Source organism: Staurois parvus, unplaced genomic scaffold, assembly GCF_062004578.1.
Source record: "Staurois parvus isolate SC_StPar_1 unplaced genomic scaffold, SC_StPar_1.0 ptg000519l, whole genome shotgun sequence".
NCBI lineage: Eukaryota > Metazoa > Chordata > Amphibia > Anura > Ranidae > Staurois > Staurois parvus.
This window is the reverse complement of record NW_028318315.1, coordinates 488,702-552,116: the sequence shown is the minus strand read 5'-3', so window position 1 is coordinate 552,116 and position 63,415 is coordinate 488,702. Positions and strand designations below refer to the sequence as shown.

General features: G+C 46.2%; 3 protein-coding genes and 1 long non-coding RNA gene across 4 annotated transcripts; all 4 read right to left on the bottom strand.

The window, feature by feature from the left end:
* Window positions 1–11,333: 11,333 nt before the first annotated feature.
* On the bottom strand, window positions 11,334–56,614 carry LOC149451799 (uncharacterized). The gene is made up of 5 exons (XM_089690167.1): window positions 56,519–56,614; window positions 56,292–56,433; window positions 53,746–54,721; window positions 38,970–39,893; window positions 11,334–14,479 (listed from the first exon to the last, which is right to left on the bottom strand). The coding sequence occupies exons 2-5, from the start codon at window positions 56,353–56,355 to the stop codon at window positions 13,537–13,539; spliced, it is 2,907 nt and encodes a 968-aa protein (XP_089546293.1). The 5' UTR covers window positions 56,356–56,433; window positions 56,519–56,614; the 3' UTR covers window positions 11,334–13,536.
* Window positions 19,892–22,042, bottom strand: LOC149451801 (uncharacterized). Its single transcript, XR_016314986.1, has 4 exons — window positions 21,959–22,042; window positions 20,731–20,844; window positions 20,379–20,492; window positions 19,892–19,982 (listed from the first exon to the last, which is right to left on the bottom strand). It is a non-coding gene; the product is annotated as an uncharacterized LOC149451801 (long non-coding RNA).
* LOC149451800 (uncharacterized) lies at window positions 42,321–46,267 on the bottom strand. The gene is made up of 4 exons (XM_089690127.1): window positions 45,974–46,267; window positions 43,729–43,842; window positions 42,894–43,089; window positions 42,321–42,325 (listed from the first exon to the last, which is right to left on the bottom strand). The coding sequence occupies exons 1-4, from the start codon at window positions 46,235–46,237 to the stop codon at window positions 42,321–42,323; spliced, it is 579 nt and encodes a 192-aa protein (XP_089546253.1). The 5' UTR covers window positions 46,238–46,267.
* On the bottom strand, window positions 56,411–63,160 carry LOC149451798 (gastrula zinc finger protein XlCGF53.1-like). Its single transcript, XM_089690134.1, has 4 exons — window positions 63,094–63,160; window positions 57,758–57,871; window positions 56,882–57,077; window positions 56,411–56,433 (listed from the first exon to the last, which is right to left on the bottom strand). Exons 1-4 carry the CDS (start codon window positions 63,115–63,117, stop codon window positions 56,411–56,413), a joined length of 357 nt encoding a protein of 118 aa, XP_089546260.1. The 5' UTR covers window positions 63,118–63,160.
* Between the last annotated feature and the right edge of the window lie 255 nt (window positions 63,161–63,415).

The window sequence follows — 63,415 nt, the reverse complement described above, 5'->3', positions numbered from 1 at the left end:
CTGCACTGGCGGGAACTAGGCCATTGGAATCCATGGTAAACACTGTCCATGCATATTTTATGGGGGGAAAATGCCCTGGACTTCATCTGGTCCACTTCTGGATCGATAGGAGTTACTGAAAGCCAAAGAAACTTGACACACCAGACACTGGAAGGCCGCATCCACCCCTGGAAGTGCATTGCATAAACATACATTAGCCACCTTTTGTCAGAAACAGCTAAGAGAACCCGGCCTTCTTATCAGGTCTCTCCCACTCTTCATCAATGAGCTCTTCACCGTTTGTCATTATGGGAAAAGAAGGCCCTTCCTTCTTTACAGTTGGAAGTACAGGGGAAACTCGAAAAATTAGAATATCGTGCAAAAGTTCATTTATTTCAGTGCAGCAACTTAAAAGATGAAACTAATATATGAGATAGACTCATTACATGCAAAGCAAGATAGTTCAAGCCGTGATTTGTCATCATTGTGATGATTATGGCTTACAGCTCATGAAAACCCCAAATCCACAATCTCAGAAAATGAGAATATTCCATGCAACCAATAAAACAAGGATTGTACATAGAACAATATCGGACCTCTGAAAAGTAGAAACATGCATATGTACTCAGTACTTGGTTTGGGCCCCTTTTGCAGCAATTACTGCCTCAGTGCGGCGTGGCATGGAAGCTATCAGCCTGTGGCACTGCTGAGGTGTTATGGAAGACCAGGATGCTTCAATAGCGGCCTTCAGCTCTTCTGCATTGTTCGGTCTCATGTCTCTCATCTTTCTCTTGGCAATGCCCCATAGATTCTCTATGGGGTTGAGGTCAGGTGAGTTTGCTGGCCAATCAAGCACAGTAATCCCACGGTCATTGAACCAGGTTTTGGTGCTTTTGGCAGTGTGGGCAGGTGCCAAGTCCTGCTGGAAAATGAAGTCAGCATCCCCATAAAGCTCGTCTGTGGAAGGAAGCAAGAAGTGCTCCAAAATCTCCTGGTAGTCGGCTGCGTTGACCCTGGACTTAATGAAGCACAGTGGACCAACACCAGCAGATGACATGGCTCCCCAAATCAACACAGACTGTGGAAACTTCACACTGGACTTCAAGCATCTTGCAGTGTGTGCCTCTCCATTCTTCCTCCATACTCGGGGTCCTCGTGCCTCTCCATTCTTCCTCCATACTCGGGTCCTTGGGCCTCTCCATTCTTCCTCCATCCTTGGGGTCCTTGTGCCTCTTCATTCTTCCTCCATACTCGGGGTCCTTGTGCCTCTTCATTCTTCCTCCATACTCGGGGTCCTTGGGCCTCTCCATTCTTCCTCCATACTCTGGGTCCTTGGGCCTCTCCATTCTTCCTCCATACTCTGGGTCCTTGGGCCTCTCTATTCTTCCTCCATGCTCGGGGTCCTTGGGCCTCTCCATTCTTCCTCCATGCTCTGGGTCCTTGGGCCTCTCCATTCTTCCTCCATGGTCTGGGTCCTTGGGCCACTCCATTCTTCCTCCATACTTGGGGTCCTTGGTTTCCAAAGGAGATGCAAAAGTTGCTCTCATCAGAAAAGAGGAGTTTGGACCACTGAGCAACAGACCAGGTCTGTTTTTCTTTAGCCCAGGTAAGACGCTTCTGACGTTTGTTGTTCAGGAGCGGCTTGACAAGAGGAATACGACATTTGAAGCCCATGTCCAGGATCTGTCTGTGCGTGGTGGCTCTTGATGCACTGACTCCAGCCTCAGTCCACTCCTTGTGAAAGTCCCCAACACTTTTGAATGTCCTTTTCCTGACAAGTCTCTCCAGGCTGCGGTCATCCCTGCTGCTTGTGCACCTTTTTCTTCCACACTTTCCCCTTCCACATAACGTTCTATTAATGTGCTTTGATACAGCACTTTGGGAACATCCAACTTCTTTTGCAATTACCTTTTGAGGCTTTCCCTCCTTATGGAGGGTGTCAATGATGGTGTCAGGCAGCAGTCTTTCCCATGATTGTGATTCCTACTGAACCAGATTGAGAGACCATTTAAAGGCTCAGGAACCCTTTGCAGGTGTTATGGCTTAATTAGCTGATTAGATTGGGACACTTTCAGCCGAGAATATTCCACCTTTTCACAATATTCTCATTTTCTGAGATTGTGGATTTGGGGTTTTCATGAGCTGTAAGCCATAATCATCACAATGATGACAAATCACGGCTTGAACTATCTTGCTTTGCATGTAATGAGTCTATCTCATATATTAGTTTCACCTTTTAAGTTGCATTAATGAAATAAATGAACTTTTGCATGATATTCTAATTTTTCGAGTTTCACCTGTATCTGCTTGCTGTTTTGCAGTGCTTCGGCCTCTGGCCCCCAATACTAAAGAAGCCAATGAGATAGAAATCATAAGTATGCGCACCCAATCTTTCTTCATCCAACGTTCAACTCTTATGCTCCTTTTTTGTCTTGCCTGTGGCACGGATATTTGCCGCATACAGGGGCGGACTGACAACTCATGGGGCCCCCGGGCAATAGGGGATCATGGGGCCCCTGTGTCCTTGCCCAAACGCAAAAAAGCCTATGAAAAAGGTACCAGGGGCATCTCATGGGGCCCCCTACTGACCCCGGGCCCTCGGACAGTGCCCGAGTTTCCAAATGGTCAGTCCGCCCCTGGCCGCATACCTTCTACTACAGCCTTCTAAACATAGCCTTCAAAATTTGCACATCAGCTTCCTTATCCATTTTCACTTGAGGCAATCCCGTGCAATTTCCCTGACCCTTCATGCTTGCTCAACAGGCACCGTGAGCTGGGTGAGGCATTTCCTATCATGCAGACAAACGCACGTGAACCATTGCCACATGATCTGCTTAGGGAACATGAAAGCCATCCCGTGTGGGAAACTGAGGAATGCAGATCGTCCTGGTCAGAAGATGACCGATGGCTGGTCTTGTGTTTTCTAGAGTGTTTGCATTCTAAAATAATGCAAAACACCACAATTTTACATCCTTGAGAACTCTTAAAAACATGTCCTATGTTGCCCATTCCCACCTTTTTCTAGTCTTCTGTGCCACTTGCAGGTGTGGCATTCTCAAATCTGCCAAACATGGAGACAATCACATTAATCTCTCATAAAAAAACAGGTATACTGTCTCTTTAAGACATGTCTGCTTTCATCTTTTTTCATCTAGCCCAGGGGTGTCAAACTGGTGGCCCTCCAGCTGTTGCAAAACTACAAGTCCCATCATGCCTCTGCCTTTGGGAGCCATGCTTGAAACTGTCAATATTGCAATGCCTCATGGGACTTGTAGTTTGGTAACAGCTGGAGAGCCGCCAGCTTGACACCTGTGATCTAGCCAGTTCCTCTGTCAAGACTGTTTACGGCATTGCTCTGGGGGTCACTATCCTGCGTCGTCACATCTCCCTGCCCCCTGTGACATCATCCCCGGCCGTTCTCACACTGACAACAACATACCTCTATCATGGACATAGCTGACCACAGAGCAAGGTAATGGGCCAATCACAGTGGCCCTTTATCATGTGATCATGTGTCCAATCACATCTGATCACAGTGTAAATGGACTTGCCGGTTATTGGCAGTCTTTTTCTTGCGGGCTGCTACAGCGTCAGGAAAGGAGAGCCGGTGACTGGCAGTTCTCACAGGCACACTTACATTGATCATCAGTGCCCTGATTATCAGTGCAGTCCAATCAATGCTGTCTGTCAGTGCCCATCGGTGCAGCCTATCAGTTCCCATCAGTGCATCCTCATCAGTGCCTACCAGTGCTTCTCATCAGTGCCTACCAGTGATTCTTATCGGTGCTCATCAGTGCCACCTATCAGTGCAGCCTCCTCAGTGCCACATCATCAGTGCAGCCTATCAGCACTGCCTCATGAGTGGCCATCCGTGCAGCCCATCAGTGCCGCCTCATCAGTGCCTACCAGTGCTTCTCATCAGTGCCACCTATCAGTGTAGCCTCCTCAGTGCCACACCATCAGTGCAGCCTATCAGGACTGCCTCATGAGTGGCCATCCCTGCAGCCTATCAGTGCTGCCTCATCAGTGCCTACCAGTGCTTCTCATCAGTGCCACCTATCAGTGTAGCCTCCTCAGTGCCACACCATCAGTGCCCATCAGTGCAGCCTATCAGTTCTGCCTCGTCAATGGCCATCCATGCAGCCTATCAGTGCCCATCAGTGAAGCCTCATAAGTGCATCATCAGTGCCTATCAGTGCTCGTCAGTTCCACCTAACAGTGTAGCCTCTTCAGTGCCCATCAATGCAGCCTATCAGTGCAGCCTCATCAGTGGCCATCCATGCAGCCTCATCAGTGCCCATCAGTGCAGCCTATTAGTGCCCATTAGCGAAGAAGAAAAATTACTTATTTGCAAAATAATTTTATAACAGAAATTAGTCTTTTAGTCTTAAAAATAAAAACCCAGTGATGATTAAATACCACCAAAAAAAGGTCTGTCTCAAAAAAACTGACCATATGGGTAGTGTTGCATGACCGCGCAATTATCATTGAAATCAACAAGTGGCCTAGAGCATGACCACAAAGAAGAAGACTTCAGTTGGGGGAGGGGCTGTCCTAGGAAGAGGTGATCCTGTGAGTTCCAGAGGAGGAGTTAACCCGTTGTGTGCTGACATGAGGTGGGCCAGAAAATATGTGCGAGGGTTTTAACTATCATTGCACCAATACCGTTAGTGATTGTACTCATGCAAATGCTCCCATACTACTGCCCATAGTAGAACGTGATATTGCTGCCTCATGGTCTATGTCCGCCATCTTTGTACTCCTCTATAGTAAACCTAGGGGCCTTCTCCATCCTAGTACACCTTCAATTTACTTTTTACAGTAACTCCGCCATCTTGCTACACCCTCGCAGTTATTCAGCTTGCCGGGCACCCACCATCTTGCTCTTCCAATCCTCTTGAGTTATGTGTCGCTCTGGCACCTCCTCCTGCAGGTGGACACTAGGAATATGGTGATGGTGAAGATGCTGTATCTTGGGGCCTCGGCTTTAGTGGACAGGATGAACCGGGAGGTCACCATCGGGGTGAGTCCGGCCATGCCGGGTGCATGGTGGGGGCTACACAATACTGGGGAAAGCCTGACAGCCAGGCCGCTGGTGGTGAAACCCGTATTTATGCATTGAGGAGGCGGCTGGTGGGGGACAGAACACCTTCAGAACAAGGAGAACATACAGTGCCATGAAAAAGTATTCATACCCCTTGACATTTTCCACATTTTGTCATCTTACAACCAAAAACATAAATGCATTTATAGACCAACACAAAGTGGCACTAATTGTGAAGTGGAAGGAAAATGAGAAATGGTTTTCAACATTTTTTTACCTTTTGTTGTTGTAACATTACAAAATGTAGAAAATTTCAAGGGGTATGAATACTTTTTCAAGGCACTGTATACCAATAATTATATTAAATAATTAACAAAAGGTATACTATATTAATATTTTACATATATACATACACATCATACACACACACATATATATATATATATATATATATATACATACATACATAAATAAATACACACACTGCTCAAGAAAATGAAAGGAACACTTTGAAAACCCATCAGATCTCAATGGGGAGAAATCTGCTGGATCTCTATACTGACATGGACGGGTAATGTGTTAGGAATGTAAGGATCTCCCATCGTTTGATGAAAATGATCGACCTACAGAGGACTGAATTCAGACACCCTGAAAACCAAAGTGACAAAATGATGCAGCAGGCGAGTCCATTTTACTGAAATGTCATTGCAGCAACTCAGAATGGTCCTCAGTAGTTTGTATGACCCCCACGTGCTTGTATGCATGCCTGACAATGTCAGGAGAGGCTCCTAATGAGACCACGGATGGTGTCCTGGGGGATTTCCTCCCAGATCTGGACCAGGACATCACTGAGCTCCTGGACAGTCTGAGGTGCAACCTGGCGGCGTCAGATGGACTGAAACATGATATCCCAGAGGTGTTCTATTGGAATTACGTCAGGCAAGCGTGGGGGCCATTCAATGGTATCAATTCCTTCATCCTCCAGGAACTGCCTGCATACTCTCCCCACATGAGGCCGGGCATTGTCGTGCACCAGGAGGAACCCAGGACCCACTGCACCAGGAGGAACCCAGGACCCACTGCAGCAGTGTAGGGTCTGACAATGGGTCCAAGGATTTCATCCCGATACCTAATAGTAGTCAAGGTGCCATTGTCTAGCCTGTACAGGTCTGTGCGTCCCTCCATAGATATGCCTCCCCAGACCATCTCTGACCCACCACCAAAACGGTCATGCTGAACCATGTTACAGGCAGCAGAACATTCTCCGTGGCTTCTCCAGACCCTTTCATGTCTGTCACATGTGCTCAGGGGGAACCTGCTCTCATCTGTGAACAGCACAGGGTGCCAGTGGTGGACCTGCCAATTCTGATGTTCAATGGCAAATTCCAATCTAGCTTTATGGTGGCGGGCAGTGAGCACAGGGACCACTAGGAGGACGTCGGGCCCTCAGGCCACCCTCATGAAGTCTGTTTCTGATTGTTTGGTCAGAGACATTCATACCAGTGGCCTGCTGGAGGTCATTTTGTAGGGCTCTGGCAGTGCTCATCCTGTTCCTCCTTGCACAAAGGAGCAGATACCGGTCCTGCTGATGGGTTAAGGACCTTCTACGGCCCTGTCCAGCTCTCCTAGAGTAACTGCCTGTCTCCTGGAATCTCCTCCATGCTCTTGAGACTATGCTGGGAGACACCGCAAACCTTCTGGCAATGGCCTGTATTGATGTGCCATCCTGGAGGAGTTGGACTGCCTGTGCAACCTCTGTAGGGTCCAGGTATGGCCTCATGCTGCCAGTAGTGACACTGACCCTAGCCAAATGCAAAACTAGTGAAAAACAGTCAGAAAAGATGAGTAGGGAAAAAATGTCAGTGGCTTCCACCTGTAAAACCATTCCTGTTTTGGGGGTGGTCTCATTGTTGCCCATCTAGTGCACCTGTTGTTAATTTCATTAACACCAAAGCAGCTGAAATTGATTAACAACCCCCTCTGCTACTTACCTGACCAGATCAATATCCCAGAAGGTTCATTGACTTGATGCTAGACTCTGATTAACCACTTCCCGTCCTGCCCACGTATATAACCGGCCGGACGGGAGCACTGCAGGAATGGGTTACTGTTCATAAACAGTGCCCGCACTTTCAGCCTGTGCGCGCTCCCTGGGAGCGCGCAGCACCACGATCCGGTGCCTGCGGTGTGTCCTCTGGACACATAGGAACACTGATCACTGTACAGGACCTCTGTGTGAGGTCACTATCATGTGATCACTGATTGACCAATGAGTGATCACATGAATAGTAGTAAGCAAGATGTCACTTCTGACATCATTGCTGATTACTTGTGAAATCTGTGAATGATCACAGAGATCACATGGAACAAGGCTATTCACAACAGCCTTGTACCATGTGACAATCTTTGGCCAATCACAGTTCTCACAGTAATTCTCAATGGCTGCAATAATGCAGCCAGAGAGAAGGAGAAATGATTGCTTTTACAGCCTTTATGGGTGTAAAAGCAATCAGTGTGAAAAAAAAAAAACTTCATCACCCCCCACAAGTAGTACAGTGTACTGCTAGGGTGACAGCATGTTTATAAAAAAAAACAAATATAAAAAAAATAAAATAAAAATGTAAAAAACATTTTTTTACATTATAATTTTTGGTTATAAACTAATTTGGGTTATTTTTTCAACATTTTTGGACTTTCATTTACACAGCAAAAAAATATAAAAAATCCCAGTGGCGAGTCTTCCCTTAATTTTTTTTCCAGCAGTGTGTGTGTGTGTGTGTGTGTATATATATATATATATATATATATATATATATATATATATATATATATTATACACACACACACACATACATACACACACGTCAAACCCAACATGTAATAGAATAAATCTGTGAAACAAATAAACTCAATAGTAAATAAAAGCAAAAAACCTGGCTGAGCCACTAAATCCAAATGATATGTGAAATATATATAAAAAATAAACCAAAATCAAGTAACAATAGTCACAGATTTATTCTATTACACGTTAGGTTTGATGCTCAGGAGGGTGTTTATTATTAGTGTATTTTTTTTGGGTCACTAGAGGGCAGCGCAGCACTATTCTTGGGGGGATTTTCCCCAAAATGACTCCATTGGGGAAAAAAAAAAAAAACAGAATACAGCATTATGGCCACTAGATGGAACCAAAGGTCATAGGAAATCACTGCATGAAATGTCATGGCGGGGTGTTTTATCCAGGCTACGTGATAGTTTACATTTTTGTTTTTTTTTTATTGCAAAGAGAGATCACACAAACACTTGTAGTTATAACATTTAATGAAGTAATGACAGCTAAAATGTAAAAAATATCAAGCGTAATAATACTGGAAAATGTAACAAGAAGACTTAGCTATAGATGCTTTTTCTCCGCAGAGTCTCCCGTCTTTGCGGCGTGGCACAATGATCAAACTCGGGGCGTGCTCACCCTTGTATGAGACCAATGTGACCAGTTTTAGCTGTAGTTTATACAGGATTACAACCAAAGAACAAGAGAACCATCTCAAGAGTGGTGAAATGATGGAAATATTTCTGGCCCTTGAGAACATCAGCAAACGCCTTGCTGCCCTCTAAGGAAAACCCAAAGAACTCACTTAAATAAAAAGGAAACAGAGGGCGCACCGGCCTAGTGCATTACCTGGAGAGGTAAAAGGAGATACATACTCACAAACGACTGTTGACAAAGCCATATCCGTATACAAAGCAATCATGTCACCAGGTCAGCTGCCAAAGCACGAGAAGACCTTCAAATGGCTGACGTGTTTCGAGGTGCGATCCCCTCTTCATCAAAGCCGACTAAAATGGAAGAAGAGGGGATCGCCCCTCGAAACACATCACAGTTTGAGGGTCTTCTCGTGCTTTGGGAGCTGACCTGGTGACATGATTGGTTTGTATACGGATATGCCTTTGTCAACACAATCGTTTGTGAGTGTATATCTTCTTTTAACTCTCAGGTAATTCACTATGCTTGTGCGCCAAAGCAATCACATCACCAGGTCAGCTCCCAAAGCACGAGAAGACCTTCAAATGGCTGACGTGTTTCGAAGGGCAATCCCCTCTTCATCAGAGCCAATTAAAATTGAAGAAGAGGGGATCGCCCCTCGAAATGAGTCAGCCATTTGAGGGTCTCCTCGTGCTTTGGGAGCTGACCTGGTGACGTGATTGCTTTGGATACGGATATGGCTTTGTCAACACAATCGTTTGAGAATATATTTTTTTTTTAGCTCTCAGGTAATTCACTAGGCCAGTGCGCCAAAGCACTTATGTCACCAGGTCAGCTTCCAAAGCATGAGAAGACCCGCAAATGACTGACACGTTTCAAAGCGCGATCCCCTCTTCATCAGAGCTGATTAAAATGGAAGAAGAGGGGATCGCCCCTCGAAACACGTCAACCATTTGAGGGTCTTCTCGTACTTTAATAGCTGACCTGGTGACGTGATTGCTTTGGATACACCTTTGTCAACACAGTCGTTTGTGAGTATATATCTTCTTTGAACCCTCAGGTAATTCACTAGGCCGGTGCGCCAAAGCAATCACGCTACCAGGTCAGCTTCCAAAGCATGAGAAGACCTTCAAATGGCCGACGTGTTTTGAGGAGCAAGCCCCTCTTCATCAGAGCCGATTAAAATGAAAAAAGAAGGGATCACCCCTCGAAACATGTCAGCAATGTGAGGGTCTTCTTGTGCTTTGGGAAATGACCTGGTGACATGATTGCTTTGGATATCGATATACCTTAGTTAAAAGTATATACTCACAAACGATTGTGTTGACAAAGGCATATCCGTATCCAAAGCAATCACGTCACCAGGTCAGCTCCCAAAGCACGAGATGACCCTCAAATGACTGACACGTTTTGAGGTGTGAGCCCCTCTTCATCAGAGTCAATTAAAATGGAAGAAGAGGGGATCGCCCCTCGAAACGCATCAGTATATTTGAAGGTCTTCTTGTGCTTTGGGAGCTGACCTGGTGACATGATTGCTTTGGCTACTGATATGCCTTTGCCAACACAGTCGTTTGTGAGTATATATCTTCTTTTAACTCTCAGGTAATTCACCAGGTCAGCTTCCAAAGCACAAGAAGACCTTCAAATGACTGACACGTTTTGAGGCGTGAGCCCCTCTTCATCAGTCAATTAAAATGGAAGAAGGGGGGGATCACCCCTCGAAACGCATCAGTATACTTGAAGGTCTTCTTGTGCTTTGGAAACTGACCTGGTGACATGATTGCTTTGGCTACTGATGCCTTTGCCAACACAGTCGTTTGTGAGTATATATCTTCTTTTAACTCTCAGGTAATTCACTAGGCCGGAGCGCCAAAGCAATAACGTCACCAGGTCAGCTTCCAAAGCATGAGAAGACACTCAAATGGCTGATGTGCAGGGGCGGACTGACCATTTGAGCACTCGGGCACTGCCCGAGGGCCCGGGGTCAGTAGGGGGCCCCATAAGATGCTCCTGGTACCTTTTCATTGGCCTTTTCATAGGTTTTTTTGGGTGTGGGCGAGGACACAGGGGCCCCATGAGTTGTCAGTCCGCCCCTACTGACATGTTTCAAGGGGAGAGCCCCTCTTCATCAGAGCCGATTAAAATGGAAGAAGAGGAGTTCGCCCCTCGAAACACGTGAGCCATTTGAGGGTCTTCTTGTGCTTTGGGAGCTGACCTGGTGATGTGATTGCTTTGGATATGGATATGCCTTTGCCAACACAGTCATTTGTTGAGTTAGTAGGAGATATATGCTCACAAACGACTGTGTTGGCAAAGGCATATCTACTTTTAACTCAACAAACGATTGTGTTGGCAAAGGCATATCAGTAGCCAAAGCAATCACATGTCCAGGTCAGTTTCCAAAGCACAAGAAGACCCTCAAAATACTGACGCATTTTGAGGGGCGATCCCCTCTTCACCAGAGCCGATTAAAATGGAAGAAGAGGGGATCTCTCCTCGAAACGCATCAACCATTTGAGGGTCTTCTCGTACTTAGAGAGCTGACCTGGTGACGTGATTGCTTTGGATACTGATATGCCTTTGCCAACACAGTCGTTTGTGAGTATATATCTTCTTTTAACTCTCAGGTAATCCACTAGGCCGGTGCGCCAAAGCAATCACGTCACCAGGTCAGCTTCCAAAGCACGAGAAAACCTTCAAATGGTTGATGCATTTCAAAACGTGATCCGCTCTTCATCAGAGCCGACTGAAATGGAAGAAGAGGGGATCGCCCCTCGAAACACGTCAGCCATTTGAGGGTCTTCTCGTGCTTTAGGAGCTGACCTGGTGACGTGATTGCTTTGGATACTGATATGCCTTTGCCAACACAGTCGTTTGTGAGTATATATCTTCTTTAAACTCTCATCTAATGCACTAGGCCAGAGCGCCCTCTGTTTCCCTGTATATACAGGATTAGTTGGCAGTATTTGACCAATCATAAACATTACCTTTTATTTATTTCAGGTACTTATATAGCGCCGTCAATTACGCAGCGCTTTACATATATATTATACATTCACATTAGTCCCTAACCCTCAAGGGGTGTGCAATCTAAGAAGATAACGTATTCCCTGCAAGGAAATTAGTGGGCGTGGCCATATGGTCAGTTCACAATGACATTCCTATAGCATTAGGTCAGTTAAGGTAATCATCCTTATAGGGCCCCTTAATCAGGATTTGGAGGCATTCTTATACATTAGTGGGCCATGCAGCAATCGTACACACAGAGACGGACGCGGTTCTCCATCTTGTTAAGAATTTTCCATGTTGTACCATCTCTCACTCCCAAAGCAGGCTTCCTCCTTCAATCACCCCCCCCTCCCTCTCTGTTGAGTGACATGTGATCCGTTTGATGCAGTGTTCAAAAAGGCATCGAAACCCAGTGGGAGGGCATCCTGGCTATAAAACCTACCCAGCTAGGTGCCCCCGTCTGGTGGCTGTGCAATCTGGGATATCGTAAAAGTGTAAACCAAGTCCTTCACGGGAGTTCAAAGACATTCCAGAGAAGGCATAAAACAAGACACCACATGCAACATCCATTTTCCCCTATGATTTCATATCTTGGAATATGAGAGACTTACATAAAAACGGGCATATCGTCAGATTGGATAAGTTAATACAAACTGTTTGGTATATTACACTCCCTATCTGGAATATATAGGAGGGCAGGAAAGTATATCTCCTGAACCATTCAAGTGTATATGACATGTTTCATCTCTAACCATTCCGCAGATGCTGCTGAGTATTAATATACTAGTGTCCAGGCTGCCAAATGTCCCGAGAATAAGCTATGAATCATAATAGCAGCTATAAGAGTTTCTGGTCATAACTTAGGGCTCCACCTACACCTCTCTCCCCAAAAGGAGACCATTGGTTTACTGCTCCAGGGAGGCACCCGGTGGAGATACTAGAAAAGCTGAGCTGAGTTAAGGGAGAGGAAAGAAGTCTCCTGTCTTAACATCGCAGCTGACAGTGGGAGATAAATCCTTTTGACTTATGAAATTTGAAGCTGCTTACACCAGGGCTGACTGGCATGTACTTTAATCCTCTAAATTCCTTTCTGTTATCTCTTTGCTGTGCTATTTTTCTCTGTATATTTATATATATATATATATTGGTTACATCTTTTTTTGTAAATATTTTTATTGCACCCTGTTGACCTTTTAGTAATAAATCTTACTTTCTGAAAGTGTTGAACTGTTTCTAACGCCTTTAATGCAAACTACGAATTCCTGCCGCTAAAGAGCGCTACTGTGTGTTTAACCCTCTGTATAACCTGTCTGCGGTGACAGTGGTATACAGACAATTATCTCAACCATCATAGTGTTATTGCTGATATTGCCGAGTTTCCTCTTTCTCTCTACAAAAAGGAGGCGGTGGCAGTGTGAAGGGTTAATTGCGTAATTAACCTGACCCAGTAACAATCACGCTCAGGCTGCCGGTACATCGATTGTGGTCCATTAGCTGGAAAATCGTTGTGCAGGGTGCAACTAGGCATGGCATTGTTACGCACGTGACATCGCAGTTTTAGACTGGCTAGTCCTTCGGTCACGAGTTTGGTGTGGAGGGCTGGGATCTGACGTTGCGATCGTCACAGGCCACAGTCAAGGAAATATTAATTTCTCCATCATCTGGTCACATTTGTTTAATTAATGTTTTAAAAAAAAACCCAGACCTCTAAGGCTACACCACAAAATGTACTCAGGCAATAAAAGGTATCTCCTGCTACCAATGGCCAACCCAGTCCCACACTTCATCCACGTCTTTGGTGACCTCTGATCTCCTTCTGAACTGTTTCTTCCATGATGGAGATCAGTAATGGAGTATATCTGAGGTGTATATCAGGGTGTGCTTCTTCCCCACATGAGAGCTGGGATGTCCAGCAACATTCATCTAGAAGACATTTCCCGCACTCAAGGCACTAATACACCTCCAGGGTTGTGTGGGATCCCTGAGGTACAGGGAGACAGGACTTCAGTGAGGAACAGTTCCCTCACTCAGGACAGGAAGGTAGCTTCTTCCCCATGTGAGAAGTCTGATGTCTGTAAAGATTGGACTTCTGTGAAAAACATTTCCCGCACTCAGGACAGGAATACGGCTTCTCCCCCGTGTGCAATCTCTTATGTTTGACAAGTGTGGATCTTTGTGTAAAACATTTCCCGCACTCAGAACAGGAATATGGCTTCTCACCTGTGTGCGATCTCTGATGACTAATAAGATGGCACATTTCTGGAAAACATTTTCCGCACTCAGGACAGAAATAGGGCTTTTCCCCTGTATGAGATTTCTGATGTCTGTAAAGATGGGACTTCCGTGAAAAACATTTCCCGCACTCAGGACAGGAATACGGCTTCTCCCCCATGTGCAATCTCTTATGTGTGGCAAGTGTGGATCTTTGTGTAAAACATTTCCCGCAATCAGAACAGGAATACGGCTTCTCACCTGTGTGCAATCTCTGATGATTAAGAAGATTGGACATATCTGAAAAACATTTTCCGCACTCAGGACAGAAATAGGGCTTTTCCCCTGTGTGAGATTTCTGATGTCTGTAAAGATAGGATATCCATGAAAAACATTTCCCACACTCCAGACAAGAATATGGCTTTACCTTTGTGTGAGACCTTTGATGTGCGACAAGTTCTGATTTTCGTCGAAAACATTTCTCGCACTCAGAACAGGAATACGGCTTCTCACCTGTGTGCAATCTCTGATGATTAAGAAGATTGGATGTATTTGAAAAACATTTCCCACACTCAGAACATGAATAAGGCTTTTCCCCTGTGTGAATTATCTGATGTCTGTAAAGATGGGACTTCTGTGGAAAACATTTCCCGCACTCAGGACAGGAATACGGCTTCTCCCCCGTGTGAGTTCTTTTATGCAAATTAAGACTGGATTTAGAATAGAAACTCTTCCCGCACTCCGTACAGGAGACGCTCTTCCCTGTTGGCAGGCCGGCTCGGTCCCGCACAGTCTGAGGTTCCTCAGGATACGAGGAATCCGATGGTCCATCTACACTGGGTGGTGCCGGATGGACATTGGAGGGAGCCGGGTTTTCTCCTGGACTATACTGTGTGATGTCCTCATCTTCTACTTTCCAGTCTGAAGACAAAGTGAGACAATCCTCGGAGGTTTTCCTCATCTCCCGTCCATGGACTAAAATACAAAGACAAAGAGGATTACTAGACAGGAGCTGATTGGTTCCCCCAAACCAGGACTCCGCCCACATCAGGCAGCTTGGTCTCTGAGGAGCTTACAATTCCACCCTCAAGGGAACTAGGAAATGGCTCCTCTGATCTCCTACCAGGTCATTTCTTTATTCATGGACCTTAGTCAGAGAGTGAGGAAACAACCAGAACTGTCTTTTATAGGAGGGACAGTGATGAGGGGATTATAGGACGAGGGTCCCCACCCCCTCTATCACTCATCGCCATCTTCCCAACAGTACTGTACTTCCTTATTTACTCCATGAGTTAGTAATGAAGAACAGCGGAATTGAGCCCCACCAGAGGTCAGAGAGTGAGGATGGGGGGAGAAAAACCAAGATGAAGACTGGACTGATCCTGAAGACCGCCATCATTGGGGTATTGACTCCTCCCTCATTATCACTTTCTGTTTAAGGGTCCAAAGTTGGAGGATGTTATCACATTATTATCACCATGTAAGTCTGTGCTCCAATCACATCATCCGATATAAAATGTCCAGCTGGGAGGAAATGGGTGTAACAAAAGAGAATCCATATTATGTGTATGTATAGCAGTGGGGGAGGGGGAGAGCAGAAGTCAGGAGGATGTAATGTACAACATAGAGTATATCGTGCAGGGGTCAGGAGTATGGAATGTACAACAGAGTATATAGTGCAGGGGTCAGGAGTATGTAATGTACAAGATAGTAATGTATAAAAAATATAAAGTGCGGGGCTTAAGACCACGTATTGTGTAATATACATTATATAGTCTGATAGTCAGGACCAATAATATTGGTATCAGTAAGCAGTGGTAGTCTAAGGGGAGATTTACTAAAACTGGAGCTCTCAGAATCAGGTGCAGCTGTACATAATAACCCATCAGCTTCTATCTTCAGCTTGTGCAATTAACCATCTCCCGTCCGGCCCATGTATATAAACAGCCAGACGGGAGCAGTGCAGGGGTGGGTGGGCGTTTATAAACGCCCTCCCCGCCCCCTGCTTGTGCGTTCTCCCTGGGAGTGCGCAGCACCACGATCCGGTCATTTCTTTATTCATGGACCTTAGTCAGAGAGTGAGGAAACAACCAGAACTGTCTTTTATAGGAGAGACAGTGATGAGGGGATTATAGGACGAGGGTCCCCACCCCCTCATCACTCATCACCATCTTCCCAACAGTACTGTACTTCCTTATTTACTCCATGATTTAGTAATGAAGAACAGCAGAATTGAGCCCCACCAGAGGTCAGAGAGTGAGCATGAGGGGAGAACAACCAAGATGAAAACTGGACTGATCCTGAAGACCACCATCATTGGGGTATTGACTCCTCCCTCATTATCACTTTCTGTTTAAGGGTCCAAAGTTGGAGGATGTTATCACATTATTATCGCCATGTAAGTCTGTGCTCCAATCACATCATCCGATATAAAATGTGGAGCTGGGAGGAAATGGGTGTAACAAAAGAGAATCCATATTAGGTGTATGTATAGTAGTGGGGGAGGGGGAGAGCAGAAGTCAGGAGTATGTAATGTACAACATAGAGTATATAGTGCAGGGGTCAGGAGTATGTAATGTACAACATAGAGTATATAGTGCAGGGGTTAGGAGTATGTAATGTACAACATAGAGTATATAGTGCAGGGGTTAGGAGTATGTAATGTACAATATAGAGCAGTGGTTCTTAACCTTGTTGGAGGTACTGAACCCCACCAGTTTCATATGCGCATTCACCGAACCCTTAATTGGAAAAATAAAATATGATTTTTAAAATTCAAAACATAGGTATATATTTATACATAGGTGCACAAAATGAACAAAACCGTTAAGAACAAAACCATTAAAACATGATTTAAAAACAAAAACATAATAATGAATATTTACTGCACGAATCATATGAGTCGGGTGTGGGTCTTCACCTCCGCCGAACCCGCAAGACTGACTCACCGAACCCCTGGGGTTCGATCGAACCCAGGTTAAGAACCACTGATATAGAGTATATAGTGCAGGGGTCAGGAGGATGTAATGTACAACATAGAGTATATAGTGCAGGGGTCAGGAGGATGTAATGTACAACATAGAGTATATAGTGCAGGGGTCAGGAGTATATAATGTACAACATAGATTATATAGTGTAGGGGTATGCAATGTACAACATAGAGTATATAGTGCAGGGGTCAGGAGTATGTAATGTACAACATAGAGTATATAGTGCAGGGGTCAGGAGTATGTAATGTACAACATAGAGTATATAGTGCAGGGGTCAGGAGTATATAATATACAACAGAGTATATAGTGCAGGGGTCAGGAGTATGTAATGTACAACATAGAGTATATAGTGCAGGGGTCAGGAGTATATAATGTACAACATAGATTATATAGTGTAGGGGTATGCAATGTACAACATAGAGTATATAGTGCAGGGGTCAGGAGTATGTAATGTACAACATAGAGTATATAGTGCAGGGGTCAGGAGTATGTAATGTACAACAGAGTATATAGTGCAGGGGTCAGGAGTATATAATGTACAACATAGATTATATAGTGTAGGGGTATGCAATGTACAACATAGAGTATATAGTGCAGGGGTCAGGAGTATGTAATGTACAACATAGAGTATATAGTGCAGGGGTCAGGAGTATGTAATGTACAACATAGAGTATATAGTGCAGGGGTCAGGAGTATATAATGTACAACATAGATTATATAGTGTAGGGGTATGCAATGTACAACATAGAGTATATAGTGCAGGGGTCAGGAGTATGTAATGTACAACATAGAGTATATAGTGCAGGGGTCAGGAGTATGTAATGTACAACAGAGTATATAGTGCAGGGGTCAGGAGTATATAATGTACAACATAGATTATATAGTGTAGGGGTATGCAATGTACAACATAGAGTATATAGTGCAGGGGTCAGGAGTATGTAATGTACAACATAGAGTATATAGTGCAGGGGTCAGGACTATGTAATGTACAACATAAAACTGGAGCTCTCAGAATCAGGTGCAGCTGTACATAATAACCCATCAGCTTCTATCTTCAGCTTGTGCAATTAACCACCCCCCGTCCAGCCCATGTATATAAATAGCCGGACGGGAGGAAGTGCAGGGGCAGGTGGGCGTTTATAAATGGCCTCCCCGCCCCCTGCTTGTGCGTTCTTCCCTGGGAGCATGCAGCACCGTGATCCGGTGCCCGCTGTGTCCTCCAGACACAGTGGAACACCGATCATAGTACTGGACCTCTGTACGAGGTCCCGATCATGTGATCACTGATTGGCCAATCAGTGATCACATGCAGTGTGGTAAGCAAGATGTCACTTCTGACACCATTGCTTACTACGTGTGAAATCTGTGAATGATCACAGAGGTCACATGGTACAGGGCTATTCACAACAGCCTTGTACCATGTGACAAGCTGTGACCAATCACAGCTCACACAGTATTTCTCAATGGTTGCAGGAATGCAGCCAGAGAGAAGGACAAATGATTGCTTTTACACCCATAAAGTCTGTAAAAGCAATCAGTGTAAGAAAAGAAAAAAAAAATCTTCACCCCCCCACAAGTAGTACATTGTCACCATGGTGACACTGTACTGCTAGGGTGACAGTATGTAAAAAAGAAAACACAAATAATAATATAAAAATGTTTAAAAATGATAATTTTTGGTTATAAACTAATTTGGGTTATTTTTTTTTTTTTACTAAAAAGATAACGGAATACATTTTGGCCAAGATTTATGAAGAAAGATTTATTTGCTAAATTTTATAAGAAAAACAAATTTTTTCAAAATTTGACTTTTTCATTTACGTAGCAAAAAAAAATACAAGTCCCAGTGGTGAATAAATACCACCAAAATAAAGCTTTATCTGTCTCAAAAAAACGCTACAAAATTCATTTGGGTACAGTGTTGCATGACCGCGCAATTGTCATTCAAAGTGTGATAGCGCTGAAACCTGAAAACTGGCCTGGACAGGAAGGGGGGGAAAGTGTCCGGACTGGAAGTGGTTAAGCTTTGACAATTAAACCTGGAAGCTGATGGGTTGCTATGCAGAGCTGCACCAGACTCTGTGTGCACCAGTATTAATAAATCTCCCCCTAAATGTTTACTTAACTGACACAAGCTAAAGAGGTTCAACACCGCTGCCTCCCATCTCCTGAGACTGCACTTACCGACTATACAGACATATCCCTCCACCCGGCACAGCCAGCAGACAACAGAGCAAGGAACCCTGGGAGAATTGTTCTGTCAGAGATCCTGCTAGATCCAGGCCTGGGGCAGATGACTCAAGGCCCAGGTTCCTAGATCCAGTACTGCCTATGGTGAAAGTCCACATTTTGCTGTCAGGTGACCCACCTGTGCTGATCTCTGTAGGAGTGTCCTCCTCTATAAATGTCCCCGTTATTCCATCCTCCTCCATAGACTGCTGATCATCCCTCACATACGCCTCTTCTTCTTCTGATTTCACCTCAACTTTTATATCTATCAGATCTTCACCCTAAACCAAGAGAAGGAGAGAAAATATCATCTGTAATATATAAGCTCAGATAAAAAAAATCCTCACATTGTCTCCACAAGTCCAGATATTCATTCCCTCCTACCTGATGATGGTGAGGGATGGTGTGACCTTCCTGTGTAGAATCCTGGGAATACAGAGGACATCTCTCTGGTGGGTTCCCATGACTGGATCCATCTACCTGATGATGGTGAGGGATGGTGTGACCTTCCTGTGTGGAATCCCGGGAATACAGAGGACGGGGACATCTCTCTGGTGGGTTCCCATGACTGGATCCATCTGTAGGAAACACACACACTGACTGAATCCATTGTTTCTATGTGTTTATCAGATGATGGGGGATCTAGGTGGATCCTCCGTACTGCTCTCTCCTTTACAATAAAGTCTCCTCTTACCCGGTGATGTGAGGGGCGGCTGATTGTCCATCATGACGTCCTTGTAGAGATCCTTGTGTCCTTCTAAATACTCCCACTCCTCCATGGAGAAATAGACAGTGACACCCTGACACCTTATAGGAACCTGACACACACAATGATACAGTCACCATCCAGACACATCCCTTGTCTGTTACTGGAGAATGTCCCAGAATTCCCGGCACCGCTCACCTCTCCTGTCAGCAGCTCCATCATCTTCTTGGTGACTTCTAGAATCTTCTGCATGTTGTCTCTCTCAGGGTTTAGGGAGTCACATGGAGGCACTGTGATGGTCATATGATCACCTGACTTCAGAAGAGGAAATCTCTGTATTGAGGAACCAATAGGAATATCATGTTAGACTCCCAGAATTCTCCTCACCTCCCCGGTCAGGTTTGTGTGATGTCATGTGACCTCCCAGAATCCTCCTCACCTCTCCGGTCAGGTCTGTGTTTCATTAATAAAGATAAGAGTGATGTCATGTGACCTCCCAGAATCCTCCTAACCTCTCTCGTCAGCTTTGTATTTATTAATAGAGATGAGAGTGATGTCATGTGACCTCCCAGAATCCTCCACACCTCTCTCGTCAGGTTTGTATTTATTAATAGAGATAAGAGTGATGTCATGTGACCTTCCAGAATCCTCCTCACCTCTCCGGTCAGGTCTGTGTTTTATTAATAGAGATAAGAGTGATGTCATGTGACCTCCCAGAATCCTCCTCACCTGTCCGGTCAGCAGGTAGATGATCTCCAGGGTGAGGTTTAGTATCCTCTCAGTCATGTGACTCCGGTCCTCCTCCATCCTCATTGATGTGGTCATGTGATCCATGTAGGTTTTCTGCAGACAAACAATTATCTGGACTGTATTGGTTGTACAATATTAGAATAGGGCTTTAAAACAATAATAAGCTGACTTCCCCCTGTAGGAACTGGCACATGTGGAGGGCGCTAATCCCCTCCAGTGTTTGTATTTTCAAAAGCCGTTGCTTGAAGAGTTACCAAAGCTAAAATACACGCTAACAGTGAAGCCACACTACAATGCGTATGAGGTGTCAAAAAAATGTTGACCAACTCACAAGTGTTTGTTGCTGTTTGTTGGCATCTATAGGGGCTTCCCCTCAGTGGTGGGAATGAGGATCAAAGAACATCCAAATCTTTTATATTACGACAATAGTTTAACCCCTTCACACCTAAGGGAAAAACAAATATTAATGCCTAAGCACAATTTTGCAACGTTGACCTGTGTTAGTAAAACCATCCATATCATCACAACTACTTTGTACATCCAGGTGGATTGTACCGCATTTTTTTTCAGGACAAATTGGGCTTTCATTTGGTGGTAAATGGTAATGGACATTTCCTGATATTTTTTTTATTATCAAAAAAAAAACTGGCCCAAAATAGTAAAAAAAAAATTTTTTTTTATTTAGCTGTGTGTTTCTTGTTACTACCATAACCTACCACCAAAGAACAACCCAAAATAAATTCTCCAGCTCTTGACGATCGCAGCGATACCATATATGTGTATGTTATCTGTTGTTTGAACCCGGAGTACAGCCCAGAAACAATAGTACGCATTTTGTTTTTGTCTTTTTTACCTAAAATATAGTGACACCAACTTTGTTTTTTAAATCCTGACCTTTGACCCTGACCTTGACCCATACACTTACCCTGGCACTGAACTACATCAAACCTTGATCTAGGTTTTCTTCTATATTTTATTTTTTAATATTTACCTTTTTTTTTTTATACAAAACCTTTTTTTCCCGTCTATGCCAAAAGTTAGAGAGATACAATGTATTCCTCTCTCCTCCATTCATAGAGAGAGAGAAAAAAAACAAGGGGGCCGGGTTGTATAGTGACTGATCACTGTGATAGCCAATCAGAGGCTATCACAGCGATCATGTGACCTGGAATCAGGAGTCCTGGAAAGTTAGAACGGGACCCGGGGCTCTCAGTGACACCGCGGTATTTGTGCTGGGAGTGCGCAGTGCGACACACTCCCAGCACAAAGACAGGTACGCAAATATGTGGCCCCACGGAAAAAAAGCCCAGTTCTGTGAGGTCGCATATTTGCCCCCAAGGGGTTAAAGAAGAATAATAAACAGTAGTACCAATGCCGAAGTCTCTGCCTCTCTGGATGGTATCTGCCCCCGTAGTGTCCTATGACCACATATATAAAACAGTGAATAATAATGTGGATAAAAGACGTCACAGTGACTATGGAGGAAGAGGACGGACATGATTATGGAGGAAGAGGACGGACATGATAGGGAGGGTTACTGGGTGTAAATAGAAAATTACCTCCTCTGCTGTTACTTCTAGCAACCTCTCCACCCGTCTTCAGGACACATGGAACTTCCTGTCTGTACCTGACATCACTTCCTGTCTGTCTTCCATAGAGACTTCCTGTCTGTGTAGAAGTGAGATCACCACCTTGTGGAGCTCAGAGGAACTGCAGCCCTGAGAAGCGTCTGGTAGTGTGACCCCGGCCTTGTGCTGTGTGTGTATGGACTGTACAGGCGTACCTCGGTTTACGAATTTAATTTTTTCTGCAGGACTTTTCATATACCACAAAAATCCGTAAACTGAAACACCGTTTCCCATAGGAATGCATTGAAAACCAATTAATCAGGTCAGAAAAAAGTAAACGCTGATAAAATGCCGCATGAGTTATTTTATCAAGTCATGCGGTATTTTAGTAGTGACAACCATGTGTTAATGTTTCAGCTGTGAGCGGGGTTCCCCACTGACAGCTGACTGTAAAAGAATTGCTGGCAATTTAAAAAACAAATAAATAAATGGCGTGGGGTCCCCCCTCCCATCCATACCAAGCCCTTCGGGTCTGGTATGGATTTTGAGGGGAACTCCCATGCCAAAATTTAAAAAAATGGCGTGGGGATCCCCCCTAAAATCCATACCAGGCCCTTATCCGAGCATGCAGCCTGGCAGGTCAGGAAAGGGCACCCCCCCTCCTGAACTATACCAGGCCACATGCCTCAACATGGGGGAGTGCTTTAGGGTAGGGGGGTTCCCCCCCAAAGCACCTTGTCCCCCATGTTGATGGGGACAAGGGCCTCTTCCCCACAATCCTGGCCGGTGGTTGTGGGGGCCTCCGGGCAGGGGGCTTATCAGAATCTGGAAGCCCCCTTTAACAAGGGGGCCCCCAGATCCCGACCCTTCTATGTGAATGAGTATGGAGTACATGGCCCCGATATTCATTCACAAAAAAAACAAAAAGTATAGTGTGAAAAAAGACAGGACACGGTCTTTGCTAAGTGCTTTATTGAAAGAAAAAGCTAAAAGAATGTCCCCTGCAGTAGATCCAACATCAATCACGATGCCCTCCACGGCCGATCCAAAAAAAGGCTCTGCTTCTAATGATGGCTCCCGCCGTCTGCCTGCTCCGATGGTTTGACAGTTCTTAAATAGGTAAGGGGCATGGACATCATGCATGTGCCCCACCCCATGTGACATCAATGATGTCACATGGGGCAGGGTCACTTGGGTGATGTCCCTGGGTGGCCCTTCACCTTACATATTTAAGAACTGTCAAACCACTGGAGCAGGCAGACCCCGGGGGACCCCGAACTGTTTTTTTAATTTAGTATGGTGCTGGTTTTTAAATGTAATTACCGGCTTTTTATTTTTCTTCACTATAGCTCACGGAATCAGCTGTCAATTTCCCCCCCCCCCCCAGATAAAAAGAAAATTTTCTTTTAGTTTATTTCCTCAAGTTAAAAGAAACAAAGTTTCCTTTTAGTTTATTTCCCTGAGTTAAAGGAAACAATGATTCCTTTTAGTTTATTTCACGAGATAAAAGAAACAATGATTCCTTTTAGTTTATTTCCCCCAAGTTAAAAGAAACAATGTTTCCTTTTAGTTTCTTAAAAGAAACAAAGTTTCCTTTAGCTCCGGGGAAAGTGACAGCTAATCCTTTGCGCTATAGTGAAGGAAAAAAAAGCCGGCAATTGCATTACAAGATCGGCACCGACATACACTTCATCTTGCAAAATAAATTCGTAAAGAATTCATAAACCGAGGCATTATTTTCAATGGATTTTCATTCGTAAACCGAAAATTATGTTAACCGAGGCGTTCGTAAATCAAGGTACACCTGTATATCCTCATAGATTGGTCATCTCCACTCCCACCAAGAACACACCGATTAGCCGCACGCCAGGAGGACACACCGATTAGCCGCACGCCAGGAGGACACACCGATTAGCCGCACGCCAGGATAACACACTGTTTAGCCGCACGCCAGGAGGACGCGACGATTAGCCGCACGCCAGGAGGACACACCGATTAGCCGCACGCCAGGAGGACACACCGATTAGCCGCACGCCAGGAGGACACACCGATTAGCCGCACGCCAGGATAACACACTGATTAGCCGCACGCCAGGAGGACGCGCCGATTAGCCGCACGCCAGGAGGACGCGCTGATTAGCCGCACGCCAGGAGGACACACCGATTAGCCGCACGCCAGGAGGACACACCGATTAGCCGCACGCCAGGATAACACACTGATTAGCCGCACGCCAGGAGGACGCGCCGATTAGCCGCACGCCAGGAGGACACGCCGATTAGCCGCACGCCAGGAGGACGCGCCGATTAGCCGCATGCCAGGAGGACGCGCCGATTAGCCGCACGCCAGGAGGACACGCTGATTAGCCGCACGCCAGGAGGACACACCGATTAGCCGCACGCCAGGAGGACGTACCGATTAGCCGCACGCCAGGAGGACACGCCGGTTATTGCCGGTTATTGGCAGTCTTTTCTTGCGGGCTGTGACAGCGTGAGGAAAAGAGAGCCGGAAACCGGCAATTCTCACAGGCACACTTACATTGATCATCAGTGCCCTTATTATCAGTGCAGTTCAATCAATGCTGTCTGTCAGTGCCCATCGGTGCAGCCTATCAGTGCTGCATATCAGTGCATCCTCATCAGTGCCTACCAGTGCTTCTCATCAGTGCCACCTATTAGTGTAGCCTCCTCAGTGCCACATCATCAGTGCCCATCAGTGCAGCCTATCAGTACTGCCTCATCAGTGGCCATCCATTCAGCCTATCAGTGCTGCTTCATCAGTGCCTACCAGTGCTTCTCATCAGTGCCACCTATCAGTGTAGCCTCCTCAGTGCCACATCATCAGTGCCCATCAGTGCAGCCTATCAGTACTGCCTCGTCAATGGCCATCCATGCAGCCTGTCCATGCCCATCAGTGCTGCCTCATCCATGCCCATCAGTGAAGCCTCATCAGTGCCTACCAGTGCTTCTTATCAGTGCTCATCAGTGCCACCTAACAGTGTAGCCTCTTCAGTGCCACATCATCAATGCCCGTCAGTGCAGCCTATCAGTGCTGCCTCATCAGTGGCCATCCATGCAGCCCATCAGTGCAGCCTATTAGTGGCCATCAACGAAGAAGAAAAATTACTTATTTGCTAAATAATTTTATAACAGAAATTAGTCTTTTAGTCTTTTTTTAGCAAAAAAATAAAAACCCAGTGATGATTAAATACCACCAAAAAAGCTCTCTAAAAAAAAATACAAATTTCATATGGGTACAATGTTGCATGACCGCGCAATTGTCATTCAAAGTGCGACAGCGCTGAAAGCTGAAAATTGGCCTGGGCAGGAAGAGGGTAGATGTGCCGGGTAGACGAAGAGTTAAGTAACATTTCCCCGGCACACAGGGGATCCCAGCCCACAGGGGACCCAGTTTCAGGAAGGTTTTACTTGCAATATTCTGGGGCTTCCAACACCAGGAGAGGCTGAACCTGGAGGGGTAAGTCCGGCAGGGGGAAGAATATTTGCTGCAACAAAGTACTTACCAACTGAAATCAACAAGTGGCCTAGAGCATGACCACAAAGAAGAAGACTTCAGTTGGGGGAGGGGCTGTCCTAGGAAGAGGTGATCCTGTGGGTTCCAGAGGAGGAGTTAACCCGTTGTGTGCTGACATGAGGTGGGCCAGAAAATATGTGCGAGGATTTTAACTATCATTGCACCAATAACGTTAGTGATTGTACTCATGCAAATGCTCCGATACTACTGCCCATAGTAGAACGTGATATTGCTGCCTCATGGTCTATGTCCGCCATCTTTGTACTCCTCTATAGTAAACCTAGGGGCCTCCTCCATCCTAGTACACCCTCAATATACTTTTTACAGTAACTCCGCCATCTTGCTACACCCTCGCAGTTATTCAGCTTGCCGGGCACCCACCATCTTGCTCTTCCCACGCTCTTGAGTTATGTGTCGCTCTGGCACCTCCTCCTGCAGGCGGACACTATGATTATGGTGATGGTGAAGATGCTGTATCTTGGGGCCTCGGCTTTAGTGGACAGGATGAACCGGGAGGTCACCATCGGGGCAAGTCCGGCCATGCCGGGTGCAGGGTGGGGGCTACACGATACCGGGGAAAGCCCGGCAGCCAGGCCACTGACGGTGAAACCAGTACACCTTCAGAACAAGGAGAACATACAGTGCCATGAAAAAGTATTCATACCCCTTGACATTTTCAACATTTTGTCATCTTACAACCAAAAACATAAATGTTTTTTGATGTGATAGACCAACACAAAGTGGCACATAATTGTGAAGTGAAAGGAAAATGAGAAATGGTTTTCAATTTTTTTTACCTTTTTTGTTGTTGTAACATTACAAAATTTCAAGGGGTATGAAATTTTCAAGGCACTGTATACCAATAATTATATTAAATATATCTAAAATAATTAACAAAAGGTATACTATAGTAATATTTTTTATATATATATATATATATATATATATATATATATATACACACACATATCATACACATATACAGTCATGGCCGAAATTGTTGGCACCCTTGATATTTTTCCTGAAAATCAAGTATTTCACACAAAAAAGGTATTGCATTAACACATGTTTTGCTATACACATGTTTATTCCCTTTGTATGTATTGGAACAAATATAAAACAGAGGCAGAAAAGCAAATATGACATAATGTCACACAAAACCCCAAAAATGGGCTGGACAAAAGTATTGGCACCCTTAACTTAATATTTGGTTGCACACCCTTTGGAAAACATAACTGAAATCAGTCGCTTCCTATAACCATCAATAAGCTTCTGACACCTCTCACCCGGAATTTTGGACCACTCTTCCTTTGCAAACAGCTCCAGGTCTCTCTTATTGGAAGGACACCTTTTCCCAACAGCAATTTTAAGATCTCTCCACAGGTGTTCAATGGGATTTAGATCTGGGCTCATTGCTGGCCACTTCAGAACTCTCCAGCGCTTCTTTGCCATCCATTTCTGAGTGCTTTTTGACGTATGTTTGGGGTCATTGTCCTGCTGGAAGACCCAGGATCTTGGACGCAAACCCAGCTTTCTGACACTGGGCCCTACAGTGCGACCCAAAATCCTTTGGTAATCCTCAGATTTCATGATGCCTTGCACACAGTCAAGGCACCCAGTGCCAGAGGCAGCAAAACAACCCCAAAACATCATTGAACCTCCACCATATTTTACCGTAGGTACTGTGTTTTGTTCTTTGTAGGCCTCATTCCGTTTTCGGTAAACAGTAGAATGATGTGCTTTACCGAAAAGCTCTATCTTGGTCTCATCTGTCCACAAGACGTTTTCCCAGAAGGCTTTTGGCTTACTCAAGTACATTTTGGCAAACTGTAGTCTTGCTTTTTTATGTCTCTGTGTCAGCAGTGGGGTCCTCCTGGGTCTCCTGCCATAGCGTTTCATTTCATTTAAATGTCGACGGATAGTTCGCGCTGACACTGATGCTCCCTGAGCCTGCAGGACAGCTTGAATGTCTTTGGAACATGTTTGGGGCTGCTTATCCACCATCCGGACTATTCTGCGTTGCAATCTTTCATCAATTTTCCTCATCCGTCCACGACCAGGGAGATTAGCTACAGTGCCATGGGTTGCAAACTTCTTGATAATGTTGCGCACTGTGGACAAAGGCAAATCTAGTTCTCTGGAGATGGACTTGTAACCTTGAGATTGTTGATATTTTGCCACAATTTTGGTTCTCAGGTCCTCAGACAGTTCTCGTCTCCTCTTTCTGTTGTCCATGCTTAGTGTGGCACAGACAGACACACAATGCAAAGGTTAAGTGAACGTCTCTCCTTTTTATCTGCTTTCAGGTGTGATTTCTATATTGCCCACACCTGTTACTTGCCCCAGGTGAGTTTACAGGAGCATCACATGCTTGTAACATTCTTATTTATCCGCAGTTGTGAAAGGGTGCCAATACTTTTGTCCAGCCCATTTTTGGAGGTTTGTGTGACATTATGTCGAATTTGCTTTCTTTCCTCCCTTTTTTTGTTTTGTCCCAATACACACAAAGGGAATAAACATGTGTATAGCAAAACATGTGTTAATGCAATACGTTTCGTGAGAAATACATGATTTCCTGGAGAAATATCAAGGGTGCCAACAATTTCGGCCATGACTGTATATATATACAGTTATGTTCAAAATAATAGCAGTGTGTTGAAAAAAGTGAATAAAGCTGAAAATCCTTCTAATAGCTTTTATTTCCATCCACACAAATGCATTGGGAACACGACACATTCTATTCCAAATCAAAACATGAAGAAAAATCGATCAAATTTGTGTTGTTCCTCTAAAAAATGGAAGAAAAGTGAATATTAGACGGTTCAAAAAACTAGCAGTGTTTGTATTCTTCTTTACAAACTCAAACATTCACTATATAAACTGAGAAATGTTTGAAGATTTTGCTTTCCTTTGAATGACTTCATGAATATTTGGTTGTAGTCGCACTGTTTCTGAGAACTGCTGTACATCTGTGTTGTATGGAGTCACCCAACTTCTGGCCCCTGTGATCAGGTATTCCAGCCCAGGATGATTGGACCACATTCCACAGTTCTTCTCTATTTCTTGGTTTTGCCTCAGAAACGGCATTTTTGATGTCACCCCACAAGTTTTCTATTGGATGAAGATCCGGGGATTGGGCTGGCCACTCCATAACGTCAATCTTGTTGGTCTGGAACCAAGATGTTGCACCTTTACTGGTGTGTTTGGGGTCATTGTCTTGTTGGAACACCCATTTCAAGGGCATTTCCTCTTCAGCATAAGGCAGCATGACCTCTTCAAGTATTCTGATGTATTCAAACTGATCCATGATCCCTGGTATGCGATAAATAGGCCCAACACCGTAGTATGAGAAACATCCCCATATCATGATGCTTGCACCACCATGCTTCACGGTCTTCACAGTGTACTGTGGCTTGAATTCAGTGTTTGGGGGTCGTCTGACAAACTGTCTCCGGCCACTAGACCCAAAAAGAACTGTTAGGAATGGACTGGCCAGCAATGGTGGGACTCACCTGCCTTTTGATCTGCAGTACCAGGGCTGGCCAGCGGGTGCTCCCAGCAATCAGAGACTCAACCTTTCAGCCAGCTAACACCTGGAACTGATGATACTGGTGTATTTAAGGGATGGCCAGACTTGCAGACTCTGCCTTGGTGTTGTGTTTGTCCTGGGCCCTGTATCTGTCCTGCATCCTGTTTCTGTTCCTTTGCTGACTTCTCCTGCTCTGATCCTGGCTTGTGACCCTGACCATCCCTCTGTCTGACCCTCTGTACTACGCTGCTTGCTACCTGTTCTGATCCCTGGCTTGTGACCCGGACCATCCCTCTGCCTGACCCTCTGTACTATGCTGCTTGCTACCTGCTGAACCTGGCCTGTGACCCCGACCATTCTCCGCTTGCTCCCCCTGTACCTACCTGCCCAATTGATATTGACCCGGCCTGCCTGACGACGCTTGCTTGTATATACTGTTATCTGTGGGTGGTTTGGTTTGTTTGCACCGTATTATGTTTTAGTATTGCACTGCGTTTATGTTTGTACTGTTAGTGTTAATAAATTATATTGTTTATAACATATCTGAGGTCTGCGTTTCCCTGCTTCAGTCACACACCTCTGGTCATACCTGGGAGCCCTGACAAGAACAATCTTACTTTCATCAGTCCACAAAATGTTGCGTCATTTCTCTTTAGGCCAGTCAATGTGCTCTTTGGCAGATTGTAACCTCTTCAGCACATGTCTTTTTCCCAACAGTGGGACTTTGCGGGGACTTCTTGCAGATAGCTTGGCTTCACATAGGCGTCTTCTAATTGTAACAGTCCTCACAGGGAACTTTACACCTTCTTTCATCTTCCTGGAGCTGATTGTTGGCTGAGTCCGCCCCATTTTGGCTATTCTTCTATCCATTTGAATGGTAGTTTTTCGCTTTCTTCCACGTCTTGGTTGCCGTTTTAAAGCATTTGCTATCATTTTAGCTGAGCAGCCGATCATTTTCTGCACTTCTCTATAATTTTTCCCCTCTCCAATCAACTTTTTAATCAAGGTACACTGTTCTTCTGAACAATGTCTGGAATGACCCATTTTCCTCAGAATGTCAGAGAGAAATGCACTGTAACCAGCATGTACAACATTTGCTGCCTTCCTTCCTTAAATAAGGGCAATAATTGCCACCTGTTTTTCAAAGAATGAATGACCTCACTAATAGAACTCCACACTGCTATTATTTTGAACACGCCCCTTTCAATTAGTGATTCAATGACACAGAATCAGCAGCATGCATGTCATGACTGTTGGGTCTGTTGGATTTCTATTACTCTACTACACCTGCTAGGAAATTATTTGCCATGTAGAAATATCATTTCCACCAGAAACAGTGATTGATCCGGTTAGTGATGTCTGACTGCTATAATTTTGAACACAACTGTATATATACATAAATACACACACTGCTCAAGAAAATGAAAGGAAGACTTTGAAAACCCATCAGATCTCAATGGGGATAAATCTCCTGCTGGATCTCTATACTGACATGGACGGGTAATGTGTTAGGAATGTAAGGATCTCCCATCGTTTGATGGAAATGAAAATGATCGACTTACAGAGGACTGAATTTAAACACACCCCGAAAATCAAAGTGAAAAAATGATGCAACAGGCGAGTCCATTTTGCTGAAATGTCAGTGCAGCAACTCAGAATGGTCCTCAGTAGTTTGTATGGCCCCCATGTGCTTGTAAGCATGCCTGAGAATGTTGGGGGAGGCTCCTAATGAGACAACAGATGGTGTCCTGGGGGATTTCTTCCCAGATCTGGATCAGCACATCACTGAGCTCCTGGACAGTCTGAGGTTCAACCTGGCGGCGTCAGATGGACCGAAACATGACATCCCAGAGGTGTTCTATTGGATTTAGGTCAGGTGAGTGTGGGGGCCATTCAATAGTATCAATTCCTTCATACTCCAGGAACTGCCTGCATACTCTCCCCACATGAGGCCGGGCATTGTCGTGCACCAGGAGGAATCCAGGAGCCACTGCACCAGGAGGAACCCAGGACCCACTGCACCAGAAGGAATCCAGGAGCCACTGCACCAGCGTAGGGTCTGACAATGGGTCCAAGGATTTCATCCCGATACCTAATGGCAGTCAGAGTGCCATTGTCTAGCCTGTAGAGGTCTGTGCGTCCCTCCATGGATATGCCTCCCCAGACCATCACTGACCCACCACCAAAATGGTCATGCTGAACCATGTTACAGGCAGCAGAACGTTCTCCACGGCTTCTCCAGACCCTTTCATGTCTGTCACATGTGTTCAGGGTGAACCTGCTCTCATCTGTGAGAAGCACAGGGCGCCAGTGGTGGACCTGCCAATTCTGGTGTTCAATGGCAAATGCCAATCCAGCTCTATGGTGCCGGGCAGTGAGCACAGGGCCCACTAGAGGATGTCGGGCCCTCAGGCCACCCTCATGAAGTCTGTTTCTGATTGTTTGGTCAGAGACATTCACACCAGTGGCCTGCTGGAGGTCAATTTGTAGGGCTCTGGCAGTGCTCATCCTGTTCCTCCTTGCACAAAGGAGCAGATACCGGTCCTGTTGATGGGTTAAGGACCTTCTATGGCCCTGTCCAGCTCTCCTAGAGTAACTGCCTGTCTCCTGGAATTTCCTCCATGCTCTTGAGACTGTGCTGGGAGACACAGCAAACCTTCTGGCAATGGCAGGTATTGATGTTCCATCCTGGAGGAGTTGGACTGCCTGTGCAACCTCTGTAGGGTCCAGGTATGGCCTCATGCTGCCAGTAGTGACACTGACCCTAGCCAAATGCAAAACTAGTGAAAAACAGTCAGAAAAGATGAGTAGGGAAAAAAATGTCAGTGGCCTCCACCCGTAAAACCATTCCTGTTTTGGGGGTGGTCTCATTGTTGCCCATCTAGTGCACCTGTTGTTAATTTCATTAACACCGAAGCAGTTGAAACTGATTTACAACCCCCTCCGCTACTTAACTGACCAGATCAATATCCCAGGAGGTTCATTGACTTGATGCTATACTCTGATTAACCACTTCCTGTCCTGCCCACATATATAACTGGCCGGAAGTGAGCAGTGCAGGAGCGGGTTACCGTTCATAAACCGTGCCCGCATTTTGAGCCTTTGCGCACTCCCTGAGCGTGCAGCACCACGATCCGGTGCCTGCAGTGTGTCCTCTGAACACAGAGGAACACTGATCGCTGTACGGGACCTCTGTGTGAGGTCCCTATCATGTGATCATTGATTGGCCAATCAGTGATCACATAATAGTAGTAAGCAAGATGTAATTTCTGACATCATTGCTTATTACTTGTGAAATCTGTGAATGATCACAGAGATCACATGGTACAAGGCTATTCACAACAGCCTTGTACCATGTGACAAGCTGTGACCAATCACAGCTCTCACAGTAATTCTCAATGGCTGCAAGAATGCAGCCAGAGAGAAGGAGAAATGATTGCTTTTACAGCCTTTATGGGTGTAAAAGCAATCAGTGTGCAAAAAAAAAAAAATCTTCATCACCCCCCACAAGTAGTACAGTGTCACTATGGTGACACTATACTGCTAGGGTGACAGTATGTTTAAAAAAAAAAACAAATAATAATATAAAAAAAATAACGGTAAAAAACATTTTTTTATATTATAATTTTTGGTTATAAAATAATTTGGGTTATTTTTTAACTTTATTTTTTTCAACATTTTTGGGCTTTTTCATTAATTTAGCAAAACAAATAAAAAATCCTAGTGGTGAATGAATACCACCAAAATAAAGTTTTATCTGTCTCAAAAAAAACCTAAAAAAAACCTAAAACATTCATATGGGTACAGTGTTGCATGACCGCGCAATTGTCATTCAACGTGTCATAGCACTGAAAGCTGAAAATTGGCCTGGACAGGGAGGGGGTGAAAGTGTCTGGACTTGAAGTGGTTAAAAAGTCTCCCCTTCATTTTTTTTCAGTGTATGTGTGTGTGTGTTTTTGTATATGTGTGTGTATATATATATATATATATACATACATACACACACATCAAACCCAACGTGTAATAGAATAAATCTGTGAAACAAATAAAGTCAATAGTAAATAAAAGCAAAAAACTGGCTGAGCCACTAAATCCAAATGATATTATTATTATTATACAGTATTTATAAAGCACCAATGGTTCGCTCAGCGCTGTACATTACAAAGGGAGACAGAACATGTGACAGAACAATACCAATACAATGCAAAACATGAGGGGATTGAGGGCCCTGCTCTTTCGAGCTTACAATCTAGGAGGGAGGGGATGGTGGCACAGGAGGAGATAGCTGTGGGGGATGGAGTGGTAGGAAGAGTGGAGGAGGTCGGCAAGTTAGTAGGGGGTGGGGTAGGCTTCCCTGAAGAGATGGGTTTTCAGGGTGCGCCTAAAGGAGAGGAGAGTAGGTGATAATCTGATGGGTTAGGGCAGGGAGTTCCAGAGGATGGGTGACACCCTGGAGAAGTCCTGGAGGCGGGCATGGGAGGAGGAGACCAGGGAACTAGAGAGAAGGAGGTCTTGTGAGGAGCGGAGTGTGTGTGCTGGGCGGTACTTGGATATTAGGTCAGTGATGTAGTTCGGGGCAGTATGGTGGACGGCTTTGTACGTCAGTGTTAGGATTTTGAATTTGATCCGTTGGGCAATCGGAAGCCAGTGGAGGGATTGGCAGAGGGGGGTGGCGGAGACGGAGCGGTTGGAAAGGTGAATGAGTCTGGCAGCCGTATTCAGGATCGACTGAAGCGGGGATAGCCAGCGGTGAGGCAGGCCAGTGAGGAGGGAGTTGCAGTAGTCGAGTCGTGATATGATGAGGGAGTGGATGAGCTGTTTAGTGGTTTCTGGGGTTAGGAACGTGCGGATTTTGGCGATGTTGCGGAGGTGGAGTCTGCACGAGTTTGTTAAAGATTGAACTTGGGGCTGGAAGGATAGGTTGGAGTCCAGAATGACACCAAGTACTCTGGCCTGCAGGGCGGGTTTGATGGTGGCTTTGTTGGATGTGATGGAGAAGTCAATGGGGGGTGGTGTCCGGGCTGGGGGGAAGACAAGAAACTCGGTTTTGGAGATATGTGAAACATATATAAAAAATAAACCAAAATCAAGTGGCAATAGTCACAGATTTATTCTATTACATGTTGAGTTTGATGCACAGGAGGGTGTTTATTATTAGTGTATTTTTTGGGTCACTAGAGGGCAGCGCAGCACTTTTTCCAACTCCATTGGAAAAAAAAAAACCAGACCAATACAGCATTATGGCCACTCGATGGAGCCAAAGGTCATAGGAAATCACTGCATGAAATGACCAACATTTGTCATGGCGGGTGTTTTATCCAGGCTACGTGATAGTTTACGTTTTTGGTTTTTTTTTTCATTGCAAAGAGAGATCACACAAACACTTGTAGGTATAACATTTAATGAAGTAATGACAGCTAAAACGTAAAAAAACTATCAAATGTAATAATACTGGAAAATGTAACAAGAAGACTTAGCTATAGATGCTTTTTCTCCACAGAGTCTCCCGTCTTTGCGGCGTGGCACAATGATCAAACTCGGGGCGTGCTCACCCTAGTATGAGACCAATGTGACAAGTTTTAGCTGTAGTTTATACAGGATTACAGTCAAGGAACAAGAGAACTGCGTCTCAAGAGTGGTGAAATGATGGAAATATTTCTGGCCCTTGAGAACAGCAGCACACGCCTTGCTGCCCTCTAAGGGTCGGGGAAAACCCAAAGTGCCCACTGCAAAAACAAGGAAACAGAGGGCTCACCGGTCTAGTGCATTACCTGAGAGGTAAAAGGAGATATATACTCAGAAAAGACTGTGTTGGCAAAGGTATATCAGTAGCCAAAGCAATCATGTCACCGGTTCAGCTTCCAAAGCACGAGAAGACCTTCAAATGCTGATGCATTTCGAGGGGCGATCCCCTCTTCATCAGAGCCCTCATGCTTTGGGAGCTAACCTGGTGACGTGATTGCATTGTATATGGATATGTCAACACAGTCATTTGAGAGTATATATCTTCTTTTAACTCACAGGTAATTCACTAGGCCGGTGCGCCACAGCAATCACGTCACCAGGTCAGCACCAAAAGCACGAGAGGACCTTCAAATGGCTGACGTGTTTTGAGGGGCAATCCCTCTTCATCAGAGCCAATTAAAATGGAAGAAGAGGGGATCGCCCCTCGAAACGCGTCAACAATTTGAGGGTCTTCTCGTACTTTAAGAGCTGACCTGGTGACGTGATTGCTTTCGATACGCCTTTGTCGACACAGTCGTTTGTGAGTATATATCTTCTTTTAACTCTCAGGTAATTCACTAGGTCGGTGCGACAAAGCAATCACGCTACCAGGTCAGCTTCCAAAGCATGAGAAGACCTTTGAATGGCTGACGTGTTTCGAGGGGCGAGCCCCTCTTCATCAGAGCCGATTAAAATGGAAGAAGAGGGGATCGCCCCTCGAAACGTGTCAAATAATGTGAGGGTCTTCTCGTGCTTTGGGAAATGACCTGTTGCCGTGATTGCTTTGGATATGGATATGCCTTAGTTAAAAGAAGATATATACTCACAAACGATTGTGTTGACAAAGGCATATCCGTATCCAAAGCAATCACATCACCAGGTCAGCTCCCAAAGCACGAGAAGACCCTCAAATGTCAGACACGTTTCGAGGCGTGAGCCCCTCTTCATCAGAGTCAATTAAAATGGAAGAAGAGGGGATCGCCCCTCGAAACGCATCAGTGTATTTGAAGGTCTTCTCGTGCTTTGGGAGATGACCTGGTGACGTGATTGATTTGGATACGGATATGCCTTTGCCAACACAGTCGTTTGTGAGTGTATATCTTCTTTTAACTCTCAAGTAATTCACTAGGCTGGTGCGTCAAAACAATCATGTCACCAGGTCAGCTGCCAAAGCACGAGAAGACCCTCAGACGCATTTTGAGGTGTGATCCCCTCTTCATCAGAGCCAATTAAAATTGAAGAAGAGGGGATCACCCCTCGAAATGAGTCAGCCATTTGAAGGTCTTCTCGTGCTTTGGGAGCTGACCTGGTGACGTGATTGCTTTGGATACGCCTTTGTCAACACAGTCATTTGTGAGTATATATCTTCTTTTAACTCTCACTAGGCCGGTGCTCCACAGCACTCACGTCACCAGGTCAGCTTCCAAAGCATGAGAAGACCTTCAAATGACTGACATATTTCAAAGCTCTTCATCAGAGCCGATTAAAATGGAAGAAGAGGGGATCACCCCTCGAAATGCGTCACACATTTGAAGGTCTTCACATGCTTTGGGAGCTGACTTGGTGACATGATTGCTTTGGATACGCCTTTGTCAACACAGTCATTTGTGAGTATATATCTTTTTAACTCTCAGGTAATTCACTAGGCAGGAGCGCCAAAGCAATCACGTCACCAGGTCAGCTTCCAAAGCATGAGAAGACCCTCAAATGGCTGATGTGCTGGGGCGGACTGACTATTTGAGCATTCAGGCACTGCCCGAGGGCCGGGGGTCAGTAGGGGGCCCCATAAGATGCTCTTGGTACCTTTCATTGGCTTTTTCATAGGCTTTTTTGGGTGTGGGCGAGGACACAGGGGGGCCCATGATCCCCTATTGCCCGGGGGCCCATGAGTTGTCAGTCCGCCCCTGCTGACGTGTTTCGAGGGGCGAACCCCTCTCAGAGCCGATTAAAATGGAAGAAGAGGGGATCGCTCCTCGAAACGCGTCAACCATTTGAGGGTCTTCTCGTACTTTGGGAGCTGACCTGGTGACGTGATTACTTTGGATACTGATATGCCTTTGCCAACACAGTCGTTTGTGAGTATATATCTTCTTTAAACTCTCAGCTAATGCACTAGGCCAGAGCGCCCTCTGTTTCCCTGTATATACAGGATTAGTTGGTAGTATTTGACCAATCATAAGCAATATTACCTTTAAAAAGAAGATAATGTATTCCCTGCAAGGAAATTAGTGGGCGTGGCCATATGTTCAGTTTACAATAACATTCCTATAGCATTAGGTCAGTTAAGGTAATCATCCTTATAGGGCCCCTTAATCAGGATTTGGAGGCATTCTTATACATTAGTGGGCCATGCAGCAATCGTGCACACAGAGACGGATGCGGTCCTCCATTTTGTTAAGAATTTTCCATGTTGTACCATCTCTCACTCCCAAAGCAGCCTTCCTCCTCCAATCATCCCCCCTCCCTCTCTGTTGAGTGACATGTGGTCCGTTTGATGCAGAGTTCAAAAAGGCATCGAAACCCAGTGGGAGGGCATCCTGGCTATAAAACCTCACCAGCTAGGTGCCCCCGTCTGGTGGCTGTGCAATCTGGGATATCGTAAAAGCTTAGCAAAGTCCTTCATGGGAGTTCAAAGACATTCCAGAGAAGGCATAAAACAAGACACCACATTCAACATCCATTTTCCCCTATGATTTCATATCTTTGAATATGAGAGACTTACATAAAAACGGGCATATCGTCAGATTGGATAAGTTAATACAAACTGTTTGGTATATTACACTCCCTATCTGGAATATATAGGAGGGCAGTAAAGTATATCTCCTGAACCATTCAAGTGTATATGACATGTTTCATCTCTAACCATTCCGCAGATGCTGCTGAGTATTAATATCCTAGTGCCCAGGCTGCCAAATGCCCCGAGAATGAGTTATGAATCCAAATAGCAGCTATGAGAGTTTCTGGTCATAACTTAGGGCTCCACCTACACCTTCCTCCCCAAAAGGAGACGATTGGTTTACTGCTCCAGGGAGGCACCCGGTGGAGATACTTGAAAAGCTGAGCTGAGTTAAGGGAGAGAAGAAGGTCTCCTGTCCTAACATCAAAACTGACAGTGGGAGATAAATCCTTTTGACTTATGAAACTTGAAGCTGCGTACACCAGGGCTGACTTGCAAGTACTTTAGCCCTCTAAATTCCTTTCTGTTATCTCTTTGCTGTGCTATTCTCTGTATATTTATATATATATATTGGTTACATCTTTTTCTGTAAATATTTTTTATTGCACCCTTTTGACCTTTTAGTAATAAATCTTACTTTCTGAAAGTGTTGAACTGTTTCTAACGCCTTTAATGCAAAGTACGAATTCCTGCCGCTGAAGAGCGCTACTGTGTGTTTAACCCTCTGTATAACCTACCTGCGGTGACAGTGGTATACAGACGATTATTTCAACCATCATAGTGTTATTGCTGATATTGCAGAGTTTCCTCTTTCTCTGAGGAGGTGGTGGCAGTGTGAAGGGTTAATTGCATAATTAACCTGACCCAGTAACAATCACGCTCAGGCTGCCGGTACATCGATTGTGGTCCATTAGCTGGAAAATCGTTGTGCAGGGTGCAGCTGGGCGTGGCATTGTTACGCACGTGACATCGCGGTTTTAGATTGGCTAGTCCTTCGGTCACAAGTTTGGTGTGGAGGGCTGGGATCTGACGTCATGATCATCACAAGCCACAGTCAAGGAAATATTAATTTCTCCATCATCTGGTCACATTTGTTTAGGTAATGTAAAAAAAAACCCCAGACCTCTAAGGCTACACCACAAAATGTACTCAGGCAATAAAAGGTATCTCCTGCTACCAATGGCCAACCCGGTCCCACACTTCATCCATGTCTTTGGGGACCTCTGATCTCATGAACTGTTTCTTCCATGATGAAGATCAGCCATGGAGTATATCTGAGGTGTATATCAGGGTGTGCTTCTTCCCCACATGAGAGCTGGGATGTCCAGCAGCATTCATCTAGAAGACTTTTCCCGCACTCAAGGCACTAATACACCTCCAGGGTTGTGTGGGATCCCTGATGTACAGGAAGATAGGACTTCAGTGAGGAACAGTTCCCTCACTCAGGACAGGAAGGCGGCTTCTTCCCCATGTGAGATGTCTGATGTCTGTAAAGATCAGACTTCTGTAAAAAACATTTCCCGCACTCAGGACAGGAATACGGCTTCTCCCCCGTGTGTGATTTCTGATGTTTGTAAAGATAGGACTTCTGTGAAAAACATTTCCCACACTCAGGACAGGAATATGGCTTCTCCCCCGTGTGCAATCTCTTATGTGTGACAAGTATGGATCTTTGTGCAAAACATTTCCCGCACTCAAAACAGGAATATGGCTTCTCACCTGTGTGCGATCTCTGATGACTAATAAGATGGCACATTTCTGGAAAACATTTTCCGCACTCAGGACAGAAATAGGGCTTTTCCCCTGTATGAGATTTCTGATGTCTGTAAAGATGGGACTTCCGTGAAAAACATTTCCCACACTCAGGACAGGAATGCGGCTTTACCTTCGTGTGAGTCCTTTGATGTAGGACAAGTTCTGATTTTCTAACAAAACATTTCCCGCAATCAGAACAGGAATATGGCTTCTCACCTGTGTGTAATCTCTGATGACTATGAAGATTGGACATATCTGAAAAACATTTTCCGCACTCAGGACAGGAATATGGCTTTTCCCCTGTGTGAGATTTCTGATGTCTGTAAAGATGGGATATCCGTGAAAAACATTTCCCACATTCCAGACAAGAATATGGCTTTACCTTCGTGTGAGACCTTTGATGTACGACAAGTTCTGATTTTCGTACAAAACATTTCCCGCACTCAGAACAGGAATATGGCTTCTCACCTGTGTGTAATCTCTGATGATTAAGAAGATTGGATGTATTTGAAAAACATTTCCCACACTCAGAACATAAATAAGGCTTTTCCCCTGTGTGAATTCTCTGATGTCTGTAAAGATGGGACTTCTGTGGAAAACATTTCCCGCACTCAGGACAGGAATACGGCTTCTCCCCCGTGTGAGATCTTTTATGCAAATTAAGACTGGATTTAGAATAGAAACTCTTCCCGCACTCAGTACAGGAGACGCTCTTCCCTGTTGGCAGGCCGGCCCGGTCCCGCACAGTCTGAGGTTCCTCAGGATATGAGGAATCCGATGGTCCATCTACACTGGGTGGTGCCAGATGGACATTGGAGGGAGCCGGGTTTTCTCCTGGACTATACTGTGTGATGTCCTCATCTTCAACTTTCCAGTCTGGGGACAAAGTGAGACAATCCTCAGAGGTTTTCCTCATCTCCCGGCCATGGACTAAAATACAAAGACAAAGAGGATTACTAGACAGGAGCTGATTAGTTCCCCCAAACCAGGACTCCGCCCACATCAGGCAGCTTGGTCTCTGAGGAGCTTACAATTCCACCCTCAAGGGAACTAGGAAATGGCTCCTCTGATCTCCTACCAGGTCATTTCTTTATTCATGGACCTTAGTCAGAGAGTGAGGAAACAACCAGAACTGTCTTTATAGGAGGGACAGTGATGAGGGGATTATAGGACGAGGGTCCCCACCCCCTCTATCACTCATCGCCATCTTCCCAACACAAGAAGTACTGCACTTCCTTATTTACTCCATGATTTAGTCATGAAGAACAGCGGGGCTGAGCCCCACCAGAGGTCAGAGAGTGAGGATGGGGGGAGAACAACCAAGATGAAGAGTGGACTGATCCTGAAGACCGCCATCATTGGGGTATTGACTCCTCCCTCATTATCACTTTCTGTTTAAGGGTCCAAAGTTGGAGGATGTTATCACATTATTATCACCATGTAAAAGTCTGTGCTCCAATCACATCATCCGATATAAAATGTCCAGCTGGTAGGAAATGGGTGTAACAAAAGAGAATCCATATTATGTGTATATATAGCAGAGGGGGGAGGGGGGCGAGCAGAAGTCAGGACTATGGAATGTACAACATATTGTATAAGATACAGCAGAGAGAACTATATAGTATCAGAATTATGTAATGTACAACATAGAGTATATAGTGCAGGGGTCAGGAGTATGTAATGTACAATATAGAGTATATAGTGCAGGGGTCAGGAGTATGTAATGTACAATATAGAGTATATAGTGCTGGGGTCAGGAGTATGTAATGTACAATATAGAGTATATAGTGCAGGGGTCAGGAGTATGTAATGTACAACATAGAGTATATAGTGCAGGGGTCAGGAGTATGTAATGTACAACATAGAGTATATAGTGCAGGGGTCAGGAGTATGTAATGTACAACATAGAGTATATAGTGCAGAGGTCAGGAGTATGTAATGTACAACAGAGTATATAGTGCAGGAGTATGTAATGTACAACAGAGTGTATATAGTGCAGGGGTCAGGAGTATGTAATGTACAAGATAGTAATGTATAGAAAGTATAGAGTGCGGGGCTTAAGACCACGTATTGTGTAATATACATTATATAGTCTGACAGTCAGGACCAATAATATTGGTATCAGTAAACAGTGGTAGTCTAAGGGGGAGATTTACTAAAACTGGAGCTCTCAGAATCAGGTGCAGCTGTACATAATAACCCATCAGCTTCTATCTTCAGCTTGTTCAATTAACCATCTCCCGTCCAGCCCATGTATATAAATAGCCGGACGGTGGCAGTGCAGAGTCGAGTGGCCGTTTATAAACGGCCTCCCCGCCCCCTGCTTGTGCTTGCTGTGTCCTCCAGACACAGTAGAACACCGATCGTCGTACGGGACCTCTATGCGAGGTCCCGATCATGTGATCACTGATTTGCCAATCAGTGATCACATGCAAAGTAGTAAGCAAGATGTCACTTCCTGATATCATTGCTTACTACGTGTGAAATCTGTGAATGATCACAGAGGTCACATGGTACAAGGCTATTCACAACAGCCTTGTGCCATGTGACAAGCTGTGACCAATCACAGCTCACACTGTAGTTCTCAAAGGCTGCAAGAATGCAGCCAGAGAGAAGGAGAAATGATTGCTTTTACAGCCTTTATGGGTGTAAAAGCAATCAGTATAAAAATAAAAATCTTCATCACCGCCCACAAGTAGTACAGTGTCACCATGACTCTGTGTGCACCAGTTTTAGTAAATCTCCCCCTAAATGTAACTGTCAAAAGCTAAAGAGGTTCAACACCGCTGCCTCCCATCTCCTGAGGCTGTACTTACTGACTATACAGACATATCCCTCCACCCGGCACAGCCAGCAGACCACAGAGAAAGGAACCCTGGGAGAATTGTTCTGTCAGAGATCTTACTAGACCCGGGCATGGAGAAGATGACTCAAGGCCCAGGTTCCTAGGTCCAGTACTGCCTATGATGAAAGTCCACATTTTGCTGTCAGGTGACCCACCTGTGCTGATCTCTGTAGGAGTGTCCTCCTCTATAAATGTCCCCGTTATTCCATCCTCCTCCATAGACTGCTGATCATCCCTCACATACGTCTCTTCTTCTTCTGATTTAACCTCAACTTTTATATCTATCAGATCTTCACCCTAAACCAAGAGATGGATTGAAAATAACATTTGTAATATATAAGCTCAGAGAAAAAAAATCCTCACATTGTCTCCACAAGTCCAGATATTCCTTCCCTCCTACCTGATGATGGTGAGGGGTGGTGTGACCTTCCTGTGTAGAATCCCGGGAATACAGAGGACAAGGACATCTCTCTGGTGGGTTCCCATGACTGGATCCATCTACCTGATGATGGTGAGGGATGGTGTGACCTCCCTGTGAGGAATCCCGGGAATACAGAGGACGTGGACATCTCTCTGGTGGGTTCCCATGACTGGATCCATCTGTAGGAAACACACACACTGACTGAATCCATTGTTTCTATGTGTTTATCAGATGATGGGGGATCTAGGTGGATCCTCCGTACTGCTCTCTCCTTTACAATAAAGTCTCCTCTTACCCGGTGATGTGAGGGGCGGCTGATTGTCCATCATGACGTCCTTGTAGAGATCCTTGTGTCCTTCTAAATACTCCCACTCCTCCATGGAGAAATAGACAGTGACACCCTGACACCTTATAGGAACCTGACACACACAATGATACAGTCACCATCCAGACACATCCCTTGTCTGTTACTGGAGAATGTCCCAGAATTCCCGGCACCGCTCACCTCTCCTGTCAGCAGCTCCATCATCTTCTTGGTGACTTCTAGAATCTTCTGCATGTTGTGTCTCTCAGGGTTTAGGGAGTCACATGGAGGCACTGTGATGGTTATATGATCACCTGACTTCAGAAGAGGAAATCTCTGTATTGAGGAACCAATAGGAATATAATGTTAGGATCCCAGAATCCTCCTCACCTCTCCGGTCAGGTCTGTGTTTTATTAATAGAGATAAGAGTGATGTCATGTGACCTCCCAGAATCCTCCTCACCTCTCCGGTCAGGTCTATGTTTTATTAATAGAGATAAGAGTGATGTCATGTGACCTCCCAGAATCCTCCTCACCTCTCCGGTCAGGTCTGTGTTTTATTAATAGAGATAAGAGTGATGTGATGTGACCTCCCAGGATCCTCCTCACCTCTCCGGTCAGGTCTGCGTTTTATTAATAGATTTAAGAGTGATGTCATGTGACCTCCGAGAATCCCCTTCACCTCTCCGGTCAGGTCTCTGTTTTATTATTGGAAGATAAGAGTGATGTCATGTGACCTCCCAGAATCCTCCTCACCTCTCCGGTCAGGTCTGTGTTTTATTAATAGAGATAAGAGTGATGTCATGTGACCTCCCAGAAACCTCCTCACCTCTCCGGTCAGGTCTGCGTTTTATTAATAGAGATAAGAGTGATGTCATGTGACCTCCCAGAATCCTCCTCACCTCTCCGGTCAGGTCTGTGTTTTATTAATAGAGATAAGAGTGATGTCATGTGACCTCCCAGAATCCTCCTCACCTCTCCGGTCAGCAGGTAGATGATCTCCAGGGTGAGGTTTAGTATCCTCTCAGTCATGTGACTCCGGTCCTCCTCCATCCTCATTGATGTGGTCATGTGCTCCATGTAGGTTTTCTGCAGACAGACAATTATCTGGACTGTATTGGTTGTACAATATTAGAATAGGGATTTAAAACAATAATAAGCTGACTTCCCCCTGTAGGAACTGGCACATGTGGAGGGCGCTAATCCCCTCCAGTGTTTGTATCTTTAAAAGCCGTTGCTTGCAGAGTTACCAAAGCTAAAATACACGCTAACAGTGAATCCACACTACAATGCGTATGAGGTGCCTGTGATGGAGGGTAGGCAGGACAGGACACACAGAGCAGATGGCAAACACACAAAGCTTTATTGAGACAAAATGACAGTCACTCAATGGGGGAATTGCAGGGAGGGTGACTTAGCCAATAGGGGAATAGCAAGGAGAGGGCGAAAACACTTGTAGTTCAGCTCCAAGGGGCAAAGGTAAAATCTCTGAGGCAGACTGTAATCCAACAGGGGAGGTAGAGGGGCAGCTCAGGAACAGTTCAGGCAAAACAGGGGAAGCGTACATTCACAGATCTGACAGGGTGCCTGGTCTCCCAGGGAATAGGATAGTATGACACAGGTACCTGTTGGGGTCCGGAGTAGGTGTGTGGTCTCCCCCTTAGCTGGGTCTCAGGCAGGCTGGCGTGTGCGGTCTCCCCCTTTGGCTGGGGGTCTCAGGCAGGCTGGTGTGTGCGGTCTCCCCCTTTGGCTGGGGGTCTCAGGCAGGCTGGCGTGTGTGGTCTCCCCCCTTCGGCTGGGGGTCTCAGGCAGGCTGGAGTGTGCGGTCTCCCCCCTTTAGCTGGGGTCTCAGTAGGCATGTGTGCGCGGTCTCCCCCCGTTAGCTGGGGTCTCAGTAGGCTGGTGTGCGCGGTCTCCCCCTTTTAGCTGGGGTCTCAGTAGGCTGGTGTGCGTGGTCTCCCCCCTTTAGCTGGGGCCTCAGTAGGCTGGCATGTGCGGTTTCCCCCCTTTAGCTGGGGTCTCAGTAGGCTCGTGTGCGCGGTCTCCCCCTTTAGCTGGGGTCTCAGTAGGCTGGCATGCGTGGTCTCCCCCCTTTAGCTGGGGCCTCAGTAGGCTGGCATGCGCGGTCTCCCCCCTTTAGCTGGGGTCTCAGTAGGCTGATGTGCGCTGTCTCCCCCCTTTAGCTGGGGTCTCAGTAGGCTGGTGTGTGGGGGCCCCCCGTATCCTTGGAGTCTTATACAGTTAGCCACGAGGGTCCTGCCACAGCTGGGATCCCTGGATGGCTGCACAGCGGAAAGGATGATTGGAGAGCCTGGCATCCGCCTCTTAAGCTGATGCAGGACGCTCTCTGGTCGTCCTGGCAACTGGGGGCGGTGTGCCTCATCGCCCAGCAATGAGGCATGCCACCTGGACACGGGCCGCGCTCTCGTTAGCGCGGCCTTTGTCCGGAGGCATCTACAAGCGCGGGAACTCCTCGTGCCTGCGCTGCGGATGCCAGGATCATGCGGCGTCAGCCTGACACCATGATCCGGAACCTCTCTGCAGGAGGTTTTTTTTTTAAATCCTGACCTTTAACCCTGACCCAAACACTTACCCTGGCACTGAACTACATCAAACCTTGATCTAGGTTTTTTTTCTTTATTTTTTATTTTATTTTTTAATATTTATCTTTTTTTTTTACAAACTTTTTTTCCCTCTATGCCAGAAGTTAGAGAGATACAATGTATTCCTTTCTCCTCCATTCAAGAGAGAAAAAAAAAAGGGCTGTACCATGACTGATCACTGTGATAGCCAATCAGAGGCTATCACAGCGATCATGTGACCCGGAATTGGGAGTCCCAGGTCCGATCGTTAGAATGGGACCCGGGGCTCTCAGTGACAAAGCGGTATTTGTGCTGGGAGTGCGCAGTGCGGTGCGCTCCCAGCACAAAGACAGGTACGCAAATATGTGGCCCCACGGAAAAAAGCCCAGTTCTGTGAGGTCACATATTTGCCCCCAAGGGGTTAAAGAAGAATAATAAACAGTAGTACCAATGCCGAAGTCTCTGCCTCTCTGGATGGTATCTGCCCCCCATAGTGTCCTATGACTACATATATAAAACAGTGAATAATAATGTGGATAAAAGACGTCACAGTGACTATGGAGGAAGAGGACGGACGTGATTATGGAGGAAGAGGAAGGACATGACGGGGGGGTTACTGGGTGTAAATAGAAAATTACCTCCTCTGTTGCCACTTCCAGCAATCTTTCTGTCCGTCTTCGTGACACATGGAACTTCTTGTCTGTACCTGACATCACTTCCTGTCTGTCTACCATAGAGACTTCCTGTCTGGGTAGAAGTGAGATCCCCACCTTGTGGAGCTCAGAGAAACTGCAGCCCCAAGAATCATTTGGTAGTGTGACCCCGGCCTTGTGCTGTGTGTGTATGGGCTGTACATGCGTACCGCGGTTTATGAATTTAATACGTTTTGCGGGACTTTTCATATAGTGCAAAAAGTCGTAAAGTAAACGCTGATAAAATGCCGAATGAGTTATTTTATCAAGTCATGCAGTATTTTAGTAGTGACGACCATGTGTTAATGTTTCAGCTTTCAGTGGGGTTCCCAACTGACAGCTGAATGTAAAAGAATTGCCGGTAATTTAAAAAACAAATAAATAAATGGCGTGGGGTCCCCCTCCTATCCATACCAAGCCCTTCGGATCTGGTATGGATTTTGAGGGGCACTCCCATGCCAAAATTAAAAAAAAAAATGGCATGGGGGTCCCCCCCAAAATCCATACCAGGCCCTTATCCGAGCATGCAGCCTGGAAGGACAGGAAAGGGCACCCCCCTCCTGAACCATACCAGGCCACATGCCTCAACATGGGAGGGTGCTTTAGGGTAGGGGGGTTCCCCACCCAAGCACCTTGTCCCCCATGTTGATGGGGACAAGGGCCTCTTCCCCACAATCTTGGCTGGTGGTTGTGGGGGTCTGCGGGCACGGGGCTTATCGGGATCTGGAATCCCCCTTTAACAAGGGGGCCCCCAGATGCCGCGCCCCTGCACCTTACATATTTAAGAACTGTCAAACCACTGGAGCAGGCAGACCCCGGGGGGACCCCGAGCTGTTTTTTTAATTTATTATGGTGCTGGTTTTTAAATGTAATTACCAGATTTTTATTTTTCTTCACTATAGCTCACGGAATCAGCTGTCACTTTCCCCCCCAAGTAAAAGAAAGAAAGTTTCCTTTTAGTTTATTTCCCCCAAGTTAAAAGAAACAATGTTTCCTTTTAGTATATTTTCTGCAAGTTAAAAGAAACAATGTTTCCTTTTAGTTTATTTCCCCCAAGTTAAAAGAAACAATGTTTCCTTTTAGTATATTTTCTGCAAGTTAAAAGAAACAATGTTTCCTTTTAGTTTATTTCCCCCCCAGTTAAAAGAAACAATGTTTCCTTTTAGTTTATTTTACGCAAGTTAAAAGAAACAATGTTTCCTTTTTGTTTATTTCCCTGAGTTAAAAGAAACAATGTTTCCTTTTAGTTTATTGCCCCAAGTTAAAAGAAACAATGTTTCCTTTTAGTTTCTTTCCCAGAGTTAAAAGAAACAATGTTTCCTTTTAGTTTCTTAAAGGAAACAAAATTTCCTTTAGCTCTGGGGAAAGGGACACCTAATCCCGTGAGCTATAGTGAAGAAAAAAAAAGCCGGCAACTGCATTAAAACAATTGGCACTGACATACACTTCGTCTTGTGAAATAAATTTGTAAAGAATTCAAAAACCGAGGCGTTATTTTCACTGGATTTTCATTTGTAAACTGAAAAATACATAAACCGAGGCATTCGTAAACCGAGGTACACCTGTATATCCTCATAGACTGGTCATCTCCACTCCCACCAAAAACACACCGATTAGCTGCACGCCAGGAGGACACACCGATTGGCTGCACGCCAGGAGGACACACCGATTGGCTGCACGCCAGGAGGACACACCGATTGGCTGCACACCAGGAGGACACACCGATTGGCTGCACGCCAGGAGGACACACCAATTGGCTGCACGCCAGGAGGACACTGTCAGGGAGCAAGGAGCCAGACACACAAGGAGGTGCAATTAAAGGTAGGTTTATTATACAAAAACAAGACAGAGTCTATGCAAGTCCAACAGCAACAGCGGATGACTTGGTAGAACAGTAGCCAGGAAGGATGGTCGCCAGAGCCAGGGTCAGAAGCCAGGAAGAATGGTTGCCAGAACCGGGGTCAGAAGCCAGGAAGAATGGTTGCCAGAACCGGGGTCAGAAGCCAGGAAGAATGGTTGCCAGAACCGGGGTCAGAAGCCAGGAAGAATGGTTGCCAGAACCGGGGTCAGAAGCCAGGAAGAATGGTCGCCAGAACCGGGGTCAGAAGCCAGGAAGAATGGTCGCCAGAACCGGGGTCAGAAGCCAGGAAGGAGTCTTGCCAAAGCCGAGTCGGTATCCAGGAGAGCAATGAGAAACTAAACAGGAGCTACTGCTGTGCAACAGACAGGACACGAATGCAATGGACAGCTACAAACAGCAGACTTATATGTGATAAGCCGCCATCTCCTGGGGGAGGAGCCGCAGAGGGCTGAAAGCATGAAGGATCCTACAATGCTTTGCAGACACCTAAGATGGATGCCAGCACATGGAGCAGCACAAACCCTGAGGAAAGGTAGGACCTTGACAGTACCTCCTCCTCAAGGCCCCCTCCCCCTCCGTGGCTCAACATAAGGCTTCTGGGGAAAGCGGGCGTGAAAAACGCGGAGGAGGGCAGGAGCATGAATATCTGCAGAAGGAACCCAGGAACACTCCTCGGGACCATAACCACGCCAATGGACCAGGAACTGCACCCGACCGCGGACCAACCGAGAGTCCAGGATGCGGCTCACCTCATACCCCTTATGACCGTCAACCCGGATAGGACGAGGCTGAGGCAGAGAGGCAGTAAAGCAATTTCAGACCAGAGGCTTCAACAGGGATACATGGAAGACATTGGAGATACGCATCCCAGGAGGAAGAGCAAGGGCATAGGCAACCGGGTTCACCCTGCGGAGAATGCGGAAAGGACCAACAAAACAGGGAGCCAGTTTCGGTGCGGGCACCCGAAGATTGAGGTTACGAGTGAACAACCACACCTGATCTCCGACCTGGTATGAAGGAGCGGGCAACCGTCTACGATCAGCCTGGAACTTCTGGCACTGAGCTGAGTCCTTCAAGGACCTCTGGATCTGCCCCCACGAGGAACGCAGGGCAGCAAGATGGTTATCCACAGCCGAAATGTCCTGTGGCAAGAACAACTCAGGCAATACAGCGGGTTGGAACCCATAGTTGGCCATGAAGGGAGACATCCCGGAGGAGGGGTTGACAGCCGAGTTTCTCGCAAACTCTGCTCATGGCAGGAAATCGACTCAATTGTCTTGATGGTCTGAGATATAGCAGCGAAGGAATTGTTCCAGGGCCTGGTTGGAACGCTCCGCAGCCCCATTGGACTGTGGGTGGTAGGCCGAAGAGAAGGAGAGCTTGATACCCAACTGGGAGCAGAAGGCGCGCCAGAACCTGGACACAAACTGGCTCCCACGGTCCGAGACAATCACCTTAGGTAACCCATGCAAGTGAAAGATCTCCCTGGAGAAAACCGTAGTTAGTTCTTGTGCAGTCAGCAATTTCTTGAATGGAACACAATGGCACATCTTGGAAAAACGATCAATGACCATAAGAATGACCATATGGCCTTGAGACGCAGGGAGGTCCACAATAAAATCCATGCCCAGGTGTGACCAGGGGCGCTCCCCATTAGGAATGGGTTGCAGAAGGCCCAATGGAAGATGCCGAGGAGATTTATTCTGGGCACAGACCGAACATGCTGCTACATATGAGGCAATGTCGGAACGGAGAGATGGCCACCAGAATAACCGAGAAACAACCCAGGACAACTGGTTCCTCCCTGGATGACCGGCAGTCTTGGAATTATGGTAGGTACGCAGCAAGCGGGTACGCAATCCCTCAGGTACGAAACATCTGCCAGCCGGTCTATCAGGGGGAGCATCAGTTTGAGCTGCCAAAATCTGCTCCCCAAGGGGAGAAGAAAGGGTGGTACGAATAGCAGCCAGGATCTGGTCCGGAGGTATGACCGAGGTCGGCTCAGAGTCCTCCCTAGTCAGCTCAGAGTATTGCCGCGACAAGGCATCAGCCCTGACATTCTTGGAGCCAGGCAAATAGGAGACCACATAGTTAAAACACGACAAGAACAGAGCCCATCTGGCTTGACGGGGCATCAACCTCTTAGCCTCCGAGAGATATGTCAGGTTCTTGTGGCCAGTGAGAATGAGAACCGGAACCGAAGAACACTCGAGCAGGTGCCTCCATTCCTTGAGAGCCTGAATAATGGCCAACAACTCCCTGTCTCCAATCTGGTAGTTGCATTCTGTGGAGGAAAGCTTCCTGGAGTAGAACCCACAGGGAAGTAGGGGTCCATTGGGTGACCGACGCTGAGACAGGAGGGCGCCTACTCCCGTCTCCGATGCATCAACCTCGAGGACAAAAGGCAACCCAGGATTGGGATGAGACAGTATCAGAGCCGAAGCGAAGGCGGATTTCAGAGCTTCGAAAGCTACGATGGCCTCGGGTGACCACTCGTGAGGATTACTGCCCTTCTTGGTCAGATCTGAGAGATGCTTGGCCAGCGTGGAGACGTTCCTGATAAACTTCCGATAATAGTTGGCAAATCCCAAAAAGTGCTAAATGGACCGAAGACCACTGGGACAAGGCCACTGCAGAACCGCCAAAACCTTCTGAGAGTCCATGGAAAAACCCACAGCGGAAATGATGTAGCCCAAAAAGGCAACGGATGCAACCGGCCCCACATTGTGGAGACCATGAGAGGATCTCGACCGACCGCCAATCAAAGGTCGGATTGTGCTTCTGAAGCCAGGGATAGCCCAAAACCACGGAGTAGTGCGGGGAAGAAATTACCTGGAAACAGGCCAACTCCCTGTGGACAGCCCCAATAGCTACTTCAACCGGCAGGGTCTCGTGGGTAACCTGCGATGGTTGCAGGGGCCTGCCATCTATCGTCTCAAGGACCAATGGAGTAACTCGAGTCTGCAGAGGAATGGAGTACTGGGCAGCAAACAAACTGTCCATAAACAGACCACCAGCACCAGAGTCTACCAACGCCTGGGCCGTCACCGAGCCTTCCGCCCAAGAGAGGACAACGGTGATTAACGGTTTATCTTTACGGGAAACAGGGGACGAGAAAACTGCACCCAAGATCTGCCCCCGACAGGATCTCAGGTGCGAGCGTTTCCCGGACGGACCGGAGAGGACTGCCGAAAATGCCCACCGAGACCACAGTACAGGCAGCGACCCTCCCGATGCCGAGAAGCCCGCTCCCCCTCAGAAAGGCGAGCAAACCCCAGCTGCATGGGCTCACCACAAGACAAGCCATCCCCAGGAGGCGTCGGAGGAGAGGGAGGCACGGGTGGGACAGAAAACGTAGGCGCCAATCGGTTAGGAGGCCTCCGCAGACGCTCCTTAACTGAAGGCCTCTCTCTGAACCTGGTGTCAGTCAGGATTAGGAAAGAAATGAGTGCTTCGAGCTCCACAGGCAATTCTTTGGCTGCAATCTCGTCCTGCATCTGAGAGACCATGAGAGAAAGCAGCCACCAGAGCCTCATTGTTCCAGTCTACCTCTGCCGCCAGGGTACGAAATTCTATGGCGTACTCGGCAACGGTCCGTGAACCCTGATGCATGGACATGAGCAGCTTAGCAGCAGAGGCAGAGCGAGCTGGTACATCCAATATCGTACGGAAGGAGGCAACAAAACCGGCAAACTCGTGAATCACAGGGTCAATGTTCTCCTATAAGGGATTTGCCCAGGCCAAGGCCTTGTCCGAATGCAGCGAGATTAGGAAGCCCACCTTTGACCTCTCCGTAGGAAAAGCATGGGGTATCAATTCAAAATATATGCCCACTCAGTTAAGGAAACCCCAACACTGACTCGGCTCACCCCCAAAGCGCTGTGGAAGGGGGGCTGAACCAGTCATGCCTCTGGGCACCGCAGGTGCGGCAGCAGATGCGGAGGTAGGCGCAACAACCGGAGCAACAGCGAGAGCGACCACAGGAGTGACAACCAGCCTAATAGCACCAGTAGTAAGGTGCGCTGTGCGTGCAAGCAGGGTTTGCAATACCTGAGTGAACTGATCCAACAAGCGATCCTGCTGATCAAGTCTGGCAACCAACATAGAGAGCGAGGGCGTACCTGCACCGTCAGGATTCATGGCATTCGTGTAGTGTCAGGAAGCGAGGAGCCACACACACAAGGAGGTGCAATTAAAGGTAGGTTTATTGTACAAAACAAGACAAGAGTCTATGCAAGTCCAACAGCAACAGCGGATGACTGAGTAGGACAGTAGCCAGGAAGAATGGTCACCAGAGCCGAGGTCAGAAGCCAGGAAGGATGATCGCCAGAGCCGGGGTTCGGAAGCCAGGAAGGATGATCGCCAGAGCCGGAGTCAGAAGCCAGGAAGGATGATCGCCAGAGCCGGGGTCAGGAGCCAGGAAGGAGTCTTGCCAAAACCGAGTCGGTATCCAGGAGAGCAATGAGAAACCAACCGGAGCTTGTTGCAGTGCCACAGACAGGACACGAATGCAATGAGCAGCTGCAGACAGCAGGCTTAAATGCGATAAGCCACTACCTCCTGGAGGAGGAGCCGCAGAGGACTGAAAGCATAAAGGATCCCACAATGCTTTGCAGAAACCTAAGATGGATGCCAGCACATGGAGCAGCACAACCCTGAGGAAAGGTAGGACCTTGACAGAAAGGCATTAATTGAATTTGAGAACATAAAGCAGGATGACTGTGGAGGAAATACATTGATTGAATTTGGGAACATTTGGCAGGATGACGGGGGAAATGCATTGATTGAAGTTGGGAACATTTGGCACAAGAACGTAAGGAATTAATTAAGGATGTACTTAATTTGGGCACAAGGGATTAAGTATGGGATTAAGGAAGAAATTAATAATTGGGGCTGGCAGAGCACCTATATTGTGACAGACGGGTTTCGAGGCACAATCCCCTCTTCATCAGAGCTCATTAAAATGGATAAAGAGGGGATCGCCCCTCGAAATGCGTCAACCATTTGAGGGTCTTCTCGTGCTTTGGGAGCTGACCTGGTGACGTGATTGCTTTGGATACGGATATGCCTTTGCCAACACAGTCGTTTGTGAGTATATATCTTCTTTTAGCTCTCAGGTAATGCACTAGGCTAGAGCACCCTCTGTTTCCCTGTATATACAGGATTAGTTGGTAGTATTTGACCAATCATAAGCAATATTACCTTTTAAAGAAGATAACGTATTCCCTGCAAGGAAATTAGTGGGCGTGGCCATATGGTCAGTTTACAATGACATTCCTATAGCATTAGGTCAGTTAAGGTAATCATCCTTACAGGGCCCCTAATCAGGATTTGGAGGCATTCTTATACATTATTGGGCCACAATCTAGGAAATATTCATTTCTCCATCATCTGGTCACATTTGTTTAATTAATGTTTAAAAAACAAAAACAGGCCTTTAAGGCTACACCACAAAATGTACTCAGGCAATAAAAGGTATCTCCAGCTACCAATGGCCAACTCGGTCCCACACTTCATCCATGTCTTTGGTGACCTCTAATCTGCTCATGAACGGTTTATTCCATGATGAAGATCAGCCATGGAATATATCTGAGGTGTATATCAGGGTGTGCTTCTTCCCCACATGAGAGCTGGGATGTCCAGCAACATTCATCTAGAAGACATTTCCCGCACTCAAGGCACTAATACACCTCCACGGTTGTGTGGGATCCCCTGATGTACAGGAATAAAGGACTTCAGTGAGGAACATTTCCCTCACTCAGGACAGGAAGGCGGCTTCTTCCTCGTGTGAGATCTCTGGTGTCTGTAAAGATCAGACTTCTGTAAAAAAAATTTCCCGCACTCAGGACAGGAATACGGCTTCTCCCCTGTGTGTGATTTCTGATGTTTGTAAAGATAGGACTTCTGTGAAAAACATTTCCCGCACTCAGGACAGGAATACGGCTTCTCCCCCGTGTGCAATCTCTTATGTGTGACAAGTGTGGATCTTTGTGTAAAACATTTCCAGCACTCAGGACAGGAATACGGCTTTACCTTTGTATGAGTCCTTTGATGTAGGACAAGTTCTGATTTTCGTACAAAGCATTTACTGCAATCAGAACAGGAATACGGCTTCTCACCTGTGTGTAATCTCTGATGACTATGAAAATTGGATATATCTGAAAAACATTTTCCGCACTCAGGACAGGAATACGGCTTTTCCCCTGTGTGAGATTTCTGATGTCTGTAAAGATGGGATATCCGTGAAAAACATTTCCCGCACTCCAGACAAGAATATGGCTTTACATTTGTGTGAGACCTTTGATGTACGACAAGTTCTGATTTTCGTCTAAAACATTTCCTGCACTCAGAACAGGAATACGGCTTCTCACCTGTGTGTAATCTCTGATGATCAAGAAGATATGATGTCTTTGAAAAACATTTCCCACACTCAGAACATGAATAAGGCTTTTCCCCCGTGTGAATTCTCTGATGTCCGTAAAGATGGGACGTCTGTGAAAAACATTTCCCGCACTCAGGACAGGAATACGGCTTCTCCCCTGTGTGAGATCTTTTATGCAAATTAAGACTGGATTTAGAATGGAAACCCTTCCCGCACTCAGTACAGGAGAAGCTCTTCCCTGTTGAAAGGTCGGCCCGGTCCCGCACAGTCTGAGGGTCCTCAGGATACGAGGAATCCGATGGTCCATCTACACTGGGTGGTGCTGGATGGACATTGGAAGGAGCCAGGTTTTCTCCTGGACTATACTGTGTGATGTCCTCATCTTCTATTTTCCAGTCTGGAGACAAAGTGAGACAATCCTCGGAGGTTTTCCTCATCTCCCAGCCATGGACTAAAATACAAAGTAAAAGAGGATTACTAGACTGGAGCTGATTGGTTCCCCCAAACCAGGACTCCGCCCACATCAGGCAGCTTGGTCTCTGAGGAGCTTACAATTCCACCCTCAAGGGAACTAGGAAATGGCTCCTCTGATCTCCTACCAGGTCATTTCTTTTTTCATGACCTTAGTCAGAGAGTGAGGAAACAACCAGAACTGTCTTTTATAGGAGGGACAGTGATGAGGGGATTATAGGACGAGGGTCCCCACCCCCTCTATCACTCATCGCCATCTTCCCAACACAAGACGTACTGCACTTCCTTATTTAGTCCATGATTTAGTCATGAAGAACAGCGGGGCTGAGCCCCACCAGAGGTCAGAGAGTGAGGATGGGGGAGAACAACCAAGATGAAGACTGGACTGATCCTGAAGACCGCCATCATTGGGGTATTGACTCCTCCCTCATTATCACTTTCTGTTTAAGTGTCCAAAGTTGGAGGATGTTATCACATTATTATCACCATGTAAGTCTGTGCTCCAATCACATCATCCGATATAAAATGTCCAGCTGGTAGGAAATGGGTGTAACAAAAGAGAATACATATTATGTGTATATATAGCAGTGGGGGGAGGGGGGAGAGCAGAAGTCAGGACTATGGAATGTACAACATATTGTATAGGCTACAACAGTTAGGACTTTATAGCATCAGGAGTATGTAATGTACAGCATAGTGTATATAGTGCAGGGGTCAGGAGTATGTAATGTACAACATAGAGTATATAGTGCAGGGGTCAGGAGTATGTAATGTACAACATAGAGTATATAGTGCAGGGGTCAGGAGTATGGAATGTACAACATAGAGTATATAGTGCAGGGGTCAGGAGTATGTAATGTACAACATAGAGTATATAGTGCAGGGGTCAGGAGTATGTAATGTACAACATAGAGTATATAGTGCAGGGGTCAGGAGTATGGAATGTACAACATAGAGTATATAGTGCAGGGGTCAGGAGTATGGAATGTACAAGATAGTAATGTATAGAAAGTATAGAGTGCAGGGCTTAAGACCACGTATTGTGTAATATACATTATATAGTCTGATAGTCAGGACCAATAATATTGGTATCAGTAAGCAGTGGTAGTCTAAGGGGGAGATTTACTAAAACTGGAGCTCTCAGAATCAGGTGCAGCTGTACATAATAACCCATCAGCTTCTATCTTCAGCTTGTTCAATTAAACGTTGACAATTAAACCTGGAAGCTGATGGGTTGCTATGCAGAGCTGCACCAGACTCTGTGTGCACCAGTTTTAGTAAATCTCCCCCTAAAATGTTTACTTAACTGACACAAGCTAAAGAGGTTCAACACCGCTGCCTCCCATCTCCTGAGACTGCACTTACTGACTATACAGATAATATACCTCCACCCGGCACAGCCAGCAGACCACAGAGCAAGGAACCCTGGGAGAATTGTACTGTCAGAGATCTTACTAGACCCGGGCATGGAGAAGATGACTCAAGGCCCAGGTTCCTAGGTCCAGTACTGCCTATGGTGAAAGTCCACGTTTTGCTGCCAGTTGACTCACCTGTGCTGATCTCTGTAGGAGTGTCCTCCTCTATAAATGTCCCCGTTATTCCATCCTCCTCCATAGACTGCTGATCATCCCTCACATACGCCTCTTCTTCTTCTGCTTTAACCTTAATGTTAGAATCTCTCAGGTTTCCACTCTGAATCATAAAAATGACATCAATGGTAACAATGAAGATAATATACAGATCCTAATGATACTATCAGTGATTGTTCCTCATCTACCTGATGATGGTGAGGGATGGTGTGACCTTCCTGTGTGGAATCCCGGGAATACAGAGGACGGGGACATCTCTCTGGTGGGTTCCCATGACTGGATCCATCTGTAGGAAACACACACACTGACTGAATCCATTGTTTCTATGTGTTTATCAGATGATGGGGGATCTAGGTGGATCCTCCGTACTGCTCTCTCCTTTACAATAAAGTCTCCTCTTACCCGGTGATGTGAGGGGCGGCTGATTGTCCATCATGACGTCCTTGTAGAGATCCTTGTGTCCTTCTAAATACTCCCACTCCTCCATGGAGAAATAGACAGTGACACCCTGACACCTTATAGGAACCTGACACACACAATGATACAGTCACCATCCAGACACATCCCTTGTCTGTTACTGGAGAATGTCCCAGAATTCCCGGCACCGCTCACCTCTCCTGTCAGCAGCTCCATCATCTTCTTGGTGACTTCTAGAATCTTCTGCATGTTGTGTCTCTCAGGGTTTAGGGAGTCACATGGAGGCACTGTGATGGTCATATGATCACCTGACTTCAGAAGAGGAAATCTCTGTATTGAGGAACCAATAGGAATATCATGTTAGAATCCCAGAATCCTCCTCACCGGTCAGGTCTGTGTTTATTAATAGGGATGAGAGTTATGTCATGTGACCTCCCAGAATCCTCCTGGCCTCTCTGGTCAGGTCTGTGTCATGTCATGTGACCTCCCCAAATCCTCCTCACCTCTCCGGTCAGGTCTGTGTTTTATTAATAGAGATAAGAGTGATGTCATGTGACCTCCCAGAATCCTCCTCACCTCTCCGGTCAGGTCTGTGTTTTATTAATAGAGATAAGAGTGATGTCATGTGACCTCCCAGAATCCTCCTCACCTCTCCGGTCAGGTCTGTGTTTTATTAACAGACAGGAGTGATGTCATTGGACCTCCCAGAATCCTCCTCACCTCTCCGGTCAGGTCTGTGTTTTATTAACAGAGACAGGAGTGATGTCCTGTGACCTCCCAGAATCCTCCTCACCTCTCCGGTCAGGTCTGTGTTTTATTAACAGAGACAGGAGTGATGTCCTGTGACCTCCCAGAATCCTCCTCACCTCTCCGGTCAGGTCTGTGTTTTATTAATAGAGATAAGAATGATGTCATGTGACCTCCCAGAATCCTCCTCACCTCTCCGGTCAGGTCTGTGTTATTAATAGATATAAGAATGATGTCATGTGACCTCCCAGAATCCTCCTCACCTCTCCGGTCAGCAGGTAGATGATCTCCAGGGTGAGGTTTAGTATCCTCTCAGTCATGTGACTCCGGTCCTCCTCCATTCTCATTGATGTGGTCATGTGATCTACACAGGTTTTCTGCAGACGTAGAATTATCTGGACTGTATTGGTTGTACAATATTAGAAGAGGGATTTAAGGCAATAAGAGGTGGACCGTCCCCTGTAAGAACTGGCACATGTGTAGGGAGCTGATTCTGTCTAGTCAGTGGTGTATCATCCATGTGTGCAGGGTGTGCGGTGCACACGGGCCCCAAGGGAAGGGGGCCCTGACACACTCAGCACACCTGGAGGAAATGACAGCAGGTCGATAATAAGCCATTGTGCCCTAAAGATTCATTAGCGGTGTCCAAGAAGAAGCAGCAGCCAATGTACTATCTTTCTGTTTTCTGATGCTTAGGTGATCGCTGTCACATTTCTGACATTCAAGCTCTGGCTGCCAACACCTGCAAGAGTGAGCAAGCTTTGGACAGTGATTGGATGAGGGGCTGAAAGTATAGTTCAGAATCCAGAATTACATCTAGCACCCTGGCATGCGGGGGCGGGTTGATAGTTGAGCCGTTGATCTTGACTGAGAAGTCAGTGGAAGGGGCACGTAGGGGAGGAAATATTGGTTTTGGATAGATTGCGTTTGAAGAAGTGGTGGGACATCCAGGCTGATATGTCTGTTAGTAGATTAGTGATGCTTGAGGAGACTGATGGAGCTGAGGTTCACCAAGATAGATTTGGGTGTCATCAGCCTAGAAATGGTATCAAAAATCATGGAAGGATGTCAACCGACCCAAGGAGGCGGTGTAGATTGAGAATTGGAGAGGTCCAAGAACAGAGCCTTGGTGAACCCCGGCGGAGAAAGGAAGAGGAAGTAGAATTGTAAGTGACATTGAAGGTGCGGTGGGATAGGTAGGAAAGAACCACCGAAGAGTACAGTAACGAAGACCAAAGGAGTAGAGTTTTTTAAGGAGGAGGGGGTGGTCAACTGTGTCATAGGCAGCGGAGAGGTCCAGGAATAGGAGTACAGAATAGTATTCATTGGTTTGAGCCGTTAGTAGATCGTTTGTGACTTTTAGAGAGTGGTTTCCATGGAGTGTGTGAAATCCAGACTAAAGTGGATCAATGTCATTCTCGGTAAGATGGTCACTCAGTCGGTTGTAAACCAGATATTCAGTTCAAGGAAAAGGGGAGTAAGGAGATAGGACGTAGACTGTTGAGATTGGTGGGGTCCATTGAGGGCTTTTTAAAGATGGGGTGACTAGTACATGTTTTAGGAAGTTGGGAAGATGCAAGAAGAGATAGAGAGATTGAAGATGTGAGTTACAGAGTGTAGGATAGAGCCAGAGGCTGACCATAGTAACCCTGAGGACAACCTTGTCTTTGGTGGTGGGGTTCAATGACGGAAGTAGTGATTGTACCTGTGGACATGGAGTGTTAAGTAGGGGAGGTATCTGCGCATTGGAGATCTTCTGGGCAGTGAGTGAGTTAGTGGGTGGTGGCAAAGGAGGATGAAGAAGACAGCTGAAGCAAGAGCAGAGTTGACTGGGACTGGATGAGGTGTTAATAAGAGTGATAAAATAGGTCTGCTTGGCAATGAGGAGACATGAATAGTGTTTTTGGAGGGCAGATTTATATTGGTTGAAGTCATTATGAGACTTAGTATTATGCCACAGGCGCTCATGAGTGCAGAAACATTTTTTGAGACTTCTGGTGTCATTTGTGCGATAGGGTTGTAGGGGTCGGGGCCTGACTGTGTGTAGTGAAGGGTGTAAGCTTGTTTAGGGAGGATGACAGTGAACGTTTGTAGACAGAAGTTTTTAGGTTGGGCCAGGACAGGGATGAGATTATGCCATAGAGGTGGTCAGTAGCAGAGTAGAGCAGAGAAGGATTGAGGTGGCGCAAGCAACTGTTAGACCATTGAAGGGAGAGTAGGTGGAAGACAGGGAGAGAGTGAAACTAGTAAGGAGGTGATCTGAGAGTGGGAGAAGAATGTTGGAGGGGTTGAATGGAGTGCATAGGTAGGAGAATACAAGGTCAAGGGCGTTGCCATCAGAGCGAGTGGAAGCCTGTACCCAGGGTGGACTGACCATTTGGAAACTCGGGCACTGCCTGAGGGCCCGGGGTCAGTAGGGGGCCCCATGAGATGCCCCTGGTACCTTTTTCATAGGTTTTTTTGAGTTTGGGCAAGGACAAGGTGCCCCATGATCCGCTATTGCCTGGGGTCCCATGAGTTGTCAGTCCGCCCCTGCCTGTACCCATTGCTTCAGGTCAAAAGAGGAGGTTAGACTGAAACGTTGAGAAGTAGTATTAGCATTAACATGGATGTTGAAGTCACCGGGAATGATTTTGGGGATTTCAGAAAACAGAAAGGAGGGTAGCCAGGCAGAGAAGTCATCAAGGAAGGTTGATGCCTGTTCAGGGGGGCGTTAGATCAGAGCAATTCTTAGAGAAATGGGAGAAAATAGACAAATACAGTATTCCTCGAAAAACAGAGTCAGAGAGGGATGTGGGTGAAGAACCTGATAGGTGCTCTGTGTTGGCTAGAAGGATTCTCACTCCACCTTCCTTACATCCACTGGATCTGGGGGAGTGAGTCCAGAGAAGGCCACCATGGCAGAGGGACACAGGAGAAGCAGTGTTGGAATCATGAAGCCAGGTTACGGTAATGACAAGTATGTTAACCCCTTGCCTACCCGGCACTTATACCCCCTTCCTGCCCAGGCCAATTTTCAGCTTTCAGCGCTGTCACACTTTGAATGACAATTGCGCGGTCATGCAACACTGTACCCATATGAATTTTTTATAATTTTTTTGTGACAGATAGAGCTTTATTTTGGTGGTATTTAATCACATCTGGTTTTTTATTTTTTCTTAAACAAACCAAAAACCACAGAAATTTTTGAAAAAAAAAGTTTTTTCTTAGTTTTTGTTATTAAATTTTGTAAATAAGTGATTTTTCTCCTTCACTGATGTGCGCTAATGAGGCTGCAGTGATGGGCACTGATAGGCTGCACTGATGAGGAGGCACTGGTAGGTGGCACTGATGGGCATTGACAGGCATCACTAATGGGCACTGAAAGGCAGCACTCATATATGGCACTGATAGGTGGCACTGATAGGCAGAGCACTGACTGGCACTGATAGGCAGCACTTACTGGCACTGTTAGGCAGCACTGATGCACACTGATAGGTGGTACTGACTGGCACTGATAGGCGGCACTGACTGGCACTGATAGGCGGCACTGACTGGCAGCACTGATAGGTGGCACTGACTGGCATTGATGGGTGGCACTGAAAGGCAGCTCAGATGGGCACTGATATGTGGCATTGATGTGCACTGGTAGGCACTGATATGTGGCATTGATGGGCACTGGCAGGTGGCACTGATGAAAACTGACAGGTGGCACTGTTGGGGCTACACTGATCATCAGTGCTCTGATGATCAGTGTACATGTCCCCTCTGAGGAATGCAGATTACCGGCTCTCCTCTGTCAGAGTGACAGCTCGTGGGGAGAGAAATGCCGATAACCGGCATTTCCCTGTTTACATGTGATCAGCTGTGCTTGGACACAGCTGATCACATGACCGAGCCGACATCTTCGGCTCTTTCTGTGGATCGGTGATCCACTGTGTTCGAGGGGGACAGCTTACCACTGATTGCCATGCTGCGTGCTCCCGGAGCCGCTCATGCGCAGTTTGAATGGGACGATGTCATAGGATGTCCTCCCAGAATGAGAGAACCGCCTTGTGTCCATGGTGGGTGGGAGGTGGTCAAAGGAATTTGCGATAAGGAGGTCGTGGAGTGAGGCGAGTTGGTCACAGAGCGGGCATTCAAGAGGGTACAGGAGAAGGCTGGTTTTGGGAAGAAGAGGAATATAAACATAGTGAGCGGATTCCGGAATTGTTCCCAGTAATTGTTGGGTAATATCTGTCTGGCACTAGGAGGTAGTCTTTGGATCCCATAGAGAAACTTGAACTGTCACTCCTCGCCTTTGTTCTTTTTCCTGCCATTACATGCTTTCCGTGCCACGTGGATTCTGTCCCTCACTATGTATGCACCTACCATAAACTACCCATTTTGGCACCCAACAAGAGAAGCCAACTTCCAAATGATAGCTGCCGAAAGCCTATGAAAGAGAACAATATAGTCCTCAATGCCAATCAGAAAAAGTTATGTAGTTGCCCTTTCAGGTTGGCGCAAAGAATTATTATTACAGGCACTTACATAGCACTTTCAATTTACGCAGCGCAACACATATATTATATATTCCATCAGTCCCTGACCCTCAAGGAGCTTACAAGCTAAGGTCCCTAACTCACATCCATACATTACATACAAGGTCCATTTTAGACAGGAGACAATTAACCTACCAGCATGTCTTTCGATCCGTGGTTGGGATTCGAACCGATGACCCTAGTGCTTCTAAGCGGGGGTGCTAACCACTTGGCCACTGTGCTGCCCCGTGGATTTCAGCACTGCACCTGTCTACAGGGTTACCTACCTCCTCTTGTAATTGGCTGATCTCCCCCCTCTTATAGTGAGTAGTGGGGTTATACACCTCCCTTTTACTACAGACTGCTGACCAGGTAAAAATCTGTGTAGGGCACTATGGGTGAACACCAAAATCAACTAAAATTCAAATCCTGGAAATTCAGGTCAAATTTCAGTAGAAGATAAACCTGAACCTCATCTCTCATGACATGAGACTGCTAAGGTGAGATATACGAAGAATTCTCACAATTCTTATATCTTGTATTCGGGTATTGGGTTGCTGCATTCTTCTATATTTATTTTGTACACAGGGCGCAGCTGGTTGGATAACATAAGGTGGGAAAGGTGACCCATCTCAAAAATGGAGAACATTTCATCCCTGTAAGTGGGGGAATGTTGTGCCCCTGAAGGGGTTAATCTGGGTTCCCACACTATATATGTGTGTATCATCATCTGCTGGAGATAAAAGATGTCACAGTGACTATGGAGGAAGAGGACGGACGTGACTATGGAGGAAGAGGACGGACGTGACTATGGGGGAAGAGGACGGACGTGGCTATGGGGGAAGAGGACGGACGTGGCTATGGGGAAAGAGGACGGACGTGGCTATGGGGGAAGAGGACGGACGTGGCTATGGGGAAAGAGGACGGACGTGGCTATGGGGGAAGAGGACGGACGTGACTATGGAGGAAGAGGACGGACGTGACTATGGAGGAAGAGGACGGACGTGACTATGGAGGAAGAGGACGGACGTGGCTATGGAGGAAGAGGGCGGACATGATGGGGGGTTACTGGGTGTAAATAGAACATAACTTATTACCTCCTCTGTTGCCACTTCCACCATCTCCACTCTACATCCTCTCGACTCACTTCTCGCCCTTAACTTCCCATTTATACCTGACATCACTTCCTGTCTTCCTAGAGATTTCCTGTTTGTGAGATCACCACCTTGTGAAACTCATTGGAACTTCAGCCCCAACAAACTTCATCCTGTGAATGAGACTATGCACTATGTATGCAGTCACTGTACACACATTGGCCACTTTATTAGGTCCACCTTGCTAATGCCAAGAAAATATTCCCTCCCTCCCACCATGACACCACCACCACCAGCCTGAACCATTGGAACAAGGGAGGATGGA

What these genes read in the sequence shown, in the direction of transcription:
- LOC149451798 (XM_089690134.1), bottom strand. Translation starts at nt 63,117, where the DNA reads ATGGTGGAAGTGGCAACAGAGGAG. An exon ending in TGGAAGTGGCAACAGAGGAG is followed by an intron (nt 57,872 to 63,093) that starts GTAATAAGTTAT and finishes CTACGTCTGCAG; the next exon opens with AAAACCTGTGTAGATCACAT. An exon ending in ACAAGGGATGTGTCTGGATG is followed by an intron (nt 56,434 to 56,881) that starts GTGACTGTATCA and finishes TTTATGATTCAG; the next exon opens with AGTGGAAACCTGAGAGATTC.
- LOC149451800 (XM_089690127.1), bottom strand. Translation starts at nt 46,237, where the DNA reads ATGAAAAGTCCCGCAAAACGTATTAAATTCATAAACCGCGGTACGCAT. An exon ending in TGGAAGTGGCAACAGAGGAG is followed by an intron (nt 43,843 to 45,973) that starts GTAATTTTCTAT and finishes GTCTGTCTGCAG; the next exon opens with AAAACCTACATGGAGCACAT. An exon ending in TCTACCTGCTGACCGGAGAG is followed by an intron (nt 43,090 to 43,728) that starts GTGAGGAGGATT and finishes TCCTCAATACAG; the next exon opens with AGATTTCCTCTTCTGAAGTC.
- LOC149451799 (XM_089690167.1), bottom strand. Translation starts at nt 56,355, where the DNA reads ATGGAGGAGGATGGAATAACGGGGACATTTATAGAGGAGGACACTCCT. An exon ending in TCCTACAGAGATCAGCACAG is followed by an intron (nt 54,722 to 56,291) that starts GTGAGTCAACTG and finishes TTTGTATTTTAG; the next exon opens with TCCATGGCTGGGAGATGAGG. An exon ending in TCACACACAGGGGAGAAGCC is followed by an intron (nt 39,894 to 53,745) that starts GTATTCCTGTCC and finishes AACAGGGAAGAG; the next exon opens with CGTCTCCTGTACTGAGTGCG.